This window comes from Sorex fumeus, unplaced genomic scaffold, assembly GCF_029834395.1.
Source record: "Sorex fumeus unplaced genomic scaffold, SorFum_2.1 ptg000065l, whole genome shotgun sequence".
Lineage (NCBI taxonomy): Eukaryota > Metazoa > Chordata > Mammalia > Eulipotyphla > Soricidae > Sorex > Sorex fumeus.
In genome coordinates, this window is record NW_026606122.1 from 3,900,224 (window position 1) to 3,972,312 (window position 72,089).

At 42.1% G+C, this 72,089-nt stretch overlaps 1 non-coding gene across 1 annotated transcript; it reads left to right on the top strand.

The window, feature by feature from the left end:
- The first annotated feature begins 53,037 nt into the window (after window positions 1-53,037).
- Window positions 53,038-53,144, top strand: LOC130036780 (U6 spliceosomal RNA). Its single transcript, XR_008794447.1, has one exon. It is a non-coding gene; the product is annotated as a U6 spliceosomal RNA (small nuclear RNA).
- Window positions 53,145-72,089: the final 18,945 nt, after the last annotated feature.

A 72,089-nucleotide genomic window follows, 5' to 3' on the forward strand; every position in this document is an offset into this window, starting at 1 on the left:
TTAGTAGTTTGAAGTTGGGGAAAATGATGTCTCCTATTCAACTTCATATTATAAAGTTATAGTAATAAAACAGTGTGGTTCTGGAATTAAAAGAGGCTCTTGGAATAATGTAGCAGAATTGAAAGCCCAGAGATTGATCCTCAGGTAGATGATCAGTTAATCTTCAACATTGGAGAAAAGAGAATGAACTACAACAAATGGTGCTGGAAACACTGATCAGACCTATGTAAAAATCTGAGTTTTTGATACAGCCGAAGAGAAGGGCCACATGGAGGGCAGGATCCACAGATCCCGGAGGGGAAAAAAAGGTTCCAAAAAGAGTCGAGATCATCAGGAAGTCCCAGATGGGGTAGGTACCGCATCCCGCCTCCCCCAGATGGAACCCCGGTGACCAGAAGCCTCTACAAGCACAGCTCGAGTATGCGGGAACTAGGACTTTTCCTCAAATCTGCCGGGACTACAGCTCCCCCGTAAAATATGATTGTGGAAGTCACGCCCACAGCCTGCCCCCCAGCGCCATCTTTACACCATACAGCCGAAGAGAAGGGCCACAAGGAGGGCGGGATCAACACCTCCCGGAGGAAAAATAAAACAGGTTCCAAAAAGAGCCGAGATCATCGGGAAGTCCCAGATGGGGTAGGTACCGCATCCCGCCTCCCCCAGATGGAACCCCGGTGACCAGAAGCCTCTACAAGCACAGCTCGAGTATGCAGGAACTAGGACTTTTCCTCAAAACTGCCGGGACTACAACTCCCAGGTAACCTCAGATTCCGGAAGTCACGCCCACAGCCCGCCCCCCAGCACCATCTTTACAGCATTCAGCCAAAGAGAAGGACTACATGGAGGGCGGGATCCACAGATCCCGAAGGAAAAAAAAAAGAGGTTCCAAAAAGAGCCGAGATCACCGGGAAGTCCCAGATGGGGTAAGTACCGCATCCCGCCTCCCCCAGAAGGAACCTCGGTGACCAGAAGCCTATACAAGCACAGCTCTAGTATGCGGGAACTAGGACATTTCCTCAAATCTGCCGGGACTACAGCTCCCAGGTAACCTCTGATTCCGGAAGTCACGCCCACAGCCCGCCCCCCAGCGCCATCTTTACAGCATACAGCCAAAGACGAGGGCCACATGGAGGGCGGGATCAACACCTCCCGGAGAAAAAAAAACAGGTTCCAAAAAGAGCCGAGATCATCGGGAAGTCCCAGATGGGGTAAGTACCGCATCCCGCCTCCTCCAGATGGAACCCCGGTGACCAGAAGCCTCTACAAGCACAGCTCGAGTGTGCGGGAACTAGGACTTTTCCTCAAATCTGCCGGGACTACAGCCCTCCGGTAACCTCTGATTCCGGAAGTCACGCCCACAGCCCGCCCCCCAGTGCCATCTGTACAGCATACAGCCGAAGAGAAGGGCCAAATGGAGGGCAGGATCCACAGCTCCTGGAGGAAAAAAAAAGAGCCGAGACCATCGGGAATCCCAGATGGGGTAGGTACCGCATCCTGCCTCCCCCAGATGGAACCCCGGTGACCAGAAGCCTCTACAAGCACAGCTCGAGTATGCGGGAACTAGGACTTTTCCTCAAATCTGCCGGGACTACAGCTCCCCAGTAACCTCTGATTCCGGAAGTCACGCCCACAGCCCACCCCCCCAGCGACATCTTTACAGCATACAGCCGAAGAGGAGGGCCACATGGAGGGCGGGATCAACACCTCCCGGAGAAAAAAAAAACAGGTTCCAAAAAGAGCCGAGATCATTGGGAAGTCCCAGATGGGGTAAGTACCGCATCCCGCCTCCCCCAGATGGAACCCCGGTGACCAGAAGCCTCTACAAGCACAGCTCGAGTATGCGGGAACTAGGACTTTTCCTCAAATCTGCCGGGACTACAGCTCCCCAGTAACCTCTGATTCCGGAAGTCACGCCCACAGCCCACCCCCCCAGCGACATCTTTACAGCATACAGCCGAAGAGGAGGGCCACATGGAGGGCGGGATCAACACCTCCCGGAGAAAAAAAAAACAGGTTCCAAAAAGAGCCGAGATCATTGGGAAGTCCCAGATGGGGTAAGTACCGCATCCCGCCTCCCCCAGATGGAACCCCGGTGACCAGAAGCCTCTACAAGCACAGCTCGAGTATGCAGAAACTAGGACTTTTCCTCAAATCTGCCGGGACTACAGCCCTCTGGTAACCTCTGATTCCGGAAGTCACGCCCACAGCCCGCCCCCCAGCGCCATGTTTATAGCATATAGCCGAAGAGAAGTGCCACATGGAGGGCGGGATCCACAGCTCCCGGAGGGGAAAAAAAACAGGTTCCCAAAAGAGCCGAGATCATTGGGAAGTCCCAGATGGGGTAGGTACCGCATCACGCCTCCCCCAGATGGAACCCTGGTGACCAGAAGCCTCTACAAGCACAGCTCGAGTATGCAGGAACTAGCACTTTTCTTCAAAACCGCGCAGCCGCTTATGCGGCCGCGTGACATCTCTCTTTATACAAAATGATCAATGGGAAGTAAACCACCCAACGTTTCTCCCTGAAAATCAGAGTTAAGTTTGGAGCACCACCACAGCCCCAGAAACACAAGGACTTAATGCAGAACCCAGCAGCTTGGAGCAGAAAAGTGAACCGACTATACATTAATCCAGGCCATCATGTCTGCCTGGAGGGGAAAGGGTGTTGCCCCATTCGCCCTTTGTTCTCTGGAAAGAAGGATGGTGGCCTCATGGGAGCCTTGTGGACAGCAGGTATGAGCTGGGGGAGTGGGGTCGACTAAAACCTCATGGGAAGGGGGGCGTTCCGGTCCGTCCTTCACGCCCTCCCGAGGTCACCAGTTGCCCCCCACGAGCGGCTCTCCGGCACGGCCACAGCCCCAGAATCACAAGGACTTAATGCAGAACCCAGCAGCTTGGAGCAGCAAAGTGAACGGACTATGCATTAATCCAGGCCATCAAGTCTGCTGGAGGGGAAAGGGTGTTGCCCCATTTGCCCTCTCTTCTCTGGAACGAAGGATGGCGGCTGCATGGCAGCCTTGTGGACAGCAGGTATGAGCCGGGGGTGTGGGGGCGACTAAAACCTCATGGGAAGGGGGGCGTTCTGGTCCGTCCTTCACACCCTACCGAGGTCACCAGTTGCCCCTCACGAGCAGCTCTCCAGCACAGCCACGGCCCCAGAAGCACAAGGACTTAATGCAGAACCCGGCAGCTTGGAGCAGAAAAGTGAACGGACTATGTGTTAATCCAGGCCATCATGTCTGTCCGGAGGGGAAAGGGTGTTGCCCCATTCGCCCTCTCCTCTCTGGAAAGAAAGATGGCGGCCACATGGGAGCCTTGTGGACAGCAGGTATGAGCCAGGGGTGTGGGGGCGACTAAAACCTCATGGGAAGGGGGGCGTTTCAGTCCGCCCTTCACTCCCTACCGAGGCCACCAGTTGCCCCCCACGAGCGGCTCTCCAGCACGGCCACTACTCCAGAGCACAGAAACCAATTTCTTAACTATCTGACTTTCAGTAGAAATACTTCCAGGGTCAATAAGTAAAATAGCAGAAATCCAAAACCAACATTTAATTCTTGAACTCAGCTGTAGAAAGCAAATCACTTCACAATGCTTTTTCAGCATGTCTGATTTGGGGGGGGGGGGGGTAAACTCTAAATAATAGTGGTGAATCTTTTATTGAAACAATGAATCTAATCAAAGCAGATAGAGTGTTAACTAGAATTCATCTGCCTCACAGGGACTGGGAGGGGTGGGGGGTGGGGTTTTATTGGGGTTCTTCATGGTAAAAAATAAGTATTGGTAAAGGGAAATGTGTTTGATATTTGCATGACTGAGACCTAAACGTGAAAGCTTTGTAACCTTTCCCACAGTGATTCAATAAATAAATAAATAAAAATAATCAAAATATATGGATTAAGAGAAAGGAAAGGGGGAACAAGGGTCAGGGGCCTTGCTTATACTGGTGATGTGGGGACGTGATATAAGTATATATTCAAATCACAGACTCAAAAACACTGAAAACATGAGATCTAAGCTGCAACCACCAAACTTTGTCAAGTACTTGTCAAGGTGGGAGGCTGGGAGAAAGGTTGGATGGAGTATAGGAACACTGGAGGAGGGAAGTTGATACTGGTGGTGGGATTAGTGCTGGAATATTATATGCCTAACACCCAACTATCAATAACTTTATAAATCTCAGTTCTTTAGTTAAATAAAATATTTCAAATTGAAAAAAAATCTGAGTTTTTGTCCCTGTCTCACACCAAGCACAAAGTCAATTAATAATAGATGAAATACCTTGTTGTCACTCCTGAATTCATAATCTACATTGATGAAAACACAGGCATACACCTTTATGACAGAGAATCTAGAGGCATCTTCAATGATGCAATGCTAAAGCTGAGCAAACTAAAGCAAAGAAGAATAAATGAGACACATCAAATTAAGGAAACTTCTTTACTTCAAAGAACCAATGACCAGAATAGAAGATACCCACACACTGGCAGAAAATATTTCTCCACAACTCATCTGAAAAAATTATATTATCCAAGATACAAAAGCACTTTTATATATTTTATACTTTATTTAAACACCGTGGCTTACAAAGTTCTTCATAATATAGTTGCTATGGGCCTTTTGATGTTCGAACATCAATCCCACCACCTGAGTGACCTTCCCACCACTATTATCACCATTTTATCAACCATTCTCCCAAGCCTGCCCCCTTAACAGGCACGCAACAGTTTGTTTTACATTGCCTTTTATAGCCAAATGGATAAATTAATTATCAAAAATACTTTAGTATTTAAAGTATTTAGAGTATTTAGTATTTAAAGTGACCCTGAGCGATAGCACAGCGGTAGGGCGTTTGCCTTGCACGCAGCCAACATGGCCGACCCAAGTTCGATTCCTCCGCCCCTCTCGGAGAGGAGAGCCTGGCAAGCTACCGAGAGTATCTCGCCCGCACAGCAGAGCCTGGCAAGCTCCCCGTGATGTATTCGATATGCCAAACACAGTAACAACAAAGTCTCCACTGGAGACGTTACTGGGCCCACTCGAGCAAATCGACAAACAACGGGAGGGCCTTTACCTTTACCTTTACTTTAGTAAAAGAAAATTTGTGAAATTTGTTACATCTCACCACAGGGTTAAGTATGTGTCTGAGAATTTACCAAGCTGTTCATTGCGAGTTGATCCATCTGTGTTATTATTTTTGTTTGTTGAGTTTAATTGGCTTCTGTGTTACTTTCCCATCTAATTTGGTGTTCTCCTATTAGAATTTCAGTCCTGTGGAATTTGGAGGTAGAATTTGGTACATACAAGGCCAATCAGTCCAGTAACTTCAGGATCTGTAGAACTGAGATGAGTTTGCAGAGAATCTTACTGAGTCTGCAAAGCAAATTTGAGCCACTAGTGTGGTTGCAGCAGTTGGTAAATCTAAACTACAACAATCAACTCAAAAATGTATCTGTTGAGGAGGCAGAGTGAGGGGTTGGTAGGGAAACTGGGCACACTCGTGATGGTATTGGTGTTTTACTATTGCATACCTGAAACTCAACTTTGAATAACTTTGTAAATAATGGTGCCTTAGTACAATTTTTAATATGAAAAATATAATCTAAATAAATGATATCCAAATAAATAATCTAAATAAATACAAATACAAAATTCAACATGTTGCTATCTATAGGATCCTATCTTAGCTTCCAAGTACAGACTCAAGGTAAAAAAAAAACAAATACTAGAAGACAATTTTATTTTGGTGGGGTATTTTTGCTTTCTGGGTCACACCCTGCAATGCACAGGGGTTACTCCTGGTTTTTGCACTCAGGAATTATTCCTGGCAGTGCTTGGGGGACCATATGGGATGCTGGGAATTGAACCCGGTCGGCCACGTGCAAGGCAAATGTCCTACCTGCTGTTCTATCGTCCAGCCCCCTAGAAGACAGTTTTAAAACAAATGTTAACCTAAGATGAGAGATTCAGTTGTATTCATATCAGTAACATTTTTCCAGCTATGAAAAATAATGAAAATTTGAGATGGATTATTAAGGGTTTAATGCCAGAAATAGATATGTTTACTAATATATATCTGTACCAAAGGAGGGACATCAAAAGACATGAAGCTTTTATTAATAGAACTAGAATGACACAGCAATATGGTGATTACTAGGGAATTCTAGGAATTAATGAAACATCCTTAAATGAAGAAATGACCAGAGGTACTAGAGAAATAGAACAGAGGGAAAGACACTTGCCTTTCACATGGCCAACTTGGGTTTTATCCCTGGCATATCCGAGCACTACCAGAAGTGATTCCTGAACACAGAGGTATGAGTTACCCCAGGATAGAGCTGGATGTGGTCCAACAACCCCCAATAAAAAATAAAGAAATAGACCAGAGAAACTTACTAAGAATTCATAGAATTTTTAACCCCAATCTGCTGACTTTATAATATTCTGAAATGCATGCAGAATAGACAATATTTTAAGAATAGACAATATTTTAATTATTGTCTATGTTAAGAATAGACAATACGGGATAAAAATGAATTATTGATAAATTTCTGAAGATTGAATTAAACAAGTATTTTTTTGTAATTTTGTAATACTACAAACTCAGAAAGCACACTCACAACACATACCCTTGGAAAAACAAACTGAAAATTCATAAATTTGGAGGCTAAACAATATCTTTTTCAACAACAACAGGGGCAGTAAGGAAATAAAAACAGAAATTTAAAATACCTAGAGTCAAATAAAAATACAGTTTAAAATAATCTCCAGTATGTGACAAAAGACATACTGAGAGGGACGTTAATACTGTGACAGTTCTTTATAAAAAAATCACTCTATCACTTGATCACTTCTTAATATGAGAAGAAAAATAAGAAATATAAATACCAGAAAAAATACCCTTCTATACACCAGTTCTAAACATTACTTGAAGAGTTTTTTAAGATGTAAATTAACATAAAATTCCTATAAGCATATTTATCAAAAGATGCCCATGATTTCAGAATATACTGTAGAAACTTACTGGGAAAATTTTACAAGTCAAATTGTCAGTATGAGAGTGGCATGAGTCACTGAAAGCTTTATATTCTTTTTAAGTTATTAGTATCTATCACTTATAGTATAAAAGCAAATTGAGCAAGTTACTTAGCAGAAGTTAGATGACAATAAAGATACAAGTTATAGTTTTATAAGATGAATCTAAATCTACAACTCTACAATATTTCTATGCCAACTGCATGTTTTCAGGCATAAAAGCACCAATGTTTCTAATACATCATTCTTTTCAGTGGTATAAACAAATAGATTTCTCGAACTCTGAATAGATTAAATCCCTATGATCCTGTTTATTTAAAGGTTAATCATCAGTAGAGAGCAAAAGCTGTCAGTGTTTTTGTTGAAATAAAATCAAATAAATACCTCAAGGAAAAAATGGTGTTATTCAAATATATTGAAATGAAATACTTTCTAATTATATAATTAGCAAAAATAATAATATCCTACTTAGAACTGCTTAAATCAAATACAAAGAAAAGCATTTTATTTGGGTTGTCTTTTGTGCAAAAGTATTTCACTGATCTAGTCAAAACATTATGTGGTCTGTAGATCAGCCATTTGTTTCATTTGCACCTATTATCCTGCACTAAGCAGTCACTACCACCACTTTTAACTCTGAACAACATCCTAGTTTGGATGATAGAAATTATCAGGTCACATTAGTTTCCTTTTTTTTTTTGATTTTTGGACCACACCCAGTGGTCCTCAGGGCTTACTCTTGACTCCATGCTCAGGGATCACTCCTGGTATTGCTCAGGAGATCAAACCCAAGAAGGCAACATGCAAGGAAACCTTACCTGCTGTACTGTCTCTCCAGCCGCATATCGATATTACTTTTTAATTGTACATGATGAAGTGATTTTTGAAAAACAGTTCTGACAAATTTTAAAAATACATCACTATTGTGTTGTTTAGATGTTCAATTAATACTAGGGAATGCAAAGTAATGCACATGTTTTTAAAATATGTTATAACTTGTCTTGAATTTTAACAGATTTGTGCTAAATAATATTTTATAATTAAACTACTTAGATTCAATTTTTTCTTAAGACTTATTTTAATCAAACATTTGATGTCTTAATTTTTAAATAGTCTTTGTGCTATTGTGTTCTTTTTGTTTAGTTTGTAAACCATACATGAAAGTGCTCATGGGCTACTTCCAGCTCAGGTTTCTCTCTTAGTGACGGTCATATGATGCTGAGGACTGACCTTGTGTTTTCTGCATACAAAGCAGAGGAACTATCTCTATCCTTTTATGTGCTATTTGCTACTAGAAGGAAATAGTACTTTTTATTGAATCAACATGAAACACACAGCTACAAAATTATTCATTATTGAAAACAATGACCAGGATACAAAGACATCCCATGGAATGGATAAAATTATTTACTCAACACTTATCTAATAAGGTGCTAATACCTAAGGTATGTAAGAACATTACAGCAAAAAATACAACCGCATCAAAAAATGGGGAGAAGAGATGAACAGAAACTTCCTCAAAGAAGAAACACAAATGACCAAAAAGGTACATTAAAAATGCTCTACATCTCCGCCCTCTCCCCTCTGGAAAGAAAGATGGCAGCCGCTTGGGAGCCTTGTGGAAAGCCAGGTATGAGCCAGTGGTGACGGGGCGACTAAAACCTCATGGGAAGGGGTGCATTCCCGGCTCGTTCTTCACGCCCTACCGAGGTCACCAATTGCCCCCCACAAGCGGCTCTCCGACAAGGCCATGGCTCCAGAGCACAGAAACCAATCTCTTAATTATCTAACTTTCAGTAGAAATACTTCCATGGTTAATAAGTAAAATAGCAGAAATCCAAAACCACGTGGCCTCTATCGCGGCCGTGCGACATCATTTAATTCTTGAACCCAGCTGTAAAAAGTAAATCAATTCACGATGCTTTTTCAGCATGTCTGATTTTGGGGGGTAAACTCTAAATAATAATGGTGCATCTTTCATCGAAACAATGAATCTAGTCAAAGTAGATAGAGTGTTAACTAGAATTCATCTGCCTCACAGGCATTGGGGGGGTGGGGGTTTATTGGGGTTCTTTGTGGTGAAAAATAAGTATTGGTAAAGGGAAATTTGTTTGATATTTGCATGACCGAGACCTAAACCTGAAAGCCTTGTAACTTTTCCCACAGTGATTCAATAAATAAATAAATTATTTTAAAAATGCTCTACATCACTAATCATCAGGGAGATGCAAATATAAATAATGAGTAATTGTATTTTAACAAAGAGCTGCCACCTGACCTGCATAGTAAATAGATCTCATACTTTCCTCAGGAATTTTCACTACTAGATGTCATCTCTCCTTTCACATCAGAACCAACTCAGTTCTCATCCCCAATATTTCCTGACCCATTTTCCAGATTATCGTCTTCAACTTCAGTTTCTTCTATGAAGAGAGATGTGAGTCACAATATTACTAAATAAACTGAGATAAGTATTAAAATCAATCTGATTTAAGAATGTAATCCTCAGATTTCTGGTCAAGATGGTAGAGGCACAGCAGTAAGCGGCAAAGCTGGTGGAGGGACAGCAGCTCTCAACTCCGAGCAGCCAATGGGGTCACAAAAATTCTACGTGAATGAACTGAAGGGTGCCCTTTTGATATTTTATCTCAGGAAAATCAACATTAAATGAAACTGCACAGTCTCCTACTACAAAGCACCAGCCCAGAGGGGCACTCTTAAAAAAGATGGCCGCACAGCCACCATCAGGCAGAGCTCTTTGGTGCTATTATGGGTAGTGGCAGAGTTTTAACGTGTCTGAATAGGTCTCTCTGGGTTCAGCTGGCACCATTGTGGAGCACGGGTCCCGGAATTGAGGGAGTGCCCGATTTCCCACTGTGGGTGCCCCACGAATCACCGTTGGCAAGGAGGTCCACCATTATTTCTTCCCTGGACCAACCTGTGCCACCCACAGCATGTTATGGAAGAAACCCTCCCTGAACGCCCACTTTCTGGAGACCCTGGTTGGGCTCTGCTGGACTGGTGTTTGCAGCCAGCCCAGGCCGCGAATGGTAGCAGCACTGGCTCCAATCCTGGTCCACTATGGGCCACTGTTGCTGCAGTCAATGGATCCCAGGGGGCATGGCACCTCCAGCAGTTCAACCTGGACCCATGGGGCAAGTGCATCAGCAGCCTGATGATGCCTTCAGGTTTCCTGATGCCATAAATATCATTGCTGGACTCAAACAACTTAGGACCAAGTTTCCTGAGAAATTAAACCACCCAAAGTTAGGTATGTGGAGCCATACCCATAAACAACCTTCGGCTCAGCCATACAAGCTCATTTATTGGCCTTGCTTCAGAAATTCATAAATAAATCTCAAAAGAGATCATAAATCGCAATTAATCTCAGACCCCTGCAAGGCTGAAAAGACTGGGGTATATGGGAGTGGGATGGGTCAGCCTACTGCCCACCCAACAGCCGCTTGCTCTCACAATCCAAAATCACCATCATGTCCCCAGAAAGACTCCACCATCTCAAAAGAGACCTCAGTGAGTTATTAATCTGCAGAAAATTCAGGTACGTGAATGAAATATGCAGGTTTTCTCAAGGTTGGGATGGTACCTCACTCAACCTCCCTGTACGTCCAGAAGTCCTGGCACTCATGTCCACACCTCAAAGCTGCATTCCAATGAAAAAAGCTGTATCTTCCTGACAAAAATACTGAATGCCTTGAACAAACACAATGACCTCTTAGTACTTCTATTGAAAACCATAATGGACAAAAGAAGAGAGAGGGATAATAAAGATGCCTGCTATAGAGGCAGATGTGAAGGATGGTAAGGGGATGACAGGAGGGAAACTGGGGACATTGGTGGTGGGAAATATACACTGGTGAAGGGATGGGTGTTAGAACATTGTATGATGAAACCCCATCATGTATATATTTGTGATGGTCTGTCTCACAGTGATTCAATTTAAAAACAGAATGTAATGAGCATTAAAGAGTTTTCAGTGGGTGTATGGTGCTGCCAGCAGGTCAACCTGTACCTGAGGAGTGAGTGCATCAGCAGCCTGATAGTGCCTTCAGACTTCCAGATACCCCAAATTGCTGCTGTGCCTTTGGCTAGACCCCAACAACTTGGGGTCAAGTTTACCAAGAAATTAAATGGCCAACAGTTAGGTAGGTGGGAGACACACCCGCAAACCACCTCCAACTCAGTTATAGAAGCTCATTTATTGGTCTTTTTTCAGAGACCCATAAATCTCGAAAGAGATCAAAAGACACAGGGCCTGTAGCGCGGAGGCAGGTGGGAACCCGTGATTGAGAGCTCCAGGCCTGCTTATATTGGGACTTGGCCTCCTCCCCCCAAGTCCCCAGTTTTCCAGTAGCTTGGCAGTCACACCCACAAACTGCCCCCGGTGCCATGTAATCTCATCAACAGCCAAGACCCATAGACTATAAATTAATGCTCCTGGAAGAGAGTGCCACAGAATGTCCTGACCCCATGCCAGGCTGTCTTCACCAAGGCACCTCGGAGATGAGGCTGATTGAGTTTCCCTCACTGCCCCAAGCAGAATTCCGAAAGACAAAACCCTACAGAACCCAACCACCGCCATGCCCAAGGCCACTCTCCACATACTCGGACGAGCCTCACCCCAAACAGAATGAACCTCGCCAGAGAGCAGACCAGCAGGAAAACTCAGGTATGCAGGAACCCTTGACTGAGATCTCCAAGTTCACTTGGATTGGGACTGGGCCCAAAACAAATTGTCTAGCATTGCCTTTCCTGCAGGTTTGAGTGGTGGTGAGACTGGTGTCAAAATATCAAATGCAACCAAAGAAGAGAGAGAGTCACTGTCCTCCTGTTGTTCATCGATTTGCTCGAGTGGGCCCAGTAACGTCTCCATCATCTCCATTGGAGGCTTTGTTGTTACTGTGTTTGGCATATTGAATACATCACGGGTAGCTTGCCAGGCTCTGCCGTGCAGGCGAGATACTCTCAGTAGCTTGCCAGGCTCTCCGAGAGGGGCGGAGGAATCGAACTCAGGTCGGCCATGTTGGCTGCGTGCAAGGCAAACGCACTACCGGTTTGCTATCACTCCAGCCCAGAGAGAGAGTATGGGGGAAATTATATGTCACACAGACAGGGAAAGGATTGGAACAGGGGGTGAAGTGGGGAATACTGAGGATTTTGGTGATGGAAAATGTGCACTGGTGAAGGGATGGGTGTTTGATGATTGTATGACCCAGGGATAGTAGAGACCAGGAGGATTGCTCCATGGATTGGAAGCCGGCCTCACATGTTGAGGGAAAAGGCAGATCAGTTAGAGAAGGGACCACCAACTAAAGGATGCATGGAGAGCCCGCTCGGGATGGGAGATATGTACTGAAAGTAGACTATAGATGGAACATGATGGTCATTTAATACCTGTATTGCAAACCACAACACCCAAAAGGAGAGAGAGAGAGAGAGAGAGAGAGAGAGAGAGAGAGAGAGCAAAAGGGAATGAGGGAATGCACCTGCCACAGAGGGAGGGGATGGGGGGGATGGATACTGGGATCATTTTTCATGGAGAATGGGCACTGGTGTAGGGATGGATACTCGATCATTGTATGACTGAAATGTAAGCACGAAAGTTGAAAGTCTGTAACTATACCTCACGGTGATACATTAAAAAATACATGCACAATAAACAACAGTACTTCTACTTTGAAAAAAAATGCATGCACACCAATGTTAATCACGGCACTAGTTCTAATAGCCAAAATCTGGAAACAACCCAAATTTTCAACAACAGATAATTGTATAATAACATTGTAATACATACATAATGAAATGCTATTCAATTATGAGAAAAACATTAAATTTTTTGCAACTCGTGTGGAATTGGAGGGTGTTGTGCTAAGTGACACGAGTCAGAAAGTAAACGATAAATCTCAGATGATCTCACTCATATGCAGAGTATAAAGAAACAAAAAAGAGATTAAACAAACCCCAAGGAAATCAAAGCCTGAGACATGATCAGTAAAACTGAAAGTGAGGAAGGTGGGGAGAAGGGGAAAGGTACCTTGAAACACTGGTGAAGGAATTGGTATTGTAGCTCTGCAATCAGAAAATAATGGCTTCAATACTATTGTAAATTCCTATAGCTCAATAAAAATTAAAAGAAATAAACCTATGAAAATTGCAATCAGCTTCCATTAACATTAGAAGCAGCAAGAGGACGAGAGATAGCTTATGAAAGTCAGCTCTACAGATCATGTCTGATCAGCCTTCACCGAAAATAAGGTGAAGTTTGTATGGGAGGGTCTTCAAAAGTATCTCACCCTCCCTGCCTGGCTCTAGCCATCAGAAGTCTCTAGAATTCAAATTACTGGACTTTCAATAATTTAAATACAAATAATTGAAAACTGAAATCTCTCAATACCTTAGAGATCACTGGGGGTGTTCCATACCCAGAAGTGTTCAGGGCTTTCTCCTGGCTCTATGGTGCAGATGTGGGGGACTATATGAGGTGCCAGGAATTGAAAATGAGTCATTTATATGCACAGCAAGTGCCCCACACACTGTACTATCACCCATGGCCTAGAGATATGTTTAGGTGAAAAATTGTTGTCTAGCATTCTTAGAACTGGTATACAAGGAATCCACTATGGGGAAAATCACTAGGAAACCTCATGAAGGTTTGTATGGGAGGGTCTTCAAAAGTATCTCACCCTCCCTCCCATGAAGATAATTCTCATGAATTATCTCAGCAGTGGCTTTTACTTTGCAGGGCAAACTCCCAAGTGGTGCTCAGGAGGCCCAGGACCTATCTCAGGGGTTCTTGGCCAACCATGCCAGCAGCTCAGTGAGAGTTCCTGAGGTTAAGGTCTACTTCATCCCTGCAGTGCCTAGAATTATCCAGGGAAACTTAGGGATACCCAGGGTAAATCATATATAGGTTGGGGATGGAACTGGGGTTTGCCACTTACATATCTTAATCCCTGTACTCTGTCCCACTTTCACCAGTGGTTTTTAAACTATGTTCTCCAAGAACCTTAAGGTCCATGTGGCTTGTTCCCACAGCTCAAGAAAGTAACTATACATAGAGCTCTCCTTCTCCTCACTCCCATTTTCACATCAACCAGTACTGCAGCTGGAGATTCAAAGACTTCATAGCAAAAAAAATTCAAAACCTTTTATCTCAGTTTGGACAAGGAACTCACATAACAGAATATTTTAGATAAAACTTCAAGGTCTTCTCCCAGTCTCATGCTGTCCATTATGTTGGAGAACCACTCCATACACAAATGTATACCCCCATTCACTTTACAGAGATGGAATAAAATAGTTGCGGTAGGATATGGGGAAGGATTACATCATGGTTTTTGTTGTCTTGTCAATATTTCTTTTCTGTTTGTTTGTTTAGGGGTCTACATTTAGCAGTTCTCAGGACTGACTCCTGGCACTGTGCTCAGAGAATCACTTCTGGCAGGCCTCAGGGATCCATATAGGATGCCTGGGATCAAACACTAGTTGGTCATGTGCAAGGCAAGTGCATTATCCACTATATTATCGCTCTGGCTCCTGCCTTGTCAATATTTTAACATTGATTCTTTTGCTTGTTTCTTTTGCTTGTTTTTAAATAAAAATTTATTTTTTTAATTTTTAAATGTTATTGTTTTATTTTTTGTTTGTTTTGAGGTCTCAACAAGTGGTGCTGAAGGGTTACTCCCAGTGTGCTTCTCTTTCCCTGCAGTAATCAGGGTACCGATTAGTGCTGGGCATCTAATCCAACTTTTCACGTGCAAAGCAGGTCCTCCACCTCTTCAAGCAATTTCCCCCACCCTCTCATATGCTCAATTTTAGAGCTTAGACTCTCAGTACAGTGCCAATACTGAAACCATTTCTGAAATACAGCAATTTGAAGCTTCATTGAAATCCCAAAGCATAATTATGTCAAGGATTTACAACTGTGGTAACTGTGTCCCTTCTGAATATAAACTGAGATTTGTGGAACTATTCAGATGGTGTGTTTAGAATCACATTTGGTCAATAAGGTAAGTAATCCAAAAGCAAAATGCCTCTGTACCCTAAACCAGCTACGGCAGCAAAGGAGCAGGCCTGATTTCTTTGTGTATTTCTGAAAATCAACCCTCCAATAGGAAAACCAAAAAGGTTTTATGGTCTGGCCTCAATTTCTGACAATAAATGTGAACTCTTAATTAGAACAACTTGAAAGGAGAGCACTTAGGAGAAAAGAGAAAGTTTTAGAGATGGGACAAAGAGCAAGACATTTGAAGACATTTGAAGCCATTTGAAGCTCTCAAAATTACAGTTAGAATCCTGTCGCCACTACTTTCTATCTGCTAGACCTGTTATTTTAACTCAAAAGAGATGAAACTCACTTTCCTCACCTGGAAATGGTGTTCAGTAAATTATTACCTTACAGAACATTTAGGGGGAAAGGACACACTATATGAAGCTTCTGGCCTACTTATTGGTCATAGCACACAATTCATAAATGATGTATTATTATCATTACTATTATGATAAAGTTTCTCTAAAACTACCAGTAGTATAAAGTTATCTTTTTATTAGACTTGTGTTCATCATATAACCAAAGGATGATGGAAAATACTTTACTTACAAAAAGTACAGTGGATTTAAGTACACTTTCCTCTTTTATCATGTATTGTTCTTTATTTGCTGCTAAGAACCTTTCTCTGTATATATGCACATATATATGATAGCCGTCAACATTCTACATCAAAAATACCCCTCTCATCATTGTTCCCATCCATCTATCCCCCTTTCCCTCTTATCAATCCCAGAGCTTTCACAGAGTCTAGAAGTTAGTTTGGTGGTGTTTGCAGGTCAGTTCCTCTGCCTTTACAATTCATATTCCAGGTATTAATGAAGACTATTGGTAATTATCTTTCACTTCCTTGCTCTTCATCAAGATCATGAAAGATCGGTTTGAGGCTCTTTCTGTTACTAGAACGAACAGACGCCATTGGGCTACACTAGCACGCGACAGGGACAAATGGAGACGTTACTGGCGCCCGTTCGAGCAAATCAACGATTAACGGGAAGTCAAGTGATCAAGTGATCCTTGCTCATTTCACTTAACATAGTAACCTCAAATTCCATCCATTTTCTTCCAAAAAGCATAAATTTCTCCTTTTTTAATGGCAGAGTAGTAGTCCATTGAGTAGATAGCTTCTAGGTTGATTCCCAGTTTGAGCTATTTTGAATGTTATTATGAACCCAAGAAAAAATATTTTTAATTGGTGTTTTATATCCTTCAGAAAAAATACCAATCAGTACTGTTCTTTGGATATGTGATTTTCCATTTCCATTTTTTAAAAAAGAATTGCCATACAATTTTCCATAAAAACTACACTAATTTTCATTTCCACACACAGTGTTCCAGGCTTCTTTTTTCACCAAGTCCTCCTTCAACATTTGTTTCCAATCTTTCTGAGATAGGTCATTCTCACCAGTATGAGGTGAATTGCATTGTAGTGGTTTTGATTTCTATTTACCTAAGAGTGAATGATATTAAGCATTGTTCATATGACTGTACAACTTCTTTGGGAAATTATTCAGGACTTTTGTCCATTCTTTTCCTGGATTTTTTTTGTTATTGTTTGAGTTCTTTATATAACTTAGATATAAACTCCCTGTTATAGAGGTATAGTGTTCAGCTATCTTCTCCCAATTGATAGGTTGGTTGTCTTTTTGATTTGTGCTAATTTCTTTTATCGTGATAGGATTTTTAATTTTTTTGTTCAATCCTACATATTTATTACATATTGCCTTTGTTACCCTCACCAGTGACGTTGAGTTTCCAAATATATCTTTGTTGAGATCCTGGGGTTTATCTCCTCCATTTTTTCAACGTATTTTACAACTTGTGGTGTAATGACCAAGGCTTTATCCCATTTTGATTTAATTTTTTTATTCTGTGCATGTGACTTTCCAGTTTTCCCAGCACCATTTGTTGAAGAGGCTTTCCTTTTTCCATTTTATGGACCTGACTTCTTTGTCAAATTACCTTTTCATGGGTTTGTTTCAGTGGGGGCGGGGGGAAGTTCTCAAATAAATTCCATTGTTTTGTGTGTTTGTTTTGTTCCAAAACCATATCATTTTAATTATTATTACTTTCTATACAGTTTGATGTAATGGAGCATGATCTCTCCATTTTTCTTTTTTTCTATCAGAATTTCTTTAGCTATTCAGGTCTTTCATGGATGCATACAAATTTTAGAATTGGGTGTTCTATTTACTTGGAAAATGTCATTGATATTTTGCTAAGTATTGTGTTTAATCTGTATATTTCTTTGGGGAATGTGTCATGCGGCCAAGCGGCCACGCGACACATCATAAGACACTTCCTACCCATCTTCCATTATTACTGTACCATATTTGATGGGGTTCAAATATGGTGTGAACCATGGGAACATCTGTAAGGGCAATTAGAGGCCACCCTATAAGCCTCTATCCCTATCAGAGAGCCCGACAAGCTACCAAGAGTATCCCGCCCGCACGGCAGAGCCTTGCAAGCTATCTGTGGCGTATTCGATATGCCAAAAACAGTAAAAAACAATACATCTTATTCCCCTGACCCTGAAAGAGCCCCCAATATGGCAGTGTTAAGAAGGATGAGCAAGGAGAGGCTGATAAAATCTCAGGGCCAAACTAGGCTGCCAAAATGAAGAAGGACTAAAATGACTGTCTGTACTTTCAACCCACGTACGCTGGCATCAGAAGTATCCATTGAGGACCTGATGGTGCAAGTGCAGAAGCTAAAGTATGACATCTTTGATCTGACCGAGATGAGAAGGTACTTACTTACATCACGCCATTTTCTGCCCTGGATAAAAACTCTCCTCAGAACATGTGACCACTTAATGGAAAATGACAGGAGGTGGAAGGCTGAGGTGTCCTGCGGCCATCAGCAAGACCCATGGCTCTCCTGCTAAGGCAAAGGGGGGTTCCAATACTCCTGGAACTCCTGGTGGGAGATGGAAAGCAGAAGGCAAAGGGGCCAGGAGGTAGGTTGAAGGTCAGAGGCAGGGAGGCTAGAGTGAACATTGAAGCCCACCAAAGCTGTAGTTTTGGTTTTGGGTGTGTAGTTTTGTTTTGGGATACTGGAGTTATATTGGCCTCCAAAATGAATTTAGTAGTGCTAACCTCTCTGATTTTTCAGAAGATTTCTAGGTGGGCAGGAATTGTTCTTAGAAGGTTTTTTTTATTTTTTAACTTTATTTTTATAAAATTGTTCATGATGATTTATTATATTAAATATTCCAAAACCAATCTGGAAGATTTTTTTAAGTTTACTGGCTTTGTAAAATTTGATGAAGTTTTTTTCCCCTTAGGGAAACTTGATTATTGTTTCAATTTCTTTACTTGTGAGTAGTGTACTTACTCAAGCTTAGTATTTATTCTTGTTAAGTGTATAGAAACTGTATGCTTCTAAAACTTTTACCATTTCTTAAAAATGACAACCCTTTTACTCCCTCATTAAGTGCTGGTAGGAATGTCGATTGGTCCATTCTTTTTAGAAAACAACATGGACAGTGTCCTAAATAATAGAAATTAAAGGGCTAGAGTGATAGTACATTGAGTAAGGTTGGGAAATTGCCTTGCATATGGCAGACCCAAGTTCAGTCGCCAACACATCATATAGTTCCCTGAGCCCACCAAGAGTGATCCCTGAGCACAGAGTCAGAAGTAATCCCTGAGCACCACCAGGTGTGGCCTAAAAACAAACAAAAACACAAAACCCTAGGAATTGAGCTTCCATGTAATCCAGCATTCTACTTCTTGGCACTTCTTTGTACCCAAGGGCCCAAAAACTCTATTTGAAAAGACATTTTCACTCCTATTTCATTGCAGCACTATACACAATAGCCAAAATCTGTTATAGGTCCTTGTCTAAGAAAAGCTGACTGAATACAGAAGCTATGGGACATATACACAATGGGATGCTATTCAGCTTTAAGAAAAGATAAAATCACGAAATTTTCTGCAATGTGGGTGGACTCAAGAGTATCAGTCTGAGTGAAGTTAGTCAGAAGAAGAGAGACAGATTAATAATGATCTCTCTACGCCCGCTCCTCTCTGGAAAGAAAGATGGCGGCCGCACGGGAGCCTTGTGGACAGCAGGTTTGAGCCGGGCTCGGCGGAAGCAGCGGGGACCTCATGGGAAGGGGGGCTTTGTGGGCCGTCCCCCACGCCCCACCGAGGTCTCCAGCTGCCCCCCACGAGCGGCTCTCCGGCACGGCCACGGCCCCGGAGGCACAAGGACTTAGCACAGAGAACCAGCAGCTTGGAGCAGAAAAGCAAATGGACTATGTGTTAAACCGCGCCACCAAGCCTGCCCGGAGGGGAAAGGGCGTTGACCAGCCCGCCCGCTCCTCTCTGGAAAGAAAGATGGCGGCCGCACAGGAGCCTTGTGGACAGCAGGTTTGAGCCGGGCTCGGCGGAAGCGGCGGGGACCTCATGGGAAGGGGGACTTTGTGGGCCGTCCCCCACGCCCCACCGAGGTCTCCAGCTGCCCCCCACGAGCGGCTCTCCGGCACGGCCACGACTCCAGGGCACAGAAGCCAGTCTCCTAACTATCTAACTTTTAATAGAAATTCTTCCAGGGTCAATAAGTAAAATAGCAGAAATTCAAAACCACGCGGACGCTATCGCGTCCGCGCGACATCATTTTATTCTTAAACCAAGTCATAGAAAGCAAATCATTTCACAACGCTGTTTCAGCATATCTGATTGTGGGGGGTGGGTCGTAAACTCTAAACAATAATTGTGCATCTTCTATCGAAACAATCTATCTAGTCAAAGTAGATAGAGTATTAACTAGAACTCATCTGCCTCACAAGAATTGGGAGGGGTGGGAGGTGGGGGTCTATTGGGGTTTGGTGTTAAAAATAAGTATTGGTAAAGGGAAATGTGTTTGATATTTACATGACTAAGACCTAAACCCGAAAGCTCTGTAACTTTTCCCACAGTGATTCAATAAATAAATAAATAAAAAATTAAAAAAATAATGATCTCTCTAATATGTGAGAAATAAAGAAACATAGTAGGATAGTAGAATATTCCCAAAAGCAACAGAAATTGAGAACTGGCCTTCAATAGGAAACTTACCAAAGGGGAGTGAAGACTTTGGGCCAGAGAACACTGGATCAGTGATGGAGGAAAGCAAACACTCTGGTGCATGGAGTGGTGTTGAAATGTTTTACACATAAAACCCTACTTTAAGAGGTTTGTAGTGCCAGAGCAATAGTACAGTGGGTAGCGTGTTTGCCTTGCATGCAGCCAACCCAGGTTCAATCCCATCCGGGACCATCTCATATGGTACCCCAAGCATCACCAGGAGAAATTCCTGAGTGTAAGGCCAGAAGTAACCCCTGAACATCATCGATTGTGACCCAAAAAGTTTTTTAAACCCCAGTCCTAAAATAAAATTTAAAGTAGCACTGTAGCATTGTCCTCCCGTTCTTTATCGATTTGCTCGAGCAGGCCCAGTAACGTCTCCATTGTGAGACTTGCTGTTACTGTGTTTGGCATATCGAATACATTACGAGTAGCTTACCAGGCTTTGCTGTGGGCTTCATCCTGTATTTTATCTCTAATCACAACTGGCAAGTGAGAATCCATCAATGATGTGCGAATTTTTTTCAGTCGTGAATGCCTAAAGCTTGAGCTCATTTAGAGAGGGTTCCTCACCAAACCATGGAACAGACAGAGCATCCCCAGCACCAGGACAGGTGGGAACAGAAGCACCCAGATTTCCAGAAACACTGAACAATTACGGATCAGATGCACCACTCTTTTTCTTGTTAAATGCACAGGTCTTCCTCTTGGGATCTTTCCTGCCTTTTCATTAAAACAAGAGTTTGGACCAGAATTCAAAGATTGTTCCAGCACTAACAGAAGAAAGAATTCCAACCTTGTGTTGTGTGTCAGTACAGAGAGGGACTCTTAAATCAAACAGGAGTGTTTTATAAAATGTCACTTGGTACTTGTAAGCCCTGTGATTTTGAAGAGGTTGCTTATTTTCCAAACCTTAATTTCCTCTTTAGAAGAGTGACTACCTAAGTAATGTGTCTAAACAATGAATGGCACATAGTACTTTGAAAATGTTTGAATAAATCTTTTTGATTAAAATTTAAAGAACATTTTGGGTGCGTTTATATCAAAAAGTCTCCTACTTTCTCCTTAGCAGAGTTCCTTTCCTACTTGAGTTTTTAATCTCACCACAGTGCTTTGGTGCTGTCTCTAGGAGGACCAGCATAAATGTCACACATGTCAAGCAATGTTCTCCAACCTGAAACAAAGTGTTGAAAACTACTCATCTCAGGTAGGCTAAATTTGTCAATTTTTATGGTTACATAAAATGTTAACACAAGAAGAAGCAGGGTGATGGGCATACAGGAACTGTATTGTTTTCACAACTGTTTTACAAGTCTAAACATAACTCAGGAAAAACAAGCCAAAAGAAGAAATGAGGAGAAATTTATCTAAAGTGAGAAAATGAGAGAAAAAGAGAAAACAAACGGAGGAAAAATAAAATAATCTTAAGGTAGAAATGTAAAAAAGAGGGAGCCAAGATTAATGATCACCAACATGAATAAGACAAAGGTTTAGGGTTGGGTCTATTTCTCACATGATCTTCATGTCAGAATCCTGGTACCACTTGCTCCCCCTGAGCATCACCAGGTGTACCTCCCCCGCAAATAAGACAAAGCTTTTCTTAAAATCACATCCTCTGAAAACTCAACAGTGACTCCCAAAGGCTATTAGCTGTAATTGCAGCAAATCAGTTCAGTGTCGGAAGAAATGATCTATTGAACCTGCGTTTTCCAAATCACTTTACATTAGTTTTGAAAGACGCCATGTCCAGAAAAGTAATATAATTTATTTTCCTTCTTATGAAAAAATGGAAAATATCCCTCAATTATTGTCCATAAGTGTTTCAATCATTTGCTTTTGTATGGTATATAAATACAAGAGCACTCAAAATTGGTCCTTGTGGAAATTATTGTACTGTTAGATATTTTGGTTCTGTTCTGTTAGCCTATACTCTTTTCCCCATCTCTGGCTTCCCTAGTGGTCTGTTAGGGGATAAAACTGAGCACATTAAATGGGTGGCTTTGTAAAGGGAAGACAGCTGGGGCAGTCTGTGTACCTTGCAAATCATTAGAGCACAAGTTGTTTCTACCTCTCTCAAGGATTTCTGAAATAGTATATCAGTGTCTAATATCAGTGTTCTGAAATAGGTTGGTGTCTAATATGCAGCAAGCATATTTTTATGAAAGAAAGCCAGTGATGTGACAGTACTGGGGGCCAAAAGAATCTACGATGCAATAAGTGTCACCCAATATGCTTGGGTGACACATAATTTCAGGGGTCACTGGATCTGAGGTTTCAGTAAGCAATTTCCCGCTGTGGATCTCTATTGGGCTATACCATTGAAATCCGATAATACCACATTGCACTTCAGCTTTGTGTCACACTCCATTCTTAGATTTGGTAAATGTTTTTGTCTCTGTAGAGTAGGAATTTCCTGCTCTATACAGTATTTCTCGCCCCCGCGCATATATAAGCCTCCATCCCTCTCAGAGAGCCCGGCAAGCTACCGAGAGTATCCCACCGCACAGCAGAGACTGGCAAGCTACCCATGGCGTATTTGATATGCCAAAAACAGTAACTATAACGGGCTTCATTTCCCTGACCCTGAAAGAGCCTCCAGTACATTGGGAAGGACGAATAAGGAGAGGCTGCTAAAATCTCAGGACTGGGACGAATGGAAATGTTACTGCCACATGCTCAAGCAAATTGATGAATAATCGGATGACAATGATACAGAGTGGAATACTCAGTCTTGCGAGTCACTTCCAGCTCTAACATTCTAAAATCCTGCTCTTTGAGATTATTGTTTTTTTTACATTAAATTCTCCAAAGCTATCAAGGAATACTTCTCACCACTTCAGGTGAATATCTCAGTTTTATCAAGCAGGCGTGAGTCTCTATTTTCCAGATCCCATGAGGCCATGTCTGAAAGAACATTACATTGGGAGAAAGTGTCAGCGTAGTTTAACAGCATTAATTACTCTCTGTGCACCAAATAATTGCATAATCCTCAAGCCATCTATTGTGGAAATTTATATGGGCTGTTGTTCTTGGGTACCCATCAGAGAAGGGAAGTTGCTATCCATTCAAAGAACCCCAGAATACTATTTGGCTATAAGATAAAATCTTGCATTTTTATTACAACATGGATGAAGCTAAAGGACATTGTGTTAATAATAAGAAATAAGTCAGAGGGAAAAGTACAAATGCCCTATGATCTCACTCATATGTGGTATGTAAAGATACAAAACAAGGGAATAGAAGGTATCTAATAACAAATATTTGGTCTTTGACTACAGAATTAATATTCCCAAGTGGTAGGTAGGAAAGGGTTTTGGAGGGTAGAGGAGGAGATTGAACTAAAAGTGATATGAGAATATGGGGCACTTTGGTAGTGGTGCAAGTGCAGTAAATTTGTGCTCTAAAAGCATACATGTTAACACTATTGTAGCCATGTTACCTCAACTACACCTATTTTTTTAATTAAGAAAAACTCCAGAATCTGCAAGCACCAGAACTTTGTAATGTCAAGGTAGCAAGACGGGGATTGGGCAGGAGGTTGGGAGGATGGGGATGGAGTATGGAAACACTGCTGTAAGGAATTTGACACTAGTGATGGGGCTGGTGTTGAAATAGTATATACCTAAAACTCAACTATCAATAACTTTGTAAATCAGAGTTAACTAAATTTTAAAAAATATATATTTTTAATTTTTAAAAAATCCCTAGAAGGAAATTTACCTAAGCTGAAGACTTGGGGGAATGCTTAAAGAAATGTAGGGGGGCCAACGCGATAATACAGCTGGTAGGGCATTTGCCTTGCACGCAATGGACCTGGGTTCGATCACTGGCATACCATATGGTCCCCCAGAGCACCACCAGGAGTAACTGATGACTGCAGAGCCAGGAGTAATCCCTAAGCATCACTGGGTGTGACCTCCAAAGGAAAAAAAAAATAAAACAAATTAAGCAAAGAAGTTTTTTTTAATTTTTTTTTATTTTTGGGGTAACACCTGTCGTTGCACAGGAGTTATTCCTGGCTCATGCACTCAGGAATGACTCCTGGCAGTGTTCAGGGGACCATATGGGATGCTGAGAATCGAACCCAGGTTGGGCGCGTGCAAGGCAAACTCCCTACCTGCTGTGCTATTGCTCCAGCCACTCAAAAAAGTTTCTTTTAAATCTTTTCAAAAATAAAAGAAATTGCATAATTTTTCTTCCCTCCCTAGAAGTCTTCACTTATTTATCACTATTCTACCTGTGACACAAAGTTTGATGAAGAACTATAGAAATTCTACATATAAACTACATATAATTCTACATATAAATTCTAAACTACATATAAATTCTACATATAAACCTACACATATAAAACAAAGAGTGCCTGAAGACTCAAGGGAGTTCCAGAGGAAAGGTCAGCAGGATCTCGGCAGACAAATTTGTTAACATTTTAACCATAGGCTCGGAAGCAGATACCTCCCTCTCCTCTAGTCCATTACTGGGCACCAAGGGTAAGACAGTCACTTTGAAGCAGAGAGATGGCATGCCAAAGGATAGACCTGGGTTTGCATTTCAACTTTGTAATGCATGAGCTCTTGCACTTTATTCAAATTACTGAAGAGTTCTGTGACTCAGTCTCCTCACTAAAATGAAGACAACAGTTTTACTCTGCCACAAGGTTATTGGGAGAATTAGAGATAATGCACACAAAGCTCCTAGTAACAGCTCTAAGGACATGGTAGTCATGGCAACCAATAAATGGTAGCTGTTTTTCTCTATTTCAAGTGAAAGGAGCCAGGCACAAAAGGCCATGCATTGTATGATTCCATTTATATGCAGTGTCCAAAATAGGCAAATCCATAGAGACAGAAAGTAGATTAGTGTTGCCAGGGGCTGCAGGGAGGGGAAATGCAGAATGATTGTTAATGGATACAGCTTTTCTCTTTGGAATAATGAAAATGTTCTAGGATTAGTAGTGATGGTTGTGTAAAAATTTGATATACTAAAATCACTAATTATACACTTTTAAAGGGTGCACTTTATACGCAATTATATCTTAATTAAAGATTCTTAAAAATAAATTCTCTGTTCCTCTGTTTATAGAAAGACAAATATTAGATGAGCTCACTCATAACGGGGGGTAGAGAGAAGCAAAGCACAGACAGACAAAGTCAACAAAAACCAACTTGTGGACTCTGACTGAAATGCTGTGATTACCAAAAGGAGCAGAGAGAGTCAAAATGGAAGAATGAAGGGACTCCAATTGACTGTGGTGAAGGGACATTTGTTATCTTGGCGGTAGATGTGGTGTGGTAACACATTTTGAAGAGGCATAAATTGTAACCCTAAAACACTCAAAGTCATGTAAATTAACATCATCTCCACTAAAAATATGTAAATACGTGAATAAATGTTTAATAGACATGAATAAAAGGAATATTTTCTAAAATGGGGATAATAGTAATATCCATCTTATCGGGTCTTATGAATAATAAATGTGAATATCCTGTAAATAAACTTTTGATTAATGTTGGCACTCTATGAAAGCTCAAATTATGTCAGCAATAATAATTATTACCATTACAGTCACTATGATCATCATCACTTTTATGATGGGAAGTACAGTTTAGTAGTTTGGAGTAACAGAGTTTCAGTACCATGGACCTGTTTTTTTCATTTTTTATAATTTTATTTATTGAATCACCGTGAGAGCAGTTACAAAGCTTTAGGGTCTATCTAAGTCTCGGTCATACAACGAAACACCCGTACCTTCACCAGTGCCCATTCTCTACCCCCAACAACCCCAGTATACCCCCATCCCACACCCTCCCCCTACCTGTGGGGCAGATGATTTCCACATTACTGTCTCTCTACTTTGATCACATTCAATATTTTGACACCAGACCCACGATTATGATTTGGGATTTTACCCCAACACTCAGATCTGCTGAAAAGGAAACAGTAGACAATTTGTTTTCATTGCTGGTTATGAATAACATATGATGTCGCGTGGCTGCAGTAGTGGCCGTGCAATTTTGAAATTCTGAAATTTTAACACTTAAATCTGGAGGGACTTCTGCCCAAACCTGCTGGGTTCTGAGATTTGCTCGGAGTCTCTGGGATCATGGCCGTTAAGCAGCTTGATCAGGAGCCAGAAAGGCCGTTCGTGGGCGATGACTTGGGGTCACGTTGGGACGGGGAGAACAGGACCGGCTCCACCCCCATCCCGTGAAGCCCAACATGTATCGTCACTGCGGGCCCAAATCTGACTGTCCAATAGCCTCTGGAGGATGATGTCCACCGAGCCACCAAGGGGGAGCAGGCAGAGGAATAGCACCCTTCCCCCCTTTCTACTATTTCTGGTAATACAGAGAAACTACATGAGGAAGTACCACCTTTTCCTAATAGGCTTGCTATTGTTTATGTTCTCTAAGAGTATAATTCCCATTGATAAGGTCGCTAACTATTTTAATAATAAAACATTTCTGCCAATGCTGTATTTTAGAATCGCATATTGAATAGGGCAATATGATTCCAACGTACACCCTACAGGCAATTAATGCAGCAGGAAGCCAAGAACTAAAACCTTGAATTGACAATGAGATTCAAATCACCAGTTTCTCTGGGCTTCCAATGCCCTTGCCTGGCTTCAAATTCCTCATCACTAAAAATGAGAAATGAAAATAGAACATACTCTTCAGTGGGCAGTATAACTATGGAAGAGTAGTTTATCACTGTATTTTATTATAGAATCACGTTATTGCATATTGCAAATGAACTGCAATATAAATTGCACTGTTCTGTTGTTCATCAATTTGCTCGAGCGGGCCCAGTAATGTCTCAATTGTGACAGTTGTTACCGTGTTTGGCATATTGAATACATCACAGGTAGCTTGCCAGGCTTTGCCCTGCGAGCGAGATATTCTTCGATAGCTTGCTGGGCTTTCTGAGAGAGGGGAAGAGGAATCAAACTGGGGTTGGCCATGTTGGCCGTTTGCAAGGCAAACACCCTACCTGCTGTGCTATACCTCCAGCCCTAAACTCATTCTCCAAATTTTCAGAGAGAGGTCCTGTAAAACTCATCCAAAAGCCAGACCAGATGTGTTTCAACTGGGGTTTAATCTACCTTCAAGCCTTGTGTTCTACCATGCTATGACATACTAAGTAATTTACTTCAGTCTTCCGTTCATCAAAGCAATGAATTTTAAAATAGAAACTAGGAAGAGGTATCTATCTCTTTCTCTTAAAGATATGTACTAATTCTATCCCAATGGTAATTTTACAAATATTTGCATAACCCTTAATTCAGATTCAAGTAGCCACCCAAATTATTTGTACTATAAAGAAATGTAATTTGCTGTTAATGCTGTACTTTTTATTGAAAATGTTTTATAACTTTGCTTTTAAAATTTCTTATGATTCAGCCGAAGAGAAGGACTACATGGAGGGCGGGATCCACAGATCCCAAAGGAAAAAAAAAAACAGGTTCCAAAAAGAGCCGAGATCATCGGGAAGTCCCAGATGGGGTAGGTATCGCATCCCGCCTCCCCCAGATGGAACCCTGGTGACCAGAAGCCTCTACAAGCACAGCTCGAGTATGCAGGAACTAGGACTTTTCCTCAAAACCGCGTGGCTGCTTATGTGGCCGCACAACATCTCTCTATATAAAAAGTGATCCATGGGAAGTAAACCACCCAACGTTTCTCTCTGAAAAATCAGAGTTAAGTTTGGAGCACCGCCACAGCCCCAGAAACACAAGGACTTAATGCATAACCCAGCAGCTTGGAGCCGAAAAGTGAATGGGCTATGCGTTAATCCAGACCATCATGTCTGTCCGGAGGGGAAAGGGTGTTGCCCCATTCGCCCTCTCTTCTCTGGAAAGAAGAATGGCGGCCGCATGGGGGCCTTGTGGACAGCAGGTATGAACCAGGGGTGTGGGGGCGACTAAAACCTCATGGGAAGGGGGGCGTTCCAGTCCGTCCTTCACGCCCTACCGAGGCCACTAGTTGCCCCCCACGAGCGGCTCTCCAGCATGGCCACAGCCCCAGAAACACAAGGATTTAATGCAGAACCCAGCAGCTTGGAGCAGAAAAGTGAACAGACTATTCGTTAATCCAGGCCATCAAGTCTGCTGGAGGGGAAAGGGTGTTGCCCCATTCGCCCTCTCCTCTCTGGAAAGAAAGATGGCGGCCACATGGGGGCCTTGAGGACAGCAGGCATGAGCTGGGGGAGTGGGGGCGACTAAAACCTCATGGGAAGGGGGGCGTTCCGGTCTGTCCTTCATGCCCTAGCGAGGCCACCAGTTGCCCCCCACGAGCGGCTCTCCAGCACGGCCACGACTCCAGAGCACAGAAACCAATTTCTTAACTATCTGACTTTCAGTAGAAATACTTCCAGGGTCAATAAGTAAAATAGCAGAAATCCAAAACCAACATTTAATTCTTGAACCCAGCTGTAGAAAGCAAATCACTTCATAATGCTTTTTCAGCATGTCTGATTGGGGGGGGGGGGGTAAACTCTAAATAATAGTGGTGAATCTTTTATTGAAACAATGAATCTAATCAAAGCAGATAGAGTGTTAACTAGAATTCATCTGCCCCACAGGGACTGGGAGGGGTGGGGGGTGGGGTTTTATTGGGGTTCTTCATGGTAAAAAATAAGTATTGGTAAAGGGAAATGTGTTTGATATTTGCATGACTGAGACCTAAACCTGAAAGCTTTGTAACCTTTCCCACGGTGATTCAATAAATAAATTAAATAAATAAATAAATATTGGCAAAAAAATAAATAAATAAAATTTCTTATGAAACCATTTGCGAATTACATAATTAAATAAAATACTTTAGCCACAAAAACTGTAAGATCAATGTCCCGACTGCTTTCTTCTTGGTTTGATTTGATAAGGATTGGGTTTAAAAATCGGGATGAAAATGAAATGTGAACATGCGTGACTATAGACCTGTGGCTTTTCTAAGATCAGGAGCTTCCTTCCAAATCTGGAAATTATTTCTCTTTCAGGGAGGAACAGATGCCTCCCAAGCAGTGATCAGAGAGTCAGGGGATGAACTAGTCAATAGTGGTCTATGAGCTCACGATGGAAGTGGTCCATGAGCTCACAACAATGGAAGAAATAGCTTCCACAAGAATCTTCACTGCTGTAATTTTTATATCTCATTTTACTTCATTAAGACAGGTCTTATAGGGATATAAATTAACCCAGCTTTCCTCTCTACCACACATTTAAATTTCAATTAAAAACTTTGATGAATATTTCATAAAGTTTTTTACCTTTATGGTGGCATAATGAACAGCCTTCGACATGTAAATAAAATGACAGAGAAAATGTTCTTCAGATAGAAAAACTACCAATTCTATTTTTGTTCCTAGAATGGTTGTTTCAAAGTCACCTGGAGTCTTAATACCAGAGTTTTGCTGGTCTGAAAGCACTGTCTTTCATCCCTTGTATTAGCCCCCACCTAGTCACCTGGGTTTTATGACTGCAACCCCACTATCTTACAGCTCCAATTTATTCCCTTCTCCCTTCCTTAGTTCTGTCACTACAACAAGACTATAATTCCATTAGGATATAAGGATAAGTGCCCAGATTAAAGTATTCATTAAACAATGTAATTTTACAAGAAAACTAAAACCTTTTATTTGCTTTCTTGGTGCCAAGGATGAAATCCAGGACTTCAAACATAACATACATTACTTCATTCATCTATCACTGAGCTACAACCCTACCCCCTGAAACACAGAGATTTTTGTCTGCATTCCCCTTTCTTCTTTTTTTTTTTTTTTGCTTTTTGGGTCACACCTGGTGATGCACAGGGGTTACTCCTGGCTCTGCACTCAGGAGTTACTCCTGGCGGTGCTCAGGGGACCATGTGGGATGCTGGGAATCGAACCTGGGTCGGCCGCGTGCAAGGCAAATGCCCTACCCGCTGTGCTATCTCTCCAGCCCCATTCCCCTTCCTTCTTCACATAGGAACTTCCAAAGGAACTTCCCATCACCCTATAATAAAGCTAGACCAGCCCAATCAACTTTTGTTTCCCCAGAAAGTAAGTCATTCCTGCCACAACTTCTCTGCAGGCTTGCACCACTGAATATAGTTTTCAATCTTCTGTAGAATGAACTGTGTACACCCATTATTCATATGTTGACTCTCTACCCATTATTCATATGTTGAAGCTTTAATACCCAATGTGACTATATTTAGATATTGTGGTTTACAAAGAAGTAATAAAGTTAAATAAATTTGTCAAGGCAGTGACCTAGTCCAATAGATTGGTGTCCTTTTAAGATGGGCATCAGAGAGAGCTCAGTCTCCCTCCCTCTCTTCATCCACAAAGAATCAGTGTAAACACACAGCAAGAAGAAAGCAGTTCACAAATGAAGAAGGGAGTTTTTGCTAGAAATCAAACCTACTGGCACCTTAATCTTCAACTTCTCAATTTTCAGGGTGATGAGAAAAATTAATCCCATCAATTGCCAAGACCCAAAGACCCAGCTCCCAGAAGAGAACAGTGCAGAGTCTCCTGCCCCTGTGCCTGGCTGTCCTTGCCAGGGCCCCTTGGAGGTGGGCGGGTTGAGTTTCCCTCCCCGCCCCAAGCAGAGCTCCAGCAGCCGAAGACCTCCAGAACCAGCCACAACCATGCTGAGACCACTCTCCACACGCATGAAGGTACCGGCAGAGGAACAAAGGCATGCTGGTCCCGGGGCTGAGATCTCCAAGCCTGCTCGGATCGGGGCTGAGCATCCTCCACCCAGATCCTCCATCTTCCAGTAGGCAGGGGTCACACCCACCAACTGGCCCCCTGGTGCCGTGTAATCCCATCAACGGCCAAGACCCAGAGACTATAAAACCCAGCTCCCGACATCTTATTATCTTATTCTTACTTTGGACAACGTGGCCAATTTGAGCTCTCTCTGACAAACACACACCTCCAAGAGCTTCACAGGAAAAGATGTAGAATAGTCTTTATGAGTCAGAAGAGCTTTGTTCTTGTTAGTCTTCCAGTCAAAGTGATTTCACTCAGTATGGAAATTTTTCTTTCCTTTTTACATCTGTAAGTCCCAGGGAAAAATTAGATCTCTCTCTCTCTCACACACACACACACAAACACACACACATACACACATACACATACACACATCCTTCCATTTCAATTAACATATACAATGCTTTAAAATAAATTTATGTTGATCCTATTATATCAAAATAAATTTTCAGAAATATTTTGGTCAAAGAAGAAAGTCATTCACACTTGGCAGAGCAATGAGGTAACTGGAATTTTACGTTACTGGTAAGAAGCAATTACCACACTTCTCAGTGAACTTTGGACCAGGTATTCCTAGGAGAACATTTATATAACTATTTTTTCTGCCTCATGTACAGAAGTAAAGATGGACCCCATGATATGCATAACAAGCAGTAAGTACATCCATATAGGCATGAGGAGGAACTACCCATGTTTCTTAGAGGGATAATTATTTTCTTCCTATACAGGCTATTTAGGATGTAATTGGGTTTAGATTAGGTCATGAGGGTTGGGCTATTGCCCCTTGATGGGAACAATGCCTTTGTAAGAAGAAAACACAGAAAACATGCTTCCTCTTTTCATCATAAGTGAACATGAGAAAATGACAAACTATAAACCACAAAGAGAGCCCTCACCTGACAACTGGATAGATTGGCACCTTGATCTTGGCCTTCCAGCCTCTAGAACTATGAGAAATAAATCCACCCAGTGTGGGGGTTTCTGTTAATTCAAACTGAGCTTCCTAAGACAAGAATTATCATTTTAATTTTTTGTATTTGAGTCATACACAGGAGCATTCTTAAAAAGAACTCAAGTATGTGAATCTGCTCTCTAAATAGAAATCAATAAGATTGGCATATAGAGATGACAGCACCAATTCCAGAATACAAATTAACTTACACTTTGGGCAGAGTTAGGAAGTCAGAGTAATATGGGTAATGTCCCAGCTCAACAAAGTCTTGTAAAATATTGATAAAGTACTCCTTTGAAATAGCAAGAAGAGATATAAAGAAACTGGGAGAAGAGCAAAGAGACTATAATAAAGCAAGAGGAATTACTGTCAGATCTGTGGAAGAACTTCCTAAAAGCTTTTTGTTTTGTTTTATTAGTGAAACACCCTGAGGTACAGTTGTAGACTTACAAGTTGTTGTGCTTGGGTTTCAGTTATACAATGATTGAGTACTCATCGCACCACCAGTGCCCATTCTTCACCCCCACCAATCCCAGTATCCCTCCCACCCCCCATCCCCTATCCCAACCTGCCTCTGTGGCAGGGCACAATCTTATGTTCTATCTCTCCTTTTGGGTGCTGTGATCTGCAGAAGAAACATTGGGTGGCAGTCATGTTCAGTCCATAGACTACTTTCAGCCGCCATCTCCCATCCTGTGCAGATCTTCCCAGCACCCTTTATTTGGTACTCCCTTCTCTATCTGAGCTGCCTTTACACCTAGAGTGTGCAGCTGGCCTCTAAGCCATGGAGTGAACAACCTGGTATTTATCACAGCTGTTCTTGGGTGTTAGTCTCTTATATTGATACTTTATGTTACCCAGATGAATGCAATCTTTCTATGTCTGTCCCTCTCTTTCTGACTCATTTCGCTTAGCATAATATTTTCCATATAGTACCACTTGTATGTAAATTTTATGACTTCATTTTTTCTGACTGCTACATAGTACTCCATTGTGTAGATGTACCAAAGTTTCTTTAACCAGTCATCTGTTCTTGGCACTCAGGTTTTTTCCATATTCTAGCTATTGTAAACAGTGCTGCAATGAACAAACAAGTGCAGATGTCACTTCGACTATAATTTTTAGCCTCTCCGGGGTATATTCCCAGGAGTGGTATTGCTGGGTCAAATGGGAGCTGAATTTCTAATTTTTTGAGAGTCCACCATACTGTTTTCCAAAGGGGTTGAACCAGTCGGCACTCCCACCAGCAGTGAAGGAGTGTCCCTTTCTCGCCACATCCGCGCCAACACTGGTTGCTTTTGTTCTTTTGAATGTGGGCCAGTCTCTGTGGTGTGAAATGATATCTCATTGTTGTTTTGACCTGCATCTCCCTGATGATTAACAATGTAGAGCTTTTTCTCGTGTGCCTTTTAGCCATTCGGATTTCTTCTTTGAGAAAGTCTCAGTTCATTTCATTGCCCCACTTTTTCATGGGGTTGGATGATTTCTTCTTGTGGAATTCAACCAGTACTTTGTATATCCTTGATATCAACCCCTTGTCAGATGTGTATTCGGTGAATATTCATTCCCATTCTGTAGATCTGTAGATTGTCTTTGTATTTTGGTCACTGTTTCTTTTGAGGTGCAGAAGCTTCTTAGTTTAAGATAGTCCCATTTATCTATGTTTTCACTTGCTTAGCCAGTGTAATATGGGTAAAGATGGGTAAAGATGTCACGCGACATCTCTTAAGATACCATTAGCTTCAATGTCATGGAGGGTTTTGCCAAAGTTGTCTTCAATGTACCTTATGGATTCCGGTCTGATGTTGAGGTCTTTAATACATTTTGATCTTACTTTTGTACATGGTGTTAGGCAGAAATCTAAGCCCAGTTTTTTGCATGAAGTCGTCAAGTTTTGCCAGCACCATTTGTTAAAAAGGATTTCCTTACTCTACTTCGCATTTCTTGCCCCTTTATCAAAGATTAGATGATCATATGTTTGAGGGGAGATGTCAGTATATTCAACCCTGTTCCATATGGGTCTGCAGCTCTTCCTTTGTTTCAGTACCATGTTGTTTTAATTATTACTGCTTTGTAGTAGAATTTGAGGTTTGGGAGGTTAGTTCCTCCCATTTTCTTTTTCCCAATAACTGCTTTAGCTATCTTAGAGGGTTTATTGTTCCATATAAATTTCAGGAGTGTTTGCTCCATTTCTTTGAAGAATGTCATGGGTATCCTAATAGGGATTGCATTGAATTTGTACAGTGCTTTGGGAAGTATTGCCATTTTGACAATAATAATTCTCCCGATCCATGAAGAGGGGATATTTTTCGATTTCCTCACGTCCTCTTTTATTTCAAGAAGCAGCGTTTTGTAGTTTTCTTTGTACAGATCCTTTACTTCCTTAGTTAAACTAATTCCTAGGTAGTTGATTTTCTGACGTACAATTGTGAATGGGATTGTTTTCTTTATCTCATTTTCTTCTCTCTCACTATTTGCGTATAGGAAAGCCATGGACTTTTGGGTACTGATTTTATAGCCTGCAACTTTACTATACAAGTCTATCGTTTCTAGGAGTTTCTTGGTAGAGGGTTTAGGTTTCTCTAAGTATAGTATCATATCATCTGCGAATAGTGAGAGTTTGATTTCTTCCTTTCCTATTTGGATGCCCTTAATCTATTTTTCTTGCCTAATTGCTATTGCAAGTACTTCCAGTACTATATTGAACAGCAGTGGGGAAATTGGACATCCTTGTCTTGTCCCTGATCTTAGGGGGAAGGCTCTCAGTTTTTACCCATTGAGGATGATTTTTGCTGTAGGTTTGTGGTAGATGACTTTAACTATATTGAGCAAAATCCCCTCTATCCCCATTTTGGCTAGGGTTTTCATCAAAAACGTGTGCTGGATCTTGTCAAATGCTTTCTCTGCATCTGTTGATGTGATCATATGATTTTTATCTTTTCTTTTGTTGATATGATGGATTATGTTGATAGATTTCCGAATGTTAAACCATCCTTGCATCCCCAGGATGAATCCCACTTGGTCATGGTGTATGATCTTTTTGATGAGTTCTTGAATTCTATTTGCTAGCATTTTGTTCAGAATCTTCACATCCGTATTCATCAGGGATATCGGCCTGTAGTTTTCTTTTTTGTGGTGTCTTTGTTTCCTTTTGGTATTAGAGAGACATCGGCTTCATAGAAACTGTTTGGGAGAGTTTCTGGGTTTTTTTTCAATTTCCTGGAAAAGCTTGAGAAGGACCGGCAGTAGGTCCTATTTAAATGTTTGGAAAAGTTCTCTAGTGAATCCATCTGGACCTGGACTTTTGTTTTTGAGAAGACTTTTGATTACAGTTTCAATTTCCTTGATGTTAATAGATCTATTCAGGTATTCCATATCTTCTTGACAGAGCTTTGGGAGATTATAGGAATCCAGGAATTTATCCATTTCTTCTAGATTCTCTTGTTTCGTGACATACAGACTTTCAAAGTAGTCTCTGATGATTTTTTGAATTTCTTTGGTTTCCATTGTGATATCCCCATTCTCATTTCTGATTCGGTTTATTAGGGTTCTCTCTCTGTTTCTTTGTGAGTGTTGCTAGTGGTTTATCTATCTTATTTATTTTCTCGAAGAACCAACTCTTAGTTTCATTGATCTTTCTGATTGTTTCTTTGGTTTCCATGCCATTGATTTCTGCTCTAAGTTTTATGATCTCTTTCCTTCTGCCTACTTGTCGCTCCTTCTGTTGATCCTTTTCTAGGATCTTGAGCTGTGAAGTCAAGTTTTTTATATACATCCTTTCTTCCATTTTGAGATATGCTTGCAGAGCTGTAAATTTTCCCCTTATACGGCTTTAGCTGCATCCCATAAATTCTGGTAGCTCGTGTCTTCATTCTCATTTGTTTCCAGGTACTTTTTGATTTCGTCCTTGACTTCCTTCCTGACCCACTCGTTGTTCAGCAGTGAGTTGTTTAGTTTCCAGGTGTTTGATTTGGTTCTCCGTGCCTGTATGTCATTCACTTCTATCCTCAGTGCATCGTGGTCTGAAAAGATTGTTGATACTATTTCTATCTTCTTGATTCTATTGAGGTATGTTTTGTGGCCCAGCATATGGTCTATTTTGGAAAATGTTCCGTGCGCACTGGAGAAGAATATGTATTATTTCTTTTTGGGGTGTAAATCCATGTATAGGTCAATAAGTCCTTTCTCTTCTATTTCTTATTTAAAAGTCAATGTTTCCTTGCTGAGTTTTGTTCTTGTTGATCTATCCAGAGGAAATAAGGTGATGTTGAAGTCTCCAACTACTCTTGTGTTGCTAGCAATGTCCTCCGTAAAATCTGTTAGCAGTTGTTTTAAGTATCTACCTGTTCCTCCGTTAGGTGCGTATACATTTCAGAGTGTGATTTCTTCCTGTTGTACATATACCTTGAATGAGAGAAAATGGCCTTCGCTCTCTCTTCTAATCTTTTTCAGCCTGAAACTTATGTTTTCGGATACTAGTATGGCCACCCCAGCTTTTTTGAGGGAGCCATTTGCTTGCAGGACTGTTTTCCATCCTTTAACTTTGAGTTTGTGTTTGCTCTGATTGTTCAGATGAGTTTCTTGTAGACAGCAGAATGTTGGTTTCAGTTTCTGGATCCATTTTGCCACTCTGTGTCTCTTGGTAGGTGCATTTATAACATTGACATTAAGGGAGATTATTGCCATGGGGTTTTGTGCCATCTTTCTGTAGGAGTTTGTTGTGTTTATACGTGTTTTCCTTCTTATCTTACAGGAGCCCCTTTAGTCCTTCTTTTATATTTGGTTTTGAGTCTATGAAGTTCCTGAGCTGTTTTTATCTAAAAAGTGGTGTATCGTTCCATTGAATTTGAGTGAGAATGTAGCTGGATAGAGTATTCTTGGTGAGGCATTCATTTCATTGAGTTTTTTCACTGTATCCCACCATTGCCTTCAGGCTTGGAGGGTTTCCTCTGATAGGTCTGCTGTGAATCTAAGGGGTGCTCCTTTGTATGTAATTTCCTTCTTTGACCTTGCTGCTTGTAATATTGTGTCTCTGTCCACAGCATCCATCGTTCTGACTATGATATGCCTTGGGGTGTTTTTTCTGGGGTCTTTTTTAGCAGGTACCCTTCTGGCTCCTTAGATCTGGTTGTCTGCCTTCCTTAACTCTGGGAACTTTTCAGCAATGATTTCTTTGACTGTATCTTTTTCATTGGAGTTTTCTTCCTGTCCTTCTGTTACTCCAATGATTCTAATGTTGTTCCTCTTGGCGTCATCCCTTAGGTCTCTGATTCTCCTTAGAGCCATTTTGAGGTCTTTTCCTATTGCTTGTTGTTCCCTATGGGATTTCTGTTGCTCATCTTCAAGCTCGCTGATCCTCTCTTCAGCTGAACTTATCCTATTGCTAAGGGCACTTACTGACTTTTTAATTTCATCTACTGAATCATTTATTTGTGACACTTTTTTTGTAGCTTTTTAATTTCTGCTCTCATTTCTTCCTGTATTTTCTCGACTATCTGTTCCATTGTTTCTTTCATTTCTTCTTTTAGTTTTCTGGATATCTCTTCCATTGATTCTTTGAGGAGATCCTTGAACACCCTCTGCATTTCATCCTAGAATTCTTTATTGAAGAGAGCATAATTGTGGACAACCTCGGTTGAGGATTCGGGATTCTTTTCTTCGTATTCTCCTTGTAGTGGAGATTTGCGCTGTTTATTCATGTTGTTTTGGTTGCCTAAAGGTAGAACCCTGAAATCACAGTTACTGTTCCCTCTTATCGTGGGAAAGGATTTTGGATAAGGTTGGTCGATGGTAGCCACCCTTCTCCCTTTCTAGAGTCCGACCTTCTTCTCAATCAGGCGTTATTGTTTGTTTTATAACCGACATTGAGTGAAACTTTGGAGGAGGTGCTTTTTAATATTGAGCTTGTACAGTTCATTTCATACAGGTCTTTTGTTAGAAATGGAGTAGGCGAGTGGGATGTTGTTGTATTGTAGTAGAGGTGGTCAGAAATTTTTGGTCGGTATTAGGCGACAAGATGTGGGATGAAACTCCTGAGTGCTCGGATTGGTTCGGCGGGAAAAGACGTGGGGCTGAGGGGGAGGAGTGTCTCCCATCTTGGGCTCCCCCTACACACCTGGAGTGGAGGGCCGATTAGGTGATGGACTGTCCCACGGAGCTGCGGGAGCTGTCCCCCGCTGGGAATGTGGGGTTCGGCGGGAAAAAGAACTTCCTAAAAGTTTTAAGGATCAAATGCTAATCCAAGGTGGCATGAAACCCATTCCCTGGGTATAATCAGAAACATCACTGTTCACTGTCCTCCCATTGTTTATCAATTTGCTCGAGCGGGCCCAGTAACATTGTGAGACTTGTTACTGTGTTTAACATATCGAATATGTCACGGGTAGCTTGCCAGTCTTTGCCATGTGGGCAAGATACTTTCGGTAGCTTGCTGGGCTCTCTGAGAGGGGCAGAGGAATCAAACTCAGGTCGGCCATGTTGGCTGCATGCAAGGCAACTGGCCTACCCGCTGTGCTATAGCTCCAGCCAAACGCAAGCTAGAACAATAGTCACTGTCACTGTCCTCCCATTGTTCATCGATTTGCTCGAGCGGACCCAGTAACATTGTGAGACTTGTTACTGTGTTTGGCATATCAAATACATCACTGGTAGCTTGCCAGGTTTTGCCGTGTGGGAGAGATACTCTCAGTAGCTTGCCGGGCTCTCCGAGAGGGGCAGAGGAATAGAACTCGGTTTGGCCATGTTGACTACATGCAAGGCAAATGCCCTACCCGCTGTGCTATTGCTCCAGCCCAGTCAGAAACATGATACATATATATATATATATATATATATGTACATATATATGATTTCGTTATTGCAGAGTCTTTCTCTTACTCAAACTTAAAAATAAGTCTTTATTATATATTGACCCCCAAATATATATTAACCCATATTTGCTTTTGGGGGAAGAGTCTTACAAGAAGTGCTCAGGAATCCCTAGTATACCTTTTGGTAATTCTTTTCACCATTAGTTCAATTAAAGGTAACAAGGGTGTGGGATGCTTGAACCTTATAGTGCCAAGGGTTCCCTAGGCCTCTCTGGAGGTACTCACAAGCTCTACGACTGCACCAGGCAATATTCATTGGGACAGTGTGGTGTCAGGTATCAAACTAGAATTGGTCACACACCATAACAACTTTATTATCCTTCTGGCCCCCCATATTTGAACATTTTTGCATAATAATGGCCTGAATTACTTTCCTAGTACTGTTGTAACCATTTTAATGGTACATATTTTTGTGTCAGTGTGAAAAGCTGATAATACAATATTAGTAAATATTTCTCTTTGTTTTGTTTCAGTGGGTCATAGCTGTATCTGCCCTCAAGGATCACTTCTGATGGGGAGACAATATGAGGGGCCGGGAACTAAACCCATGTCAGCTATATGCAAACGAAGTGCCCTACACGATGTACTATTGCTCCAATTCCATATTAGTCAAAATTATATTAGGTGCCACGGGCTTTTCACACATTAATATTCATAACCACCTTTAAGGATTTAAGGAAAAAGTACTACAATATGATGAATCTCTATCATATGGCTAATCAGTGATAAGATTTAAAAAACCCATTTAGCTGATTTCTAAATGCACACTCCTCTTACCATATTAAGCGAGTTGAAATGTCCAAGATTTTTATTTACAGGGGTGTATGTTTCTCAAATATACTAGAAGCTTCATGAGTAAACAGCTTTACATTTGACTTCCAAGTTCCCCACATCAGCTCCTCCTCTAACTAATGATCCTCCAATAAGGTTGACTCCTCCTTCCTCTAAACATTACTGAATATGTTCATTTTTTTCTATCCGCCATTCCATTCCCTTCCAACCAGCCACCACCAGCATTCACTGGATGAACGAAGATCACAGTTTCCTTCTCCTGACTTGCCTTTCTATTGTCAACTTTCTACACAGGTGCAGAAAACAACTAAAATGCAAATTTTTGGAAATAAACATTGGTGAGGAGGTGAGCAAAATAAGAAACCCTGCCTGGTATACTGTTGGCGGGATTGTAAAATGAAGCAAGGTTTATGGAAAACTGTGTAAACTCACACAAAGGGGGGCACCGCACACAGCGGCGGTGGCTCTATCTCTCCCGCCGCCTGCTTTCGGTAGTTTCACCCTTCTCCCACCCCGGAGAGGTCAATGGCGATGGTCAGGCGGAGGAAGGAAACGAGGGCCAGGCTGGTAGGTATTAGTAGCAGTTTATTCTGATCCTCTCTTTATTCTGATCCTCTCTTTATCTCTGTCTCTGCTCCCCACTTCTTCCTCCCCCATGCTACTTCATTCTCCTCCATTCCCCTTTATCCTGCTTCTCTTCTTCTGCTTCTTTCTTCTAAACCCTTCTGAACCCTTTCTGAACTCTTCTGAACATCCAGTCCACTCCTACAGTCTAGTTAAATACTCTCTCCATGAGGAATTGGGGGAACAATTACACATAGGTACGGTCACAATCAATAGGGATAGAAGTCTTAGCCTCAGGGAAAGCCACTCTTAGGACAGATCCTTTCTCAGCAGGACGATCCACCCTAGAGCAGAATCCCATGGTTGTGTCTCTCCTCTCCTTGTCCGACAAGCATGTAAGCATATATAATATAAATCATTTTGTATGGATAGAGTAAGAAATATCTTAAACTTATAGAATTGCTCTCCTAGGGCCATTTCGACCTCAGACTACAGTGTTCAGGCCAGATAGTCTTTCCCACCCCTAGCAGGATCCTAGTCTCATTGTTACCTTTGGATCATGACAGCATTTGTCTATGATCAAACTATTAACTTATAGTTAAGAATCGTGGCACTTTGGCCTGGCCCATTTCGCTGCCAGGGTAGCTCACCGCTTGCCCTGGGTCCATTCAGTCCCTCGTCAGGACCCTGCTTTTGGGGTGTTAGGAACTAAGGGCAACTGAGGTTTAAGTCGAGAAAGCAAATGCCTGGGAGTGAATAATATTCAAAGCCAATCAAATCCTAAGTTACAAAGCATAATGTTAACGGTCTTCCTGTATCTATACAAAAAGAATATTACTTTAAGGTAAACTGTTCATAAGGCATAAGGAGAGGAGAAAGGCAATATTTCACTCATACATATAAAATCACAGATTACTGGGAAACTGATCTTACAAATTAACAAAGTCTGATTAAGGGGAAAGCTGATAATTGGGTGGGGAAGAGAGCATAGGAAAGACTGTTTACAGATAAACACAATGGAATGGAAGTGCCTCAGGAGCACTGTGATGGGTGTAACCAGGTTGATGGGTGTAACCAGATAAACCTAAGCTTCTTGTGGAAGAAGGACAAAGCAATGTTATCCTACAGAAAACGAAATGAAGATGAGCAAATCGACGATCAACGGGAGGGCCTTTACCTTATCAAAATAAATAAAAAATGAAAATTCTATATGACTCAGCAATACCATGCCTAGGCATTTATCTGATAGATATTAGCACTATTCAAAAGGCTATCTGGGCCCTGTTTTTATACTTAAAGCATTATTCAAAATAGCCAAAACCTGGAAACAATAGATATATAGATATAGATATCCAATGGAATACTACTGTACAACCTAAAAAGATGGTATTGTGCTGTTTGGGACAAAATGAAGAGTTCTTGAGGTGACAGCATTAAGTTACATAAATAAGGAAGTAAAGGACAATTATCAAATGATTTTACCCATATGTGGATTATAAATTACTAAAGCAAACAAACTGTCAATAAAAAAAAACAAACTCTTAGAACTGGCAAAAACTATGGTATATGGGAGTAAAAGGTCTTGGTAGATGAGAGGAACAAGTTGTGAGGTCCTTTTGGTGATAGGATGGCACTGGAAATTTGGCGCAGTGTGAGATAAACCTTATTTACATATAGAAATGTTAAACTCTAACCCTGAAATTTTATCATGCAACCAATGATAAATCAATTAAATAGCCAAAGTAAATAAGTTCAGTTCGCTCCATTAGTCCTTAAAACTCTTCTATGGCTTAGCATTGCCTCTCACTTCCATTTAGATTTTGTACTGCTGTTTTCTACTTGGAATGACATTGTCCAACTTCTTCACTAGGCTCACTTCCATTTGTTGTGTACAGACCTCCTGGATCCAGCTTACACATCATCATCTCACATTACTTGATTTCCAAGATTGTTTTTGAGACTCCCTCTCTATCTCTCTAAAGGCCACACTGTGTCACACTGGTGTATGTCATTTTTTTGTTTTTGGTCAACAGCTAGCAGTACAAAGGTGCACTCAGAGATCACTCCTAGTAGGGTTCAAGAGACCATATGTTGTGCCAGAGATCAAACCCGGGTGAACTGAGTGCAAGACAAGGGCCATATCCACTGTAAATCATATATTTCCCCAAGCTAAATCCTCAGCACTATCAGTTTTTCCCCCAGTGACACGAGCGATAGCACAGCGGTAGGGCGTTTGCCTTGCACGCAGCCAACATGGCCGACCCAAGTTCGATTCCTCTGCCCCTCCCGGAGAGCCCAGCAAGCTACCGAGAGTATTTCGCCCGCACTGCAGAGCCTGGCAAGCTACCCGTGATGTATTCGATATGCCAAACACAGTAACAACAAAGTCTCCAATGGAGACGTTACTGGGCCCGCTCGAGTAAATCGATGAACAACGGGAGGACAGTGACAGTGACATGATTAAAAACTGTTCTAAGTCAGTGAACATGAATTTTCATAAATGTTCCATGGCCACTAGGTAATGTTCCCTGTTGTTTATGCCCAAAACTGTTTCCTTGAATAATGCAACTTTTGGCTTGTCACCAGTAGCAAATGTAATAACTCCCTATGATTCCAGATTAATTGTGAATTAAGCTATGAAGACAATACAGGGTGGATGGGGTCAGAGCACAAAAATAAGGATCACTTGATCACTTGACATGCCAGTATTCATCAATTTGCTCGAGCGGGAGCCAGTAACATCTCCATCCGTCCCTGTCGCCTGCTAATGTAGCCCAAAGGCATCTGCTAATTCTAGGAACACGAAGAGCCTCAAACCAATTATTCAGGGTCTTGACAAAGAAGTCTGACCATCTCATAGGTGGGACGCCACGCGATCTTATGAAGTCCATTGGAATCCAGTCGTTAATGGCTCGAGTCCAGCTGTCGTCTCCAAATCTCATTACGTGTCCAGCCCATCTGATTTTCAAGGCCTTGGCAAATGAGACAGCGTCCCTGATTCTTGAGCGTTGACGGAGATCGGAACTCCAGATTCTATCTCTCATTTGAGTGAAGCGTGATACTCCAAGAATAGCTCTTTCGATTCCTCTTTGGGAGACCCGAATAGCGTTCTCATCCTGTTTTCTTAGGGCCCAGGTCTCTGAGGCATATGTAAATGCAGGAAGAACAGTGGAATCGAAAGATGTGCTCTGAGCCGGAGGTTTTTCATCCTCTTAGTTATTTCTTCGACGTTCTTGAAGGTGATCCAAGCGCTCTCTTCCTCATGTGCAACTCAGGTGCCAGGTCATTTGTCATGTTGACTTCTCGACCTAGGTACACATAACTATTGCATTCAGAGATGTTCGTCCCGTTGAGAGTGAATGGGACTTCAAGAATGAGACTTTCTCATAAACATCATCTTTGTGAAATTCAGCTGTAGTCCGACAATTCCACACTTACAGTCGAAGTCAGCCAGCATTTGTGCTGCTTGGCTGATGTTTGGTGTTATTAGAATGATGTCATCAGCGAAGTGGAGGTGGTGTAGTTGCCAACCATCTATCTTCACTACCATTCCTTCGCATTCCAGTCATCGCATGAAGTTCCCGAGGATGGCACTGAAGAGTTTTGGTGAAATTGTATCACCCTGCTGAACCCCTCTCTTGACGTCAATGATCACCTTCCTGTAGAATGGTGAGATCCTGGTAGTGAATCAGCAATACAGGTCATGGAGGATCCTGATGTATTGAGTTTGAACGCCCTGTTTGGCTAGGATGTCGGTGACCACTTCCATCTCAACAGAATCAAAGGGCTTCTTTAAATCAATGAATGTTAGACATAGCAAATGAGAAACCTTGAACTCCCGAGAAACCTCAATGTGCTTGATTATCATGTGGTAATTATGCTGAATCCTTTTCAGAACCTGGCTTTCTCATATGGTTGTCCTTCATCTAGTGTCCTGCCAATCCTATTCAGGATGACTCAAGTGAACAGCCTGTAGACGACAGACAACAGGCAGATTGGGTGATAGTTGCTAATGTCGTGAATGTCTCCCTTCTTGTACAGTAGTATAATCCTGCTGGTTTTTCATTGGAATGGAAGCTGGCATTCAGACAGGCAGTGTGTGAAGAACCGAGTCAGTGTATTGATGAGTACTGATGGCAGATTCTTCAGGTGTTTGGGTCTGATCTTGTCTGTGCCGGGTGCTGTTTGCTTTTTACCGATGAAATGGCGTGTCGGATTTTGGAAGGGAGAACGTTGGGGACGACATATCCATCCTGCGCCATGGCTATTGAAGAGATCCGAGTAGAAGTCATGGATAATCTTCTCCATTGCCCTTCTGGAAGATGTGATAGATCCATCAGGACGTCGTGGGCAATATTCTTGGTCTTCTAGTTGGCGAAAGACAGGCAGGTGTTGTGAATGTTTTTCCCAGCTTCTGCTGCATCTGTTAGCACTGCAGCTCTCCTCTCACTGAGGTCTTCCTTTGTCGCATCTCTGCACTGCTTTGTGAGCTCGGACTGTTCACTTGCGGTTGCCTGAGACTTGTGCCAAGCCACGTTGGCGAATGAGCTCGAGAGTTTTCAATGACAGTTGTCTTTTTGTGGCTATCTCTCTCTTGGCGTTCTTCGCACAATCATGGAAGTGCTGAACCAGTCGATCGTATTCCTCGTCAATGTTGTCAATGACAGTATCTTCCCATGTTGCCACAATAGTGCCAAAGAGATCCCAGTTGGTGGTCATTCTGGGAGTTCCCTTCTTAAACTTTGCAGCCCTTTCTCCCCGCTCTGTGAAGTAGAATTTTGCACGAAGGAGACGGTGGTCTGATCCCGTTAGGAATTTTGGGACAACAGCAAGATCAGTAAGGCAAGACCATCAATTGAATATGATGTGGTCAATTTCGTTGTGGAACCGTCCCCCAGGAGACTCCCATGTCCAACTTTTAGATTTGGCCTTCTGGAATTGTGAGTTACCATGGATGGTCTTGGTTGACATGATGAATTCGGACAGTCTCTCACCCTGTTCGTTCCATTCTAGGGCATGAGTCCCAATGTGGAGTTCTTTGACTGTTCTTCTCGGTCCTATCTTGGCATTAAAATCACCGACAATGATCTTGTAAAAGGTGTGGTCTTCTTTATAGAACTTCTCCAGTTCCATGTAGAACTTTTCAATTTCTCCTTCATCATAATTGGGTGTTGGTGCGTAGACAACAAAGATAGAAACTGCCAGCAGTGAGCCACATCTATTCAAGTGTAATCGTCCAATTCGGGTTGAATGAATCAATATTTATGGCCACGTTCGTGTTGTCAAGGACACCGACACCACCAACGCCTCTTTTGTCGCATGTTCCGAGGAACAGTTCTTCCTCAGTGTCGAAAATGGCGTGATGTGATAGATGCCGTCTCATCTCAGTTAGACCAATGATGTCATACTTGATCTTTCACACTTGCACCATCAGGTCCTCGATGGATGCATCAGATGCCAGCTTACGTGCATTGAAAATACGGTCATTTTTGTCCTTCTTCATTTTGGCAGCCTAGTTCGTCCCTGAGATTTTATCAGCCTCTCCTTCCTCATCCTTCTTAATACTGCTGTATTGGTGGCTCTTTCAGCGTCAGGGAATGAGACCCATTGTATTTACTGGTTTTGGCATATCGAATACACCACAAATAGCTTGCCAGTCTCTGCCATGCGGGCGGAACACTCTCGGTAGCTTGCCATGCTCTCTGAGAGGGATAGAGGCTTTTAGGGCGGCCTCTAATCGTCCTTGCAGGTCTTCCCATGGTTCAAACCATATTTAAACCCCATCAAATATGGTGCGGTAATCTTGTATTAAGGGTTTTTTGATGTGTCACGTGGCCACAAAGTGGTTGCGCGGTCCAGAAATCATCCTGGAGCATGGCGGCTGCTGGGTAGTGGCGGTAGTGGAGGTCTGCCGGGCTGCTGAGAGCAGGCAGAGGATCTCTGTTCTTGAGTCCATTTAGCCTGGAGTCCAAGGTCACAGACTTCCGCTTCCCTGTTTCTGTGTGGCTTCACTAGTGTGTGAGTCTCGGCCTGAGTGTCCAGAAAGCATCCTGAAGCATGGTGGCGACTGGGTAGTGGAGGTGAGAAAGTAGTGGAGGTCTGCCGGGCTGCTGGGAGTCCATATGAGTCCATATTTCCTGCCCCAACTACAAACTATCTGCGGCCTCCCTAAAAGACATCATCCTTAAGCCAGTTTTCAGGGATCTGTCCTCTATAGTACTCTGGCAAAGGCAGAGACAGAGTCATTATTATTGTTGAGAGAAAACATATCACACCTACAATTTCAAAGAAATGGCTCTAATACAAACAACAAACAATGTCCTCCTTACTTTGTGATACATGGTTACTGCTGGCCTGGGAGAGATTACATCTACATTCTCACTACTCCTTTCCCAGCTGCAACAGAGCATGGAAACAATTAGTCTTGTGAGTTTTTGGAGTGCAACCTGGGGCCTTCAGGGAGTGAGCCTCACTCCCAAGTTGGCCTTATTCCTGACTAGATTTGCTATTAAACCCTTTATACCTGTCTTACAACACAAGCTTGTTCTTATGAATGATCTCCTACAATTATCAGCACCTAAATATTATCACTGTCGAATTTAAGAAACATTTCATTTATTGTTCAACAGGTCATTGGGAAGCAACACATGAATGTCCTCTCCAGATCTTGGAATTTATCTGGCACTCGAACTTTTGTGCCTCCAGAATCTGATGTGTCTTCACCTGTGATGACAGACAACATTGGCTTTGTTACCTACTGATGCTCACAGGGAGCCCATGACTGGAAAATCTGTGATGGGAATTAACATAGAGATCCACATTTGTGAAAAGAGAGGGCCAAAAGATTCCTGCTTCACAACAATTCCATAAAGCTGACATTTTTATCCTAAAAATTTTACAAAGGTCTGCTCCAGGACTCAGGTTTAAAAACCTGTACCATGTGGCACATAAAGTAAATGTCAGGGATACAATTAAAGTCCAGTCATCATGATCTAAAATTCCAAGATTTTCCCTCCATGATATTTAGACTAACGGTAGCTTCAAAGACTATATTCCACTGACCAACCAAGTGGAAACAGAGATAAACAAATGGGGATATCTTAAATTAAGAAGCTTCTGCACCTCAAAAGATACATTGATCAGAATACAAAAACAACCTACAGAATTGGAAAGGATATTTACCCAATACCCATCTGATAACGGGTTGATATCAAGGATATACAAATCACTGATTGAACTCTACAAGAAGAAAACATCTAACCCCATTTAAAAATGTAGTGATGAATTGCCTCTTTTGCAAACCACAACACCCAATAACAGAGAGAGAACAAAAGGGAATGCCCTGCCACAGAAACAGGGTGGGATGAGTGGGATGGGGGGGTGGGAGGGATACTGGGATCCGTGGTGGTGGAAATGGGCACTGGTGGAAGGATGGGTATTTGATCATTGAATAATTGAAACCCAAGCACAAAAATTTGTAAGTCTACAACTGTACCTCATAATGTCTCACTAATAAAAATTTTTTAAAAAATTTTTTAAATGGGGTGATGCAAGAATAGCCGAGATAAATACCAGGAGGATTACTCCATGGCTTTGAGGACAGCCGCACACGCTAGGGGAAAAGGCAGCTCAGATAGAGAAGGGAGCACCAAATAAAGGGTGTTGGGAGGTTCCTCTCAGGATGTGAAATGCGTGATGAGAGTAGACTATAGTCCGAACAAGATTGCCACTCAATGTCTCTTTTGCAAACCACAGCACTCAAAAGGAGAGAGATAACAAAAGAGAATGCCCTGCCACAGTGGTAGGGTGGGATGGGGGGAAGGGGGGTGGGAGGAATACTGGGACTGGTGGTGGTGGAGAATGGGTACTGGTGGGGGAATGGGTATTTGATCATTGTATAACTGAAACCCAAGCACAAAAATTTGTAAGTCTACAACTGTACTTCATGGTGTTTCACTAATAAAAATTTAAGGGAAAAAAATGGAGTGATGAAATGAACAGAAACTTTCCCAAAGAAAAAATTCGAATGGCTAAAAGGCACATGAGAAAATGTTCTACATCACTAATTGTCAGGGAGATGCAGATCAAAACAACAATGAGATAATATCTCACACCACAAAGACTGGCCCACATCCAAAAGAACAAAAGCAACCAGTGTTGATGCGGATGTGGCGAAAAAGGAACTCTCCTTCACTGCTGGTGGGAATGCCGACTGGTTCCGCCCTTTTGGAAAACAGCATGGATGTTTCTCAAAAAATTAGAAATTGACCTCCGATTTGACCCAGCAATACCATTCCTGGGAATATACCCCGGAGAGGCAAAAAAGTATAGTCGAAGTGACATCTGCACTTGTTTGTTCTTTGCAGCACTGTTTACAATAGCTAGAATCTGGAAAAAAAAAAAACCTGAGTGTCTGCGAACAGATGACTGGTTAAAGAAACTTTCGTACATCTACAAGATGGAGTACTATGTAGCTGTTAGAAAAAAAATGAAGTCATGAAATTTACATACAAGTGGTACTACATGGAAAGTATAATGCTAAGCGAAATGAGTCAGAAAGAGAGGGACAGACATAGAAAGATTGCATTCATCTGGGGAATATAAAGTAACAAATTGGGATACTAACACCCAAGAATAGCCGAGATAAGTACCAGGAGGTTCACTCCATGGCTTGGAGGCCAGCCAAACATGCTAGGGGAAAAGGCAGCTCAGATGGAGAAGGGAGCACCAAGTAAAGGGTGTTGTGAGAATCCTCCCAGGATGAGAGATGCATACTGAACGTACACTACAGACGGAATATGATTGCCACTCAATGCCTCTTTTGCAAACCACAGCACCCAAAAGGAGAGAGGGAACAAAACAGAATGCCCTGCCACAGGGGTGGGGTGGGATGGGGGAATGTGGGGGTGTGGGAGGGATACTGGGAGCATTGGAGGTGGAGAGTGGGCACCGGTGGAGTGATGGGTACTCAATCATTGTATAACTGAAACTCAAGTACAAAAATTTGTAAGTCTACAACTGTACCTCATCGTGTATCACGAATAAGAATAAAATAAAATAAAATTCCAAGATTTTTCTCATCCACAATATTGCCTTTCACTGTAAACTATCATGAACTTTTCTAATTAACCAAGTGCAGTATTAGAGAACAGGTTTATCCCAGCTGATCCTGGGGCTTTAGACTTCTCTCTGCTATTGTGCCCCTTAATATCTTTTCTAGGAAACAGCTGATTAGCAGCTGCTTGGCAATCTCACAATAATTAGCTCAGCTGTGCTACTGTTACAAAGATGACTATCAGATTCACCTGTTAGCATATCAGATTATTCACCAGCTGGGCATTGTCTGATTCATTTGAGTGTCTTTAGCTCCTGGCATTATTCCATCACACTGTAGGTGCCCAATGATGAATTTAACTAAGAATGAACTAACTTAAATCACCTCTAGAATGCTTCAGAATCATATATAATCATCATCATCATCATCATCACCATCATCAATAACTCATGGGCATTGAGAACAAGGGAAGTTTCAGAGGCCCTCATTGCAGATTGGTGACCTCTTTATAGGAACTGTAATCTCTCTGAGCATTGGTCTTCTCATATGTAAATTTTTAATTCCAAGTGTTGTCACAGGAACTAAAGGTAGAAAGAGTTCATCAAAAGCACACAGCATAGGCGGTGGAAGAACAGTACAGGGGTTAAGATGCCTTCTTTGTATGTTGCCAACCCTAGTTTGATACCCAGGCACCGCAGGTCCTTCAAGCACCGCCATTAGTGATCCCTATATACAGATCCAGGAGCAGACCCTGAACATCATAGAATATGGTCCAATTCCCAACCCCTCACACACACATAAAAATAAAATTTTAAAATAAAATACTCAGTACACACATTGGGTACTCAGTCAAACGAGTGGTCCCTTTCTCCTGCCTTCCCTTTGATTTGTAATTTACTGTGTGCACTTGAAAGGTGGAAGATTTATTAGATAGCTAGTATTTGGACCCGAATCATTTGAACCTTTGTCCCAAGGGCTCCCTGAAACATGTCTTTCTTTCGGTAGCTATAGATGCCAAATATTTGAGGTATAGCATAAGCAAAGGGACAGAGAAAAACAACATGTTGGTTATCCTCCTGGCAGGAATCCATTGGGATATTTGTCCTTTAATAGTCTTTATGGTTTATGATGACTTTATCCATGGACAAATGAGTAGCTAAAATGCAGGAGTGTTAGGCTGGAGACACAGTACAATGGGTAGGGTGCTTATCTTGCGCGCAGCCAACCCAGATTTGATCTCTGGCATCCCATATGGCCTCCCTGAGCATCACCAGGAGTAATTCCTGACTGTGGAGCCAGAAGTAACCCCCAAGCATCTCTGGGTGTGTTCCCCAAACAAAAAATATTGATAATAAATAAAAAGCAGGTGTGTACCCGTGAAAAGTTTGAGGACAATTCTTAGGCTGTTCTGATCTTAGATACTCTCGGGTCACCAATAACAAAGAGAATATAAGTATCACTTGATCACTCGACATCGCGTTACTCATCTGTATGCTTGAGCGGGTGCCAGCAACGTCTCCATTCATCCTTGTCGCGTGCTAATGTAGCCCAATGGCATCTGCTTATTCTAGAAACACAAAGAACTTCAAATCGATCGTTCAGGATCTTGACAAAGAAGTCTGACCATATCATAGGTGGGCGGCCACGTGATCTTTTGATGTCCATTGGAATCCAGTCGGTAATGGCTCTAGTCCAGCGGTCATCTCCAAATCTCATTATGTGTCCAGCCCACCTGATTTCCGACACCTTGGCAAACGAGACAGCGTCCCTGATTCTTGACCTTTGACAAAGGTAGGAATTCCCTATTCTTTCTCTCATTTGAGTAAAGCGTGATACTCCAAGAATAGCTCTTTCGATTCCTCTTTGGGAGACCCGAATAGCGTTCTCATCCTGTTTGCGTATGGCCCAGGTCTCTGAGGCGTATGTTAATGCAGGAAGAACAGTGGAATCGAAGAGATGTGCTCTGAGCCAGAGGTTCTTTGTCCTTTTAGCTACTTCTTCGACGTTCTTGAAGGAGTTCCAAGCTGATCTCTTCCTCCTTTGCAACTCAGGTGCCAGGTCATTCGTCATGTTGAGTTCTCGAAATAGGGACACATAACTGTTGCATTCGGAGATGTTCGTCCCGTTGAGAGTGAATGGAACATCAGGAACGAGACCTTTTCTCATAAACATTGTCTTTGTTAGATTCCAACCTTTCCACATTCACGGTTGAAGTTGGCCAGCATTTGTGTCACTTGGCTGATGTTTGGTGTTATAAGAATGATGTCATCAGCGAAGCGTAGGTGGTGTAGTTGACGAACATACCATCTATCTTCACTCGCATTCCTTCCCATTCTAGTCGTCGCATGACATTCTCGAGGGTGGCACTGAAGAGTTTCGGTGAAATGATATCACCCTGCCGAACCCCTCTCTTGACGTCAATGATCACCTCCCTGTAGAATGGTGAGATCCTGGTAGTGAATCCGCAATACAGGTGACGGAGGATCCTGATGTACTGAGTTTGAAGGCCCTGTTGGGCTAGGGCCTCGATAGCTGCTTCAGTGTCAACAGAATCAAAGGCCTTCTTTAAATCAATGAACGTTAGACATAGCAGCATCTTGAACTCTCGAGAAATCTCAATGAGCTTGGTTATCGTGTGGTTATGGTCAATCATGCTGGATCCTTTTCAGAACCCAGCTTTCTCTCATGGTTGTCCTTGATCTAGTGTTCTGCCAATCCTATTCAGGATGACTCGAGTGAACAGCTTGTAGACTACCGACAACAGGCAGATCAGGCGATAGTTGCCAATGTTGTGGATGTCTCCCTTCTTGTACAGTAGTACAGTCCTGCTGATTTTCCATTGTGATGGAACCTTGCATTCAGACAGGTAGTGTTTGAAGAACCGAGCCAGTGTATTGATGAGTACCGATGGCAGGTTCTTCAGGTGTTTGGGTCTGACCTTCTCTGGGCCAGGTGCTGTTTGATTCTTTACCGACAAAATAGCATGTCGGATTTCAGAAGGAAGAACTTTGGGAATGACATATCCATCCTGCGGAATTTGTTATATGGGCAGGTGGACGTGGCTATGAAAGAGATTCGAGTAGAAGTCATGGATAATCTTCTCCATTGGCCTTCTGGAAGATGTGATAGATCCATCAGGATGTCGGAGGGCAGTCATCCTGGTCTTGTAGTGGGCGAAGGACACGTGGGCGTTGCGAATGCTTTTCCTAGCTTCTGCCGCATCTGCCAGCACCGCGGCTCTTCTCTCACTGAGGTCTTCCTTTATCGCTTCTCTGCACTGCTTTGTGAGCTCGGACCGTTCACTTGCAGTTGCCTGAGGCTTGCACCAAGCCACGTTGGTGAATGAGCTCGAGAGTTTTCAATGACAGTCGTCTTTTTGTGGCTATCTCTCTCTCGGCGTTCCTCACACAATCATGGAGGTGCTGAACCAGTCAATCGTATTCCTCGTCAATGTTGTCAGTGACAGCATTTTCCCATGATTCTGCAATAGTGCCAAAGAGCTCCCAGTTGGTGGTCGTTCTGGAAGTTCTCTTCTTAAACTTTGCAGCCCTTTCTCCCAGCTCTGTGAAGTAGAATTTTGCACGAAGGAGATGGTGGTCTGATCTCGTTTGGAATTTTGGGAAAACAGCAAGATCGGTAAGGCAAGACCATCGATTGAATACGATGTGGTCAGTTTCGTTGTGGAACCAGGAGACTTCTATCTCCGTTTAGATTCGGCCTTCTGGAATTGTGAGTTACCATGGATGGTCTTGGTCAACATGATGAACTCGGACAGTCTCTCACCCTGTTCGTTCCATTGTAGGGCATGGGTCCCAATGTGGAGTTCTTTGGCTGATCTTCTCAGTCCTGTCTTAGCATTGTGATCACCGACAGTGCTCGCTTCGGCAGCACATATACTAAAATTGGAATGATACAGAGAATATTTGCATGGCCCCTGTGCAAGGATGACATGCAAATTCGTGAAGCATTCCATATTTAAAAAAAAAAAGAAAAGAAAAAAAAAGAAAATCACTGACAATGAGCTTATAAAAGGTGTGGTCTTCTTTATAGAACTTCTCCAGCTCCATGTAGAACTTCTCAATTTCTCCTTCATCATAATTGGATGTTGGTGCGTAGACAACGAAGATAGAAACTGCTGGCAGTGAGCCACATCTGTTCAAGTGTAATCAACTGATCCGGGTTGTTTGGTATTCGAATGAATCAATGTTTATGGCCAAGTTCGTGTAGACAAGGACACCGACACCTATTTTGTCGCAGGTTCCAAGGAAGAGTTCTTCCCCAGTGTCAAAAACGGCGTGATGTGATTGATGCCTTCTCATCGCGGTTAGACCAATGATGTCATACTTGATCTTTCACGCTTGCACCATCAGGTCCTCAATGGATGCATCCGATGCCAGCGTACGTGCATTGAAAGTACAGATAGTCATTTTTGTCTTTCTTCGTTTTGGCAGCCTAAGTCGGTTCTGAGATTTTATGAGCCACTCCTTCCTCATCCTTCTTAACGCTGCCATATTGGTGGCTCTTTCAGGGTCAGGAGAATGGGATCCATTTTATTTACTGATTTTGGCATATCGAATACACCACAGGTAGCTTGCCAGGCTCTGCCATGCGGGTGGAACACTCTCGGTAGCTTGCCATGCCCTCCGAGAAGGATAGAGGCTTTTAGGGTGGCCTCTAATCACGCTTACAGGAGTTTCCATGCTTTAAGAAATATTTCAACGCATTCAAATATGGTGCGGTGATCCTGTATTAAGTGTTTTATGATGTGTCGCACGGCTGCAAAGCAGCCGCACAATAGGAAAAGTTCCTGGAGGGCGTCCACGGCTGTAGTGGTGGTAGTGGAGGTAATGGTAGTCTGCCGGGCTGCTGGGAGCAGGCAGAGGATCTCTGCTCCCGGTTCTGTTGAGCCTGGAGTCCGAGGTCACAGAGTTCATAAGTATCAATGAGAAAGAAATATACAATAGCAGGTTCAGCTGACACATGGATGCAGTCGTAGGGAAGACTTTTTTATGTGACCCTTAATTATGCTTGCTACATTTTCTATGTTATTTCACTTGGAGCATATGTTCACTAAAAAATTAAATTCACTATTAAATACAGATGAAAGGAGAACTATTTTTCAGTGGTTATGAGTCAGGACTAGCTTGCAGAAGACAGCTGAGATGCCTTTCCATATTTCTCTGCAAATTCAAGTTCATAGGTCATTTGACAGGTGAGTCATTCTCAAAAAGTAAAATCTTACATTTGAAGTAATAGGAGACAAAGCATATATATTTTGATGGACATATGATAATTCCCCAACATTTTCCTGAACAGGAAAAACTGAATTTGAACTTTGACATTGTTACATGATGTTTACATTTAGGTATGAGGAGAACTGAACTAAGAACAAGTCATCCTGGGACCAGTGATAGTACAGCATGGATACAACCGACAGGGGTTCAATCCTCATTACTCCATATGGTCCTCTGAACTCCAACAGGAATGACCCCTGAGCAGAGCCAGGAATAAGCCCTGAGTGCCTGTGTGATACAAAAAACCCAAATTCCTTCTAACATATGTTTTTTTAGATGAACACTTGCCCTGGTGTCAGTTATTAGTCTATCTTATGACAGTCTTAGCAAGGGGCTGCATTGTAGATGGGTCATAGTGGGAGCTGCTACAGGCGTTTTACAATAACAAAGATTTGTTACTGATTAGAATGATCTCTACAAAATGTTCCTCCATTCCCAATTTTTACACTACAATAGTGAGATGGGTGGGATTTCTAGACAGAATTGGGGAGCTTGATGGACTCTCCACTTTTAAAATAACATTTCATTTAATTTGTGGGGATTATAAAGCACAACCATTAAAAAGTTTATGGGATTTTATCTAAGTTAATACAGAAAATTGAGAAGCATCTATTCAAGAAACTTTAACAAACTTGGTGGGAAAAGTGGGAGTCTGGCATCTGAGTCAGAAACAGTTTCCCTCCCCTACTGCCTTGATCCCCTGTCTCTCCAGCTTCCTCTTACAGAAACTCTTTATCTTCAGAAAGTACGATCACGATCACGACCACGACCACCCTGTTGTTCGTCGATTGCCTCGAACAGGTGCCAGTAACGTCTTCTTCGTCCTAGCCCTGAGATTTTTTTTAAAGTGCCATATTCAAGGCTTTTTCAGGGTTAGGAGAATGAGACCCATCATTGTTACTGGTATTTGGCATATTGGGTATACCACGGGGAGTTTGCCAGACTCTGCCGTGTGGGCATGTTACATTTGGTAGCCTGCCAGTTTGACCGAATTAGGAATGAGATGATAAGATGATAAGCTTCCGGGAGCTGAGTGTGATAATCTCTGGATCCTGGCCGTTGTTGGAGTTACACGGCAGTTGGTGGGTGTAACTGTCTAGTTACTGGCAGGTCCAGTCCCAAACTGTACAGGCTTGGAGATCTCAGCCCCGGGTCCCACACACCTGGGTTCCTCTGTCAGTTCTTTTATGCGTGAGGCTCATCCAAGTGTGTGGAGAGTGCTCCCAGCAAGGCCTTGGCTGGGCCTCGGTGGTCTTCAGCTGTTGGGCCCTGGTGGAGACAGTCAGGCATAGGGTAGGAGACTCTGTCTTGTTCTCTCCCAGGAGCTGAGTGTACAGAAAGTACAGCTAAGAAAATTCCAGACTTTCTCAGAGTTGGGATGGGCTATCTCCTATCACTTCCCCATACTTCTGGAAGACCCAGGAGCTACATACACGTCCCATCGCCACCATGTAAGCTAATCTACAGGCCTTGTTTCACAGACTCATAAACGAATTTAGAAATAATTTTTAAGTGCAACTAAGAAGACAAGGGCTCCCTTAGTTTCAGAGGAACCCAGCATGTTACCAAGAAAAGCAAAGGTGCTGTGTCTTCCTCCTCAGTTCTTGTCTCATGAATGAGAATTTACCCAGGAGACTCAAATAGGAGAAGTAACAGAAATTTTATTCAGAAAAGAGAAAAGAGCTGTGAGCTATCACACTGTCATGTTGCAGGCACACCGACATTCTCCCCTCACAAATCCCCAGATCCACTGCCAATAACCATCCCCACAGACCCTATCCAGTCCAAGTGCTTAGTGACTGAAAAGTCCTTAGGGGAAAATATAAAACTGGTTTGTCTATGTTCAGTGGCAGCTTCTCCCAGACATTCTTCAAAAGTGTAGCAAAGACCACATGCACTTCACCATTTCTCCCATGGGGTAAAGCCTCAGATGCAGCCCTTTCCCGTGGCAGCACCCACTCAGTGAAGGACACCTTTGTACCAGCCACCACCAGTCTACTTTTGTTGTCCATATGCTTCATGATCCTCCACCCAGGCCAGGAGAAGCCATCAGCTCCTTTTTCACAAGAGGAGCTAGAGCCCCCCAAGTCAGCCGTGACCCTTGGTAGTACAATAACCCTGCAGAACAGGGGTAGTTTATATGAACTCTTGGACAGGCCCCCACCTACCTACAGAGCAAGCAAGTACTGAAGGACTGCAGTAGCTTCCTGTTTCTGGAAGAGAGTGAAAGGAAGGGCTGCTGAGATGGAACTTCGAAAGCAACAAAACCTCTGTGCTATCTCTTCAGTCTCTTACAATTTTAATGTATACCGTTACCTCATCTTCTATACCACCGAAGTGTATGGGCCCTTATGTTAGCACTAGTTCACCTGAAAGTGGTCAAAAAAGAGAAAGTTTTAATGGTTGATTTTTTTTCTTCCTCAGACAGAGAGGAAAAACCACCTCTGGGGATAGGGCCCAATAGAATCTGACCAAACCTTCCAAACACAAAGAAGAAAAAGAGGATAAGACCAGAGGGCTGTTAGCTTTCACATGTTTTTGTCTTTACTCTATTTGGGGGAGACGCACGAGCATGCTAGACTGTTTCTTTTTCCGTTTCAATATTTTCCGCACTTATTGTTGAAAGCATTACCCAGCAAGCACTGTGTTTTTAATTATTTTGGAAACTTGGATTGCAGAAGCCAGAAAGCCTAAAGCTCCTATCAGCTCCTTTTTTGCAGTAGACATAACCATCTATTGGCTCAAAAGGAAAACTCTTCCAGGTGAGTGGCAGGAAACTTCCTGGAGGAAGCAGGAAGTAGTGTCCCCAGCTGCCTGAGGAGCTGCCTTCTCAGGAGACTAGGGCTGGAAATCTGGTTTTGAGGCAGTGCACTGTGAGTTTTTTGTTGCACCTTTCGTTAAATTGCAGTAACAGAGATACCTGCATTAGACTTCACAGTGAAACAAAGCACATTAGTGTCCTTCCCGTTGTCTAATTTGCTTTCATCACAACAGCATTGCACAACAGTGTACCCCATCTTTATATATCCCAAGAAACTGTAACCCCAGGTCATTTTGTTTGTTTTGGGGGGAGCCACACCTGGCAGTACTCAGTGCTTAATTCTGGCTCTGTGGTCACATATCACTCCTGGTGATGCTCAGGGACCATGTGGGTTGCCAGGAATCAAACTCAGGTCTGCCACATGCAAGGCAAGAAAACTGCCCACTGTACTATCTCTTTGACACCCCGGCCTCAGGTTACATTTTTCTTTTTTTAATTAAAGAGCTGTGATTTACAATGTTATTAATAGTTGAGTTTTAGGCATATAATGTTTTAACACCAGTCTCACCAACAATATCAACTTCCCTCCACTAGTGTTCCCATATTCCATCCCTAGCCCCAACCCCCACCCCATCCCAATCAAGTTGACAGGAAAATTACAGAGTTCCAGTGGCTGTAGCTTAGATATCACATTTTTAGTGTGTTTGAGATTGTGGTTTGGATTTATGGCTATTGTGTAAACTCACACAAATAGGTGGCACGGCACCCACACGGCGGCGGCTCTATCTCTCCCGCCACCCGCGTTCGGTAGTCTTACCCTCCTACCACCCTGAAGAGGTCGATGGCGATGGTCAGGCAGAGGAAGGAACGAGGGCCAGGCTGGTAGGTATTAGTCGTAGTTTATTCTGATTCTCTCCTCATCTGTCTCTCTATCTCTCCCCCCATTCTTCCTCCCCCAGCTACTTCATTCTCCTTCTCCATTCCCCTTCATCCTCCTTCTCTGGAGTCTGGGTTCTGATCCTCTCTGTACTCTCTTCTTCCTTCTCCTTCTGCCCTGCCCCACTCCTACAGTACAGTTAAATCCTCTCCCCATGAGGAATTGGGGAAAACAATTACATAGGTGTGGTCACAATCAATACGGGTAGAGATCAACAGGGGTAGAAATCTTAGCCTCAGGGAAGACCGCTCCTAGAGCAGAATCCCATGGGCGTGCCTCTCCTCTCCTTGTCCGACAAGCATATAAAAATATAATATAAATCATTTTGTATGGATACAGTAAGAAATATCTTAAACTTATAGAATTGCTCTCCTAGGGCCATCTCAATCTCAGACTACGGTGCTCAGGCCAGATAGTCTTTCCCACCCCTAGCAGGATCCTAGTCTTGTTGTTACCTTGGATCATGACAGCATTTGTCCATGATCAAACTCTTAACTTATAGTTAAGAATCGTGGCACTTTGGCCTGGCCCATTTCGCTGCCAGGGTAGCTCACTGCTTGCCCTGGGTCCATTCAGTCCCTCGTCGGGACCCTGCTTTTGGGGTGTTAGGAACTAAGGGCAACTGAGGCTTAAGTCGAGAAAGATGCCCGGGAGTGAATAATATTCAAGGCCAATCAAATCCTAAGTTACAAAGCATAATGTTAACGTTCTTTCTGTATCTATACAAAAAGGATATTACTTTAAGGTAAACTATTCATAAGGCATAAGGAGAGGAAAAGGGCAATATTTCACTCATACATATAAAATCATAGATTTCTGGGAAACTGATCTTACAAATTAACAAAGTCTGATTAAGGGGAAAGCTGATTAACTGGGTGGGAAGGAGAGCATAGGAAAGACTGTTTACATGTTTACATGTAAACACAATGGAAGTGGAAGTGCCTCTGGAGCACTGTGGTGGGTGTAACCAGATTGATGGGTGTAACCAGATAAACCTAAGCTTCTTGAAGGACAAAGCAATGTTACCCAACAGCTATGCCACCCTCTCATATCATAAGTATAACTGACACCCTGATACCTGTTCACCCGTTATTTCACATTCACATCTTCACCCATTGATTTCTTTCTTTCCCTGTCCTCTCTAAACACTGGGGTTAAGGACAACCTAGGCACCCTCCCTTTACTACAATACATTTCCTCATCTGTTATTCTATATTCCACAGATAAATGAGATCATCCCGTGTTTGTAGTCCTTTTTCTAGCTTTCTTCATTCAACACTATATTTTACAGTTCTAACCACGTTGCAGCAAATTGCATGATTTCATCATTTCTTTCAGCTGCTTAGTATTCCATTATATATATATATATATATATATATATATCTCACATCTTCATAATGCATTCATCTGTCATTGGACACCAGGGCTGATTTCAAATCTTAGTAATAGTACTCCTACTTTATTATTAATCAAAATAGCTTTATTCTTTTGGGGTTTTTTTTTTTGGGTGGAGTGGTATTGGACCATTGGCATTCAGGGACTACTCCCAAATCTTCTGGTGGATTGTTCCTGTCATTCAGGGTCCATGACATGCTGGGACTTAAACCCTGGTCTTCTTCCAGCAAGTCATGTGCACTGACCCTTTTAACTGTCTCCCTGGACAAATAGTTTTGTTCTTAATTTAATCATTAGTGGTCTGAAAGATAGGCCTCTAGTCCTAACCTGTAATTTCCTGCAGTTTCCAGGCAGGGCAAAGGCAGAAGAGTTCATAGAGTTGACTGCTTTGGGTGGGCTAGGCCAGAAGAAAGGCAATAACATGTTATCTCATTCCTGGGGTGATCCTTAGCGACGCCAAGGAGACTTCCCCACTTCTATTGTTCTGGGTGTGAGAATCAGTCCTTTAAAGAGAGCGCAGTGGGGGTGACTATACAAACAGGCAGCCACAGGGAACTGGAACCTCTCCTCCTCGACCAAATTGCCAGCATGAGCACCTATGCCAGAGGAGACCCCTGCAGTTTTGGAGGTGAACCAGAAGTAGTACTGTAATCCAGGACTGGAACCAACGCTGCCCCTCTCCCACAGGTACAGTGGTGCAGAGGGTAGTTATTTTCCACTTTCCAGCGCTTTGGACTCATATTTCAACCTCCATTACCTAACTCTTACAAGGACAGCCTGGCTACCCAAAACACATTAGGCCAATAGTCCACTAGCCTATTCCAATCAAAATACTCCCAAAATTCACCAAAATAATGGTGAACAAAAGAATCTGAACGAACCTAATATAAAAGAACACATCCCCTGAAGTTACACTACAGGTCTCACATAAGTCATAGAGGAGCACCAACGAGGAAGTTAGTATTCTAAAAAGAAATTACCATAGACCGAATTCATCCAGAATTCTTTCTCACAGCAAAACGGGGACACTGTTAGTGAACTGGCTAGTATCCACCTCCATACTACTATAATAGCAACATGAAGAAACAGCACAAATCCCCACCACGAGGAGTGAATGAAGAAAAGGGCCCAGAAGCCTCAACCGGGAATACCCACAAATACAATCTCTCCAATAAAGAATTCAGATATGAAATGTTAAGAGTGTTCAATGATCTCAAAGAAATGGTGGAATAGGCATCCAGTAAATTAAAGGAAGTCATGAAAGAAACAGTGGGATGGACGCCAATAAAATACAGGAAGAAAGGAGAGCAGAAATAAGAAAGCTATAAACAGAAGTGTCACTAATAAAAAATTCAGTAGATAAAATTATAAACTCAGTGGGTGCCCTTAACAGTAGAATGACAACAGCTGAAGACAGAATCAGTAAGCTTGAAGATGAGCTGCAGAAAGCATACAGGGAACAACTATAATGGAAAAAGACCTCAAAATACTCAAGGATGAATAAGAGACCTAGGGGATGAATTCAAGAGGAACAACATAACAATCATTGGAGTACCAGAAGGACAGGGAGACAACCCCAGTGAAGTAGTAATAAAGATATCTACTTTATTATGAAGTAGTAATAAAGATATGAAGTAGTAATAAAGAAGTAGTAGTAGTTAAAGATATCATTGCTGAGAAGTTCCCAGAACTGGAGAATGCAGGCATCCAGATCCAAGAAACCCAAAGGGTACCAGCTAAAAGAGACCCTAATAAAAAGATTCCAAGACATATTATAATCAGAGTGATAAATACCAGATAGAGACACAATACTGCAAAGAAAAAAGTCAAAGAAAGAAATCACATACGAAGTAGCACCCCTTATATTTACAGCAGACTTATCAGAGTAGACCATCCTAGTCCAAAGACAATGGTGGGATATAGTTAACAAAAATCAATGAAATGAATGCCTCAACAAGAATGTTTTATCCAGCTAAACTCTCACTCAAACTCAAAGGAATGATACACTATTTCATGGACAAACAATACCTCAAGAACTTCATAGACTCAAAACCAACCTTCAAAGAAGTACTAAAGGGACTACCATTTTTCATTTCATTTCATCATCCTGTTATTCGTCGATTGCCTCGAGCAGGCCCCAGTAACGTCTCTTTCATCCTAGCCCTGAGATTATATTCAAGGCTATTTAGGAGAATGAGACCCATCATTGTTACTGGTATTTGGCATATTTGGTACGCCACGGGGAGTTTGCCAGACTCTGCCCTGTGGGCAGGCTACATTCGATAGCCTGCAAGTTTGTCCAAAATAGGAATAAGACAATAAGATGTCATAAAAAAAAGTTCTGTTAGGAAGTACTAAAGGGACTACCATAAGACAAGATAAATCCATACAAGCACAACAAGCTGTATAGAAAGATGGCACAAAACCCCATGACAATAATCTCTCAATGTCAATGGTCTAACTGCACCAAATAAGAGACACAGAGTGGCAAAATGGATATAAAAAACAAATTCAACATTCTGCTGCCTACAAGAAACATATCTGAACACTCAGAGCAATCACAGACTCAAAGTCAAAGGATGGAAAACAATCCTTCTAGCAATCAACTCCCTAAAAAAAGCTGCGGTGGCCATACTAGTATCCAACAACATAGATTTCAGGCTGAAAAATATTAGAAGGGACAGCTATGGCCAATTTTTAATAATCAAGGGATATTAAGGAAGAAATCACACTCCTAGACATCAGGAATAAATCACTCCTAGACATATATGCACCAAATGAGGGGCCAGCAAAATATTTAAAACAACTGCTAATAGACTTCAAGTAGGACATTGGTAACAACACAATAATAGTCAGAGATTTCAACACTGACTTATTGCCTCTTGATACATCAAGACTATTGCCTCTTGATACATCAAGACTAAAATTCAGCAAGGCTTTGAAGGAAGAAATGGAATAGAGAGGGCTAATAGATCTATACAGGACTTTTCATCCCCAAAAAACCTAATACACATTCTTTTCCAGTGCACATGGAACATTTTCCAAGCTAGAATATGTACTGGCCACAAAACATATTTCAATATAAATAGTAAGGTAAAAACTGTATCAACTATCTTCTCAGACCACAATGCACTGAAGATAGAAGATCACAGACACACAAAGAAACAGAGAATCAAATCAAACATCTTGAAATTAAACAGCTCAATGTTGAGCAACCAGTGAGTTAGAGAGGAAAACAAGGAAGAAATCAAAAGATTACAGGAACCAAATGAGAATGAAGACACAAGTTACCAAAACTTGTGGGAAACAGCTAAAGCAGTGTTAAGGGAAAAATTTATAGCTCTGTAATCATTTCTCAGGAAGGAAGAAAGGGCCCACATACATAACTTGACTTCACAGCTCAGGATCTTAGAAAATGACCAACAAAAGGAGCCCCACCCAACCAGGCAGAAGGAAAGAAATAATAAAACGTAGAGCAGAAATTAACAACATGGAAACCCAAAAAACAATCTGAAAGATCAATGAAACTGAGATCTGGTCCTTTGATAAAATATACAAGATTTATAAACCACTAGCAAGACTCACAAAGAAAGAGAGAGAAACCTAATAACTTGAATTAGAAATGAAAAGGGGGACATCACAACAGAAACCATAGACATTCAAAAGATCATCAGAGATTATTTTGAAAGTCTATGTCATGAAACAAGAGAACCTAGAAGAAATGGATAAATTCCTGGACTCCTATAACCTCCCAAGGTTGAACCAAGAAGATTTGTAATACCTGAAAAGACCTATCACTATCTAAGAAATTGAAACAGTAATCAAAAGTCTTCCTAAAAATAAAAGCCCAGGTCCATATGGATTCACTAATTCTTCCAAACATTTAAAGGGGACCTATTGCCAGTCCTTTTCATGGTTTTTCCAGGAAATTGAAGAAACAGAAACACCTCCAATTTCTATGAGGCACATATCACCCTAATTCCAAAAGCGGACAGAGACACCACAAAAAAAGAGAATTACAGATCGGTATCCCTGATGAACATGTATGCAAAGATCGTCAGCAAAATATTACAGATCGGTATCCCTGATGAACACGTATGCAAAGATCCTCAGCAAAATATTATCAAATAGAATCCAACAACTCATCAAAAAGATCATACACTATGACCACGTGGGATTCATCCCAGGAATGCAAAGATGGTTTAACATTCAGAAGACGATCAACATAATCCATCATATCAATAAAAGAAAAATAAAAACCAATATCATCATATCAATACATGCAGAGAAAGCATGTGACAAGATCCAGCACCTATTTATGGTGAAACCTCTCAGCAAATGGGAATCGAAGGAATTTTTCTCAATATAGTCAAAGGCATCTACCACAAGCCTAGGGCAAGCATTATCCTCAATGGGGAAAACTAAAAGCATTCCCTTTAATATTATGGACAAGAAAAGGATGCCCACTCTCTCCACTTCTATTCAATATAGTACTGGAAGTATTTGCATATCAGTTAGGCAAGAAAAAGATATTAAGGGCATCCAGATAGGAAAGGAATAAATCAAGCTCTTACTATTTGCAGATGACATTATATGTAGAGAACCCTAAGGCCTGTACCAAGAAGCTCCTAGAAACAATAGACTTGTATAGGAAAGTCACAGGCTATAAAATCAATACCCAAAAGTCCATGGCTTTCCTATTTACAAATAATGAAAGAGAAGAAATTAATATGAAAAAAACAATCCCGTTCACAATCATGCCTCAGAAAATAAAGTACCTCAGAATCAGCTTAACTAAGAAGGTAAAATACCTGTACAAAGAAAACTATTAAAAAACTACATCAAGAAATAAAGGAGTACAATGGGAAATGGAAACTCATCCCTGCTTTTGGACTGGGAGAATTAACATTGTCAAAATAGCAATACTCCCCAAAGCATTATACATATTCAATGCAATGCCTATAAGGATACCTATTACAATCTTCCAAGAAATATATCAAACACTCCTAAAGTTCAGATGCACCAACAAGCCCCCACAAATAGTTAAAGCAATTCTTGGGGAGGGGAGAGATGGGCAGCATTACCTCCCCCAACCTCAAAATGTACTGCAAAGCACTAATAATTAAAACAGCATGGTATTGGAACAAAGACAGACCCGCACAAGAACAGGGTTGAATATCCTTACACACATCAAATATATGATCATCTAATGTTTGATAAGGGAGCAAGAAGTATAGAGTGGAGCTAGGAATGCCTATTTAACAAGTTGTGCTGGCAAAACTGGAGAGTTATATGCAAAAAATATGGGTTCAGACCTCTACTTAACACCATGCACAAAAGTGAGATCAAAATGGATTAAAGACCTCAACATCAGACCAGAATCCATAAAGTACATTGAAGAAAAGGTCAGCAAAACCCTCCACGATGTTGAAGCTAAATGTATCTTCAAATATGAAACACCACTGACCAAGCAAGTGGAAGCAGAGATAAACAAATGAGACTATCTTAAACTAAGAAGCTTCTGCACCCCAAAAGAAACAGTGACCAGGATACAAAGACAGTCTATGGAAAGGGAAAGGATATTCACCTTTCCCTTACCATAAGGGGTTAATATCAAGGATATACAAGGTAATGGCTGAACTCTACAAGAAGAAAACATCCAATCCCATCAGAAAATGGAGTGATGAAATAAACAGAAACTTTCTCAAAGAAGAAATTCGAATGGCCAAAAGGCACATGAAAAATGCTTTTCATAACTAATCATCAGGGACATGTAGATCAAAATAACAATGAGATATCATCTCACACCACAGAGACTGGCACACATCCTAAAGAACAAAAGCAACCAGTGTTGGTATGGTTGTGGGGGGAAAGGGACTCCCCTTCACTGTTGGTGGGAATGCCAACTTGTCCAGCCTTTTTGGAAAACAATACTGATGTTTCTCAAAAAACTAGAAATTGAGCTCCCATTTGACCCAGCAATACCACTTCTGGGAATATACCTAGGATTCCAAAAACACACAGCAGATACGCCATCTTCACTCCTATGTTCATTGCAGCACAATTCACCACAGCTAGAATCTGGTAACAACCTGAGTGCCTGAGAACAGATGATTGGATAAAGAAACATTGGCACATCTACACAATGAAATACCATGCAGCTGTCAGGAAAAATGAAGTTACGACTTTCACCTCTAAATGGATGGACATGCGTGGATAGTATCGTGCTGAGTGAAATGAGTCAAAAGGAAAGAAACAGATATAGAATGACTGCATCCATGTGTGGTATATAAATATATATTGTAACATAATATGAAAATGATACCCAAGTACAGTAGAGACAAGGTCCTGGAATATTGCTCCATGTTTGTAAGCCTGCTTCATGAGCTGGGAGAGAAGGCAGATGGAATAGAGAAGGGATCACTAAGTCAATGATGGTTGGAGAGATCGTGCGGGATGGATGGAGATGTGTGCTGAAAGTAAATAAAGGACCAAACATGATAGCCTCTCACTATCTGTATTGCAAACCATAATGTCCTAAATCAGAGAGAAAATATGAGTAAAATTGTCTTTCAGAGAGGTAGGGGAGGAGTGAGGGTGGAATATTGGGGAAATTTGTGGTGGAAAATGTGCAGTGGTGGAAGGATTGGTGTTCGATCATTGTATGACTGAAACTCAAACATGAAAGCTTTGTAATTGTATCTCACGGTGATTCAATAAATAAAATATATGTGTATATATCACTTGATCACTTGATACCCGGTTACTCATCAATTTACTCGAGCGGGTGCCAGTAACATCTCCATTCATCCCTGTTGCGTGCTAGCGTAGCCCAATGGCATCTGCTCGTTCTAGGAACATGCAGAGCCTCAAACTGATCATTCAGGGTCTTGACAAAGTCTGACCATCTTGTAGGTGGGCGTCCACGTGATATTTTGATGTCCCGTGGAATCCAGTCCGTAATGGCTCTAGTCCAGCGGTCATCTTTAAACCTCATTACGTGTCCAGCCCATCTGATTTTCGATGCCTTGGCAAATGAGACAGCGTCCCTGATTCTTGAGCATTGACGGAGATCGGAACTCCAGATTCTATCTCTCATTTGAGTGAAGCGTGATACTCCAAGCATAGCTCTTTTGATTCCTCTTTGAGAGATCCGAATAGCATTCTCATCCTGTTTTCGTAGGGCCCAGGTCTCTGAGGCATATGTTAATGCAGGAAGAACAGTGGAATCAAAGAGATGTGCTCGGAGCTGGAGATTCTTTGTCCTCTTATTTATTTCTTCAACACCCTTGAAGGCATTCCAAGCCACTCTCTTCCTCCTGCGTAACTCAGGTGCCAGGTCATTCATCATGTTGATTTCTCGACCTAGGTATATATAACTGTTTCATTCGGAGATGGTGGTTCGGTTGAGAGTGAATGGAACATCAGGAACAAGACTGTTTCTCATGAACATTGTCTTTGTGAGATTCAGTTGTAATCCAACCTTTCCACACTCACGGTCGAAGTCGGTTAGCATCTGTGTCGCTTGGCTGATGTTTGGTGTTATTAGAACGATGTCATCAGCAAAGCGGAGGTGGTGTAGTTGCCGACCATCTATCTTCACTCCCATTCCTTCCCATTCCACTCGTCGCATGATGTTCTCGAGGGTGGCACTGCAGTTTTGGTGAAATGGTATCACCCTGCCAAACCCCTCTCTTAACATGGATGATTACTTCTTTGTAGAATAGTGAGGTCCTGGTAGTGAATCTGTAATAGAGCTCACGGAGGATCCTGATGTATTGAGTTTGTACGCCTGATTGGCTAGGGCTTCGATGACCACTTCCGTCTCAACAGAATCAAAGGCCTTCTTTAAATCAATGAACGTTAGACAGAGAGGCATCTTGAACTCCTGAGAAACCTCAATGAGCTTGGTTATCATGTGGATATGGTCGATGGAGCTGAATCCCTTTCAGAACCCGGTTTGTTCGCATGGTTGTCCTCTATCTAGTGTTCTGCCAATCCTATTCAGGATGACTCGAGTGAGCAGTTTGTAGATGACAAACAATAGGCAGATTGGGCGATAGTTGCCAATGTCCCTTCTTGTATAGTCTTGCTGCCTTTATAGGTACAGTCTTGCTGGCTTTCCATTGAGATGGAACCTTGCATTCAGACAGGTAGCATGTGAAGAGCCGAGCCAGTGTATTGATGAATACTGACGGTAAGTTTTGGGGTGTTCAGGTCTGACCTTGTCTGGGCCAGGTGCTCTTTGTTTCTTTACCAACAAGATGGTGTGTTGGATTTCGGAAGGGGGAACATTGGGAACGATATATCCATCCTGCGGAATTTGGTATGTGGGCAAGTAGACGTGGCTATTAAAAAGATCTGAGTAGAAGTCATGAATAATCTTCTCTATTGCCCTTCTGGAAGATGTGATAGATCCATCAGGATGTCGGAGGGCAGTCATCTTGGTCTTGTAGTTGGTGAAGGACAGGCGGGCATTACGAAAGCTTTTCCCGGCTTCTGCCGCATCTACCAGCACTGCTCCTCTCCTGTCTTTGAGATCATCCTTGATTGCTTTTCTGCACTGTTTTGCCAGCTTGGACGTTTGCTTGTGGTTGCCTGAGACATGTGCCAAGCCATGTTGGCGAATAAGTTCAAGAGTGTTAGAAGAAAGGCGGTTTTTTTTTTGTGGTTATCTCTCTCTTGGCATTCCTTGCACAATCATGGAGGTGTTGAATCATTCGATCATATTCCTCATCAATGTTGAGCCACATCTATTCAAGTGTAATCGTCCGATTCGGGTTGTTAGGCATTCGAATGAATCAATGCTTATGGCTAAGTTCATGTTAACAAGGATACCAACACCACCGATGCCTCTTTTGTCACATGTTCCAAGGAACAGTTCTTCTCCATTGTCAAAAAAGGCATGATGTGATTGATGTCTTCTCGTTTCGGTCAGACCAATGATGTCGCACTTGATCATTTGCACTTGTACCATCAGGTCCTCGATAGATGCATCAGATGCCAGCATACATGCATTGAAAGTACTGATAATCAATTTTGTCTTTCTTCGTTTTGGCAGCTTAGTTCGGCCTTGAGATTTTATCAGCCTCTCCTTCCACATCCTTCTCGACTCTGCCGTATTCAGGGTCAGGGGAATGAGATCCATTTTTTACTGGATTTGGCATATTGAATATACCACGGATAGCTTGCCAGGCTCTGCCGTGTTGGTGGGATATTCAATTTAGCCTGAAAAATAAATAAACATAAATTAAAAGTCACGTGGCCACAAATGCAGCCGCGTGCTCCCAGGAACTTGGTGTGATAATCTCTGGATCCTGGCCATTGTTGGGGTTACACGGCAGTTGGTGGGTGTAGCTGTCTAGCTACTGGAAGGTCCTGTCCCAAACCGTGCAGGCTTGGAGATCTCAGCACACCTGGGTTCCTCTGCCAGTTCCTTTATGCGTGAGGCTCATCCAACGGTGTGGAGAGTGGTCTCAGCATGACTTTGGCTGGGTCCCGGAGGTCTTCAGCTGTCGGGCCCTGGTGAGGACAGTCAGGCACGTGGTAGGAGACTCTGCCTTGTTCTCTCCCGGGAGCTTGGTGTGATGTCACTATCTATCTATCTATCTATCTATCTATCTGTATATATATAAGTATATATATACTTATATGTGTATATAGTAGAAGATTAATATCTATGGCCAGGGAAAACAGGTGATAAGAAGACTTATTAATGGTTGGAACTAACCACAAGTGTAGGGGGTGAGGAGCTGAGGATAGGTAAGATAAGGAAGAGACTGCTATAATAATAACAGCCGGGAATGATCACACGGGACAAGAGCTAAGGGTTAAAAGTAGGTAAGGGATAGTCTAGATATACTTTCAGTATCAATATTGAAAATCACAGTGCCCCAAAGGAGAAAGAGACAGAGAATAAAAGCGCCTGCCATAGAGGCAGGCAAGGGGTGGGGGGTGGGGGAAAATGGGAGACAATCTGGGGACACTGCTGCTGGGAAACGTACACTGGTGGAGGAATGGGTGTTGGAATACTGTATGACTGAAATACAATATAAACAGCTTTTTAAAAATAAATAAATAAAATTGAAAAATAATTCAAAGGGTAAAAAATGTTAAAAATAATAAAAAAAGATAGAGATAACTGGGACCAGAGATATAGTATAGCAGGTAAGGCGCTTGCCCTACACGCAGCCAACCCGGGTTGATCCTAAGCATCCCATATTATCCTCAGAGCACCACCAGGAGTGTTTCCTAAATTCAGAGCCATAAGTAATTCCTGATCATATCCAAGTGTGCTACCCCTAAAAACACCAATAAATAATAAATAAAGGGAGAGCACATGGCTCTCAGAGACTGGGTAAGTTTCGTAGGCTCTTTTGCCTCCCAAGGTAACCAGGAGCCTCCGCAAATGAGGTCCAGCTTGAAAAGAAGGGCCAAGCATCAGGTGAGTGAAGCTATTTGTGCAGTTCTTCTATCTCACCCAGGTCTGTGAGCTTAAGTCTGGTGTGACTGTTACAAAATGCTTGCAACAGGGACTCTGCCAATGAGTTTAGGTGGAACTTTCCCTTCTCACAGTTTACTGTGTAGATGTGGTAAGGGATGAGAGAAGATCCTGCTGAATTATAGTTCACACTGAGTCAAAATAAACTTACCTAGGCAAGGTTGTCCTTGTTTTACCCTTCCTCTGAAACCTAAATATAAGGCCTCAGTTTCCCCAAAGCCTAACCCTTACTTTGTTTAGGTAAGAAAGAAACGTCTCAGGGTACCAGCTCATGGGGAAGGAGGTGCCCAGGGGTCTACAACCCACCTTGTCTCAAACCTTCTTTGTCCTCATTATCAAAACGTTTTTCCAGTGGGGGGAGCGGTTGGGGTGCTACTACAGCAGGTAGGGCATTTGCTTTGCATGTGGCTGACCCAGGTTCTATTTCCGGCATCTAATATGGTTCCCTGAAAGCACCGTCAGTAATAATTCCAGGAGTTCATAGCCAGGAGTAACCCCTAAGAACTGCGGAGTATGACACAAAAAGTAAAGAAAAAAATTTCTGGGCCAGACAGATAGTACAAGGGTTAAGGCTCTTTCTTTGCATGCCGTGAAGCCCAATACTGTATATGATTCCCCGAGCACTACCAGGAATGATCCCAGAGCACAGATCCAGGAGTCATCCCTAATCACTGCCAGATAAACAACAAAAACACTTCCATGACCATAAATAAAAGATGGGTATTCTGAGGGCATCTTCCAACCTACCAGCTTGTTGCTAATAGCGCACTTTTTTGATCCATCACCATGTCTCAGTTGACTGCCCCTTGAGCAGCAATGGAACTGGATCTTCCTAGTTACACATGACCATTCTCCTTGCCCTTGAACAGGATGGGAATGTAGAGGATAGAGCAGCCTCTGTTTGCTTTAGCTATGAGGAAAACCTAAAGAAGTTCGGTTAACACTTTGGATCAGGTGAGAAAAATGACTGTAAATAAGTATTTTTTCTTGTAGCAAATAAAATTCCTGTTGTATTAAGAGAAAATGACAGACCCAGAAAGATTAGTACAATGAGTAAAGTAAACCCTAGAGATACCCGAAGCACTGACAGGAGTAATTCTTGAGTGTAGAGCCAGCCTTTAGCATCACCTGGTGTGCCCCCACAAAAAGAAAAGGACAGTATGTGTCAAAGGCATCTAGTAAATTGAAAGAGGAATACACTCCATAGGCATTGTAGTGAGCTATCTCGAGAGTCGGAGAAATCACCAAGTCATGTTACATGGTTTTATTGGACAATCTCTTCCTTGTTTTCCCTTATTGGTCACTCACTAGGTTTTCCTGATGTCCCAGAGCCCCACACCTGGGTATTCCCTATATCTCCTACACATTGAATTCTTACTATGATAATCTGAGAGAAACCCACTGGGTAATCCTGACTGGAGGGTGTAGAGGGGTGGGGGATATTCTTGAATATTGACATTCCAAACCGCAGAATGCTTTTATTTTAAGAATTTTCCTTAATTGTTTCAGTAGTTCAGGGGGACCTTGGACTACTCCCTCTCACTACGTGAGAAGTTCCACCTTCCGTTTTTTGGTTTCTGTTTTTGTTTTTTGGCCCACACCAGGCAATGCTCAGAGGTTATTCCTGGCTCTATACTCAGGAATTTTTCCTGGAAGTGTTAGTGATACCATGTGGAAACTGGATTGGCTATATGCAAGGCAAATGTCCTACCCAGTGACCTATAGCTCCAGCCCCAGAACCCCAACTTTTTATGACAGATTAACATACCTAGGCTAACACCTTTATCCACAGTTCCAAATTTTAGGGCCATAATTTTACTCATAGAAAGGTGGGTTGCAGACATATTTCATCACCTTCATCACCCCTTACACATCTCTGTGCCACATAACTTTTACTTCAACACCTGCAACCCTGAAAATCACTGCCACCGCCTCCCAAGCTGCAGCTCCCAGCATGTTAAATGATATTGATGACAATGGGAAACCTTGTCCTGTGCCTTATCTTAGTGTGAAAGATTTCAGTTTTTCTTCGTTGA